At 33.7% G+C, this 67,962-nt stretch overlaps 6 protein-coding genes, 2 long non-coding RNA genes and 2 other non-coding genes across 11 annotated transcripts in view; 4 read left to right on the top strand and 6 right to left on the bottom strand.

Annotated features, from left to right (window-relative positions):
* The window catches only part of LOC117127932, a 6,385-nt gene extending 3,848 nt beyond the window's left edge, over positions 1–2,537 (top strand). Inside the window, exon 2 of the long non-coding RNA XR_004450922.1 lies at positions 462–2,537. This is a non-coding gene — a long non-coding RNA (uncharacterized LOC117127932). The remainder of the gene's footprint in view (positions 1–461) is intronic.
* Positions 2,538–8,919: 6,382 nt separating this feature from the next.
* Positions 8,920–10,120, bottom strand: LOC103839897. Its single transcript, XM_009116379.3, has 2 exons — positions 9,994–10,120; positions 8,920–9,659 (listed from the first exon to the last, which is right to left on the bottom strand). The coding sequence occupies exon 2, from the start codon at positions 9,631–9,633 to the stop codon at positions 9,106–9,108; it is 528 nt and encodes a 175-aa protein (XP_009114627.1). The 5' UTR covers positions 9,634–9,659; positions 9,994–10,120; the 3' UTR covers positions 8,920–9,105.
* Positions 10,121–14,373: 4,253 nt separating this feature from the next.
* LOC103839895 (F-box protein At4g00893) lies at positions 14,374–19,078 on the top strand. Its single transcript, XM_033278948.1, has 2 exons — positions 14,374–18,424; positions 18,497–19,078. The coding sequence occupies exon 1, from the start codon at positions 15,642–15,644 to the stop codon at positions 16,449–16,451; it is 810 nt and encodes a 269-aa protein (XP_033134839.1). The 5' UTR covers positions 14,374–15,641; the 3' UTR covers positions 16,452–18,424; positions 18,497–19,078.
* LOC103839894 lies at positions 18,024–19,086 on the top strand. Its single transcript, XM_009116377.3, has 4 exons — positions 18,024–18,178; positions 18,262–18,424; positions 18,497–18,590; positions 18,666–19,086. The coding sequence occupies exons 1-4, from the start codon at positions 18,119–18,121 to the stop codon at positions 18,859–18,861; spliced, it is 513 nt and encodes a 170-aa protein (XP_009114625.1). The 5' UTR covers positions 18,024–18,118; the 3' UTR covers positions 18,862–19,086.
* Positions 19,087–20,523: 1,437 nt separating this feature from the next.
* Positions 20,524–31,331, top strand: LOC103839893 (pectinesterase inhibitor 9). Of its 2 annotated transcripts, none has more exons than XM_009116376.3 (2): positions 20,524–22,874; positions 30,396–31,331. In XM_009116376.3, exon 1 carries the CDS (start codon positions 22,212–22,214, stop codon positions 22,866–22,868), a length of 657 nt encoding a protein of 218 aa, XP_009114624.3. In that variant the 5' UTR covers positions 20,524–22,211; the 3' UTR covers positions 22,869–22,874; positions 30,396–31,331. The 2 variants fall into 2 exon arrangements, with proteins under 2 accessions (XP_009114624.3, XP_009114623.3); XM_009116375.3 differs by having other exon boundaries at positions 20,524–22,877; positions 30,399–31,331.
* On the bottom strand, positions 23,357–30,369 carry LOC117127927. The gene is made up of 4 exons (XR_004450916.1): positions 28,742–30,369; positions 26,476–28,197; positions 24,222–25,943; positions 23,357–23,677 (listed from the first exon to the last, which is right to left on the bottom strand). It is a non-coding gene; the product is annotated as an uncharacterized LOC117127927 (long non-coding RNA).
* Positions 31,332–33,380: 2,049 nt separating the features above from the next.
* On the bottom strand, positions 33,381–33,453 carry TRNAA-UGC. The gene has a single exon. It is a non-coding gene; the product is annotated as a tRNA-Ala (tRNA).
* Positions 33,454–36,141: 2,688 nt separating this feature from the next.
* LOC103839891 (auxin-responsive protein SAUR36) lies at positions 36,142–46,209 on the bottom strand. Its single transcript, XM_033278955.1, has one exon. It carries the CDS (start codon positions 38,137–38,139, stop codon positions 37,657–37,659), a length of 483 nt encoding a protein of 160 aa, XP_033134846.1. The 5' UTR covers positions 38,140–46,209; the 3' UTR covers positions 36,142–37,656.
* TRNAN-GUU lies at positions 36,850–36,923 on the bottom strand. Its single transcript has one exon. It is a non-coding gene; the product is annotated as a tRNA-Asn (tRNA).
* Positions 46,210–54,377: 8,168 nt separating the features above from the next.
* On the bottom strand, positions 54,378–65,940 carry LOC103839956 (probable WRKY transcription factor 19). Its single transcript, XM_009116438.3, has 4 exons — positions 57,729–65,940; positions 56,225–57,284; positions 55,841–56,137; positions 54,378–55,747 (listed from the first exon to the last, which is right to left on the bottom strand). The coding sequence occupies exons 1-4, from the start codon at positions 58,547–58,549 to the stop codon at positions 55,022–55,024; spliced, it is 2,904 nt and encodes a 967-aa protein (XP_009114686.3). The 5' UTR covers positions 58,550–65,940; the 3' UTR covers positions 54,378–55,021.
* Positions 65,941–67,962: the final 2,022 nt, after the last annotated feature.

The following is a 67,962-nucleotide window of genomic DNA, read 5'->3' as shown; positions in this document are numbered from 1 at the left end:
TTTTCAATTTTTCTTAAAGCATACAATTTATAAACATTAACTACTAAAAGTACCTTAAAATTCTAGAAAATCTATTATTTAGAACAAACAATAACTCTAGAAAATCCTACTTTTAAGAACAGAGGGAGTATTATTCAACCTTCTCGAATTTTCGTTATACTCAGCATCAGAATTATTTTAAAAGTTGCAGTTCATATTCCAGTATCGAAAATCGTGAACATTATTATGCGTGTGGGATTTTTTGGCTGCCATGATAATATCGAGATTCATTATTAGTATGTCTTTACATATAGGGATACTTATATATTGTGTGATTATCCGAACTAATAAATCAAAATTAATATTAGTCGCTTCAATCAATTATGCCGCCCTTTATTAGGCGTGTGAAAATAACTCAAGGTTCAAATCGAGACCTTTATACTATCGAGACAATAAATTTTCGTTAATGGAGTTTCTGTTAGGTTGGTTTAATTCAGTCCTATGTAAACGATAACCTGACCGAAACCGTAAATCAGTCTTTTGATAAATCAGTATGTTTTAATAAAATCATTTAATAACCGAAAAATTAAGTTAACTCAGCCGTGAAAACAAATAATTCAGTATTCAAATAGCATTTACCTAGCCTAAGAAACAATTAACTCAGCCTGAGAAACAATTAACTCAGCCTCTAAATAGATTTTACGTTGCCTTAGGAACCATTAACTCAGTCTTCAAATATATTTAACTTAGCCAACGAAACAATTAACTCAGCCCTTGGAAACAATTAACTCGTAGTCGAAGAGATGCTTTCCAAAGGACATGAATTATCTCGTAGTCGAAGAGATGCTTTCCAAACAACTCCAACAGATCATTTTTTATCTATAAATACAAAGCGCACAATGCCACAAATACAAACCCTCATTAAGTGATCAAGTGGCAATGGAAGGATCGAAAAGATCGATGAAACGTCCTATGGAGGATGTCTATGGCGCGGATGTTGTCGAAGGTTATAACAAAGGGAAAATGGAAACGACGGAGCATTACAGGGCGCTTCTCCGCTTGGCCAAGGAACAAAGGCAATCTGAATCTGAATGGAACGACGCCTCCAGCAAAGTAAATTCTATTGCTGCGCGCATGGAATTGCTTGATGCCGTTATCAAGGCCGACGGCAAATTTGACCTCGTGGCTGAGTTGGAGACACTTACCGCTCAGCATTGTGAAGCCGAAGCAGAGTTGAGAGATGTGAAGGTCATCGACCCTGACTGGTGTAAGCTTCATGAAAAATGGATGCTGGATGATTAATCTCATGTCATCAACTTCTCTTTTATTTTTATGTTTTTAAGACCGGATTTTATGTACTATGTAACACACATCATGTTTTATTTTCTACCTATTCATATAACTCAGTCGTGACATAAATTAACACAAATCAGTTTTTATGCATCAATAACTCAGCAAGACGGTTCATTTATCCAGACCAGTGTAAATCGAGACCATTATTATGCGCGTGATCAAATTCAGTTGCCATGAGTTTTTCGATGTTTTCCTCGACTCTAATTGGCCAGTAAGATATAATTCAGCCAACTCAGTCGAAACATGATTCGCGACGGTTGGGATTTCACGTGAATTTTAATAAATCAAATTTAATATTAGGCGTGAAATAACATTAACTCAGCTGTAAAAAGAATTAATTCAGCCTTCAAATAGCATGTACCTAGCCTAAGAAACAATTAACTCAGCCTTGGAAACAATTAACTCAGCCTTTAAATAGCATTTAATCAAATATCAGAAAATAACATTATTATGCGTGTGAGAATTTTTGGCTGCCATGATAATATCGAGACTCATTATTAGTATGTCTTTACATATAGGGATACGGCAAGCATTCATGTATTATAACTAACAATAACTCAGCAAGACGGTTCATTTATCCAGACCAGTGTAAATCGAGACCATTATTATGCGCGTGATCAAATTCAGTTGCCATGAGTTTTTCGATGTTTTCCCCGACTCTAATTGGCCAGTAAGATATAATTCAGCCAACTCAGTCGAAACATGATTCGCGACGGTTGAGATTTCACGTGAATTTTAATAAATCAAAATTAATTTTAGGCGTGTGAAAATAAGTCAAGGTTCTAACAAATATCGAGACCTTTATACTATCGAGACAATAAAATTTTCTTTAATGGAGTTTCTTGTTAGGTTGGTTTAATTCAGTCCTATGTTTTAATCAAATCATTTAATAACCGTGAAATTAAATTAACTAAGCTGTAAAAACAAATAATTCAGTCTTCAAATAGCATTTACCTAGCCTAAGAAACAATTAACTCAGCCTTGGAAACAATTAACTCAGCCCTTAAATAGATTTTACTTAGCCTTACAAAAATTAACTCAGCCTCCAAATAGATTTTACGTTGCCTTAGGAACCATTAACTCAGTCTTCAAATATATTTAACTTAGCCAACGAAACAATTAACTCAGCCTATAAATAGCATTTAATCAAATATTAGAAAACAACAACTTAGCCATAGAATATTAGTTTCGACATACAACATACTGGAATAGCAAATAACATAAAAAGATAAGTTTCGATACATTACATCTTCACCACTTCCTTGTGTCCCTTAACAGGCTTATCGGTTCAAAATCACGTAAGAACAAGCCGAGCTCTTTGATCCAGAAACAGCGGTTACACATGTTATCATCCTTAGTGACATCAATGTGCTACAAGCAGTGACATTGTCGCTGCACAAGATTTGCACATTGGCATCTGTAGAACGATGACATAAAAAAGCTAATGAACAGGACCTTATGGTCGCGAAAATAGTCACCATGCCACAAACCCCAACCCCATTTAACAAGCGCACTAGTTTACCGATCCTGTCAACAGATTCTAATGGAATACCATGAAAATACTTCCCTTCATCCTCAAAGATTGCTCGAGTCATTGCGTGTGTATACACAGCACGCTCATATCGAGCATCTGCTGCACGCTCATATCGAGCATCTGCTGCACGCTTCATGAGAGAAAGCCCTTCTTCATGAAGGTCCAAGGAGTAGAAAAACTGTACACCTTTAATATAAAGCGTGCTTGGATTTCCCACATCGTAGCAAGCTTTCAACAACTCAGAAGGCATATTGAGTCCCCAGGGAACGGATAAAACATCGAGGAAATGGTAAACCCCACGCCGCTCTGCTAACGCCTTCATCGACCTCGACGATGCTTTGAGGCCATAGAGATCTTGGATGGAGTTACGGGCCGCACGTTCAACCACTACCGCCTGAATTTTTTTAAGCAATTCAAGAAGAGGGAAAAATTCCATTTACTCTCTCAGGGGTGAAATTGATTTAGATAGACAGAGAAAATGTGTAAACATATAGAGTTGAAAGTCTTACTTATTGGCAGTGTGAAACTCAGTCGTCTGACGACCTTTCTTTTTTTTTGGCGGGAATTTTTAAAGAATAAACATGAAAATCAACAAATCAGCCGTAATACAAAAACATTAAAACCATAAACTAAGCCGTAATACAAAAACATGAAAATCCCTACAACACTTGCTTACATCGGACAAGTTTTCGCATAATGATATAAGAAAAATAGGATCAAATCATCCTATTTCATACTACTAATTCAAAATAACTCAGCCGTTAAAAGGTAACTCAGCCTTAGTAAACAAAAACTCAGCCCATGTTAACACTAACCCAGCCGTTACGCATATCAGAGTCGTTGAGATGCTTTCCAAAGGACATGAAAAATAACAGCCCGGCCATAAGTATTAACTATTAAAATCAACAACCTAGACGTAAGAAAAACATGAAAATCAACAAATCAGCCGTAATACAAAAACATTAAAACCATAAACTAAGCCGTAATACAAAAACATGAAAATCCCTACAACAACCCAGACGTAATAAAAACATGAAAATCAACAAATCAGCCGTAATACAAAAACATTAAAACCATAAACTAAGCCGTAATACAAAAACATGAAAATCCCGACAACACTTGCTTACATCGGACAAGTTTTCGCATTATGACCACTCTGTCTACATCGAGAACATGTGTGCTCTTTCCTAGGACGTTTGTTTGATAGTGCAACTTCTAAAGCAGATTTCATCCTATTTTTCTTCGGCCTGCCTGGTGGTTGACGTACAGTCGGGGGCAAGCAGCGTTGGTTAGCCACGAGTTCTGGAACAGGTTGCGCTGAATCAACCGGCATGACCGATTCAGCGTATGCGCTAACCAAATAATTACTGGTATAGTAAGGACTGCACAGGGATATACGAGAAACATTCATGTACTCCGCCGCTGCGATTGCGTGTACACATGGTAATTTCTCGAGTTCGAAACGGCGACATGTGCACTTTCGCTCTACCAAATTAACAACATGCAAAGACTCGCCGGAAGATCCATATTTAACTTCAGTGTGATGATCATCAATCCTCTGTACCGCCAAATCTCTTGCGGCAGTTACACGACCCTATTAAAAAATATATAATTAATGTGAAACGACTGACTTAGTACATCTTAAGGGCTGACTTAAGAGCTGTAAAGACTGACTTATGAATTTAAAGGCTGACTAATGTTTTTAAAGGCTTACTTACATGTAGTAGTTTTTCCACACCACGAGTAAGCGTGGTTCGCTGCGATCTGGCATCCTCTCTTCATTCAACAAACCATCTGGTCATCATAACCCGTATCGATTCTAATATCCGAACAATGTTAAGACCTCTAGCATTCGACAATGCTCTGTTCATTGATTCCGCTATGTTCGTAGTCATCAAATTGTACCTCTCGCCCGGGAAATGAACACGCGTCCACAGTCGGACATCAGCCCTTTGGAGGTAGCCGTGGAGTGCTGGATTAATCGCTTCAATCTCCTCAAAAATCTGAGTAAAGTCAGACATCCTAAAACATCTCGCCGCTTTCTTCACCAGACGAAATGCATCTTTTCCTTTGTACCGTCCCAGTATATTCTTATATAGATGGTACGTGCAAATTCCACGAGAAGCAAGCGGATACACATTTGTAATTGCTTTCCCAATCGAGTTATGCCTATCCGAGATTATCGCAAGACCCTCGTCGTCAGGAATCAAAAGTTTTAGTTGCGTAAAAAACCAATGCCAGGAATCATCATTTTCAGTGTCAACCACTGCGAAGGCTGTTGGAAAAATCTGAAAGTTACCATCCTGAGCTAGTGCTGTGAGAAGCGTCCCTTTGTATCTACCATTAAGAAACGTACCGTTGACAACCACAACTTTGCGCATGAAAGGAAACCCATTTACGCTCGCACCAAACGCAAGAAACACATACATGAATTTTCCATTCTCATCGATTTGAAGACGCGCAACTGTACTCGGATTTTCCCTTATTATCATGTATAAGTAAGAAGGCAAGCGTTCAAACCCACTCTCAGGTGTTCCCTGAACGATTTCCCTTGCAAATTTCAGCGTCCGGTAAGATTTCCAATATTTCATCTGTTCACATGAAAAACGATACACATAACTCAGCCACATCATACAATTAAGTCAGTCACAACGTAAAACTAATTCAACACTATTTTAATATAACTCGGCCACATTGTGTAAATATATCAGCCGCTACGAAACACATATGACTCAGCTGTTTCGTAAACATAACTCAGTTACACCAAAGGAATTACCTTTACACCAAACTGCTTAGTGATAGCTATTCCAACACTCGTAGGGTGAACGGCCGAACCAACGTCGCCGAGAAAGTTCTTGTACCACTCTCCTAAAATATCTGGTGTTGCATTTCGACATCGATTAGAACGCTCAGTTGTAGAACATGTATGATTCGATTCGTAAATACAAACATAGAACGCCGGGGATTCCCCTTTGGTAGAAGCACGAACCCTCCAGATACATCCATCAACCCAACACTTAACAATGAATAATGTTCGGGTTGATATGTCTACATCATAATCAAATCGATCCTTCACTGTAAGAAGTTGCAGTCGTCTCTCCAAATCGGCTTTACTCTCGTATTGTTGCCCTACTGCAAGATTTAACGACGACATCTCCAACCTTGGAAGAACCTCCTCACTCTCTTTAGACCCGCTCATCGAGAAGTTCTGATATATCTTCTTGGGAGGTATCGTTGGTGACTCTTCGTCTTCTAAAGGAGACTCACCGTATGAGCTGAAGTTATCATCTTCAGATGAAGCACCGTCCGAGTCGTCGAACATATCAAATCGGCTATCAAATTCATCGTCTTCTTCGTTTTCTTTGCCTGTTTCATCTTCTCCGCCTACGTTCTGATTTTCTCCTTCCACAATACCAGAGCAATCAATCTCATTGTCATCTTCTTCCTTCTCCGAACTGCAACCATCGTAACTCCCACTGTAATTATCGTCTCTGGACTCAACTTCTGACGCTTCTACTTCTGACGCTTCTACTTCTGAGCTAAAACTGAAGTTTGTTTTAGTCTTCTCTCTTGCTCTGTCGTCCTTGTTCTCCGTAATCTCAACACAAAGACGTAGTTATTCGATTTTTTTTAGGGCTACAAAACCTTGCAACTGCCGAGTATTGGACACGTACACTGGTGGAGTGTCGTGCGCCATTGTTTTCAATGATTTATTCGAGAACATGTAGCTTAGCTGAATATGATCACTCATTTCATTTAATCCGTAATCATCGAGAACAGACTTTGCGAAAGCTTCATGTGTAGAGTTCTCATCTAAATGGAGAACTCTACACCCTCTACTATCAGCGTTGAATACATATTTGTTTTTCTTAATCCAGTTACCGGAAACAATAATAACCAGATCCATAACCAACTAAGATAGATGAAGAAGAGAAATAACGGGTATGAAAGGGGAGGAGAGGAATATGAACAGGCTGATTAAAACTTAGTTTTGAAGTTCTTTCGTTACTGAAACAAATAGAAAAAAAATATCCCAAAACTAATAATAAAAAAGGAAATTAAGGCACATACACATAACAAAAAAGAAATAAAGTATATGTCCATAATAATAATTAGGCTAGAGTATTTTGTGTATTTTATGTAATATTACTTGTTTTATCCTTTGAACAATCTCAACCATTGATTTTTATTTTTCTTTTGTTTTTTTTTCATTTTCTTTTTTTCTTTGTCTTTTTTATTCTTTTCCCCTCCAAATTTTATTGATGTATATCTTTTGAAGCAAATATAATTCAACCAAATTATTATGTTACTAAAGATATACATATCTTTTTACATATGGCATAACTTAAAATTTTTAAAACAGATTTTTAAACAATATCGACAAAAATTATACTATACTATTTATTAAAATAAAATAGTACATTTAATTAAACGTATTTAAAACAATGTGTTACTAATATTTATAGTAGTATATTATTCTATTTACGTAAATAGTATAATTTTTTGGAGCTCTCTCCTCTTCTACCTCCTTCCTTCTCCGGTTCTCCCTCCATCTCCTCCCTCCTCTTCTTCTTCTTCCTCCCTCCTCCTCTTCTTTTTCCTCTCTCCTGCCTTTGCTCTTACTTCTCATCCCTCCTTCTCCCTCCACCTCCTCCTCCTCTTCCTCTCTTCTTCTTCCCTTGTTGCTCCTCCTCTTCAAATGCATGCTACTTTTGAATATTTTTATGTATTTTTTATACTATTTACTTAATATACATAGTACGGTATAATATGTTTATAATATTAGATGTACGTGACACACGTTCGTGAGGAGAATAAAATTAAAAATATGCCAAATTGTCCCATCAAATAGTGATTACTGTAGTATTGTTATATTCTTTATTTTATGTTCTCTTATGTATATACACCAAATTCTCCCTAATAAAAATGCAAATTTCTTCTTGTTTTGTTTTTTAATTAGTAAATTAGATTTATTTAATTATGATTTTTTTTTGATAATTTATGAACCTTTAAAACAATACAAAAAAAAATTATGGACCCATGGCAAATGCTCATGTTGCCATGGGTAAGAGACGGCACTGGTGTGTAGGCCTATGGATTAGCTTTGTGACAGGCTCCTCAGATATTAAAGCACAAACTTGTGGTTTCATTTTGTATCTACTGGGGATATGGAGAATGATGGTCAGTTGGTGACTTTGCGATTTTTCCGAAGACAGTAGATTTTTTACGCCTCCGTCTGTGGTTTCTGCTGTCGGTTACAGACAACCCGGTTTGCTTGGTTCTCCTTCGGAATAGCAGATTTGTAACTCCTCCTTATGTCCATCGAAACTAAGGCTCAATCAAACATTATCAGAGACAGAATGGTCAAATATGTGTCTTGGGAAAGGTAATTGTGCTTTTCAAGCAAGAAATGTCTTTTTGAGTAAGAAAACTCAAAATGTAAACAACTCTAGTATTTGAAATAAATAAATAAATTTATTAGAACAATATATTTTCAATTACTATTCAGTTGAAAATAAATATAAAATGTATTAAAATTTTAAAGCGATATTTTCGTGTAACAGATAAGAAAATGATAAAATATGACACTTTTTAGGGAACAAAGAGAGTAGCAGTTAATATATGTTGATTATTATGTAATCGTCAAGATATACTTGCTCCACCAAAACAAGATTTAATAAACTAGTGGTAATAAACCACAGACACGTTGGACATATCTCAAGAAATTTAGTTCTTATTATAAAATGAAAGAACTGAAGAAGTAACAAACCGAAATTTATAGACCGAACGGACCGGTTAAGCCCTGACATTTGGTGTAAGGGAATAGAGATTTGGTCCGCACAATCTTAGGGTAGGAACCTTAAGAACAAGACCAAACTTCTCTTTAACTTCAAATCTATCTCCTTAAGGAGCTTTAATCAAACGAATGTAGAAGTGAAGCTAATTTGTATAAACCCATCATCGCCGCCTAATCGCTGCGCAAAATGATCCGAACAGACCCAAAGGGTAGGTACTTATAATCATTCCCACTGATATCAAACGAACTAACAAAAAATAGAAAAAAAATGATATGTAAAGAGTGGAAGAAAGCCAAAATACAAAATCAAGAACGCAGTTTAGATCTCATGAATATAACCACAGATTCAGTTTATATATTTATTAGAATAACAAAAAGGAACAAGTTCATTTCTCCTGATTATTCATAAGATCTCAGAAAGCCAAAAAAGAACATTTTATCTCTACTTTTGAGCAGAACTCACTTGCTGCCTGGACCAGCGAGCGCAATCCTGGAATCTCATAACCAGTCCGCTACATATCAACGGGTTGCCAACGTTCTCCTCGTAGCATTTCTTCCAGGCTTCGTGATCCGAAGAGCAAGGCATTGGTTTCGGTTCAGGGATCTTAAACTCTTTCTCCCTCAAATCTTTAGCCCTCTCTGTCACTTCACCGACAATGTTCTTTTCTCGTCTCTCCACCTTCTCAAGAACCTTCTCGCTCTCTGTCAACACGGATTTGATCGATTCCAGCTCCGTGTTTGCTGCTCCTTGTTGCGGAATTGGGAAGAAGAATGGTGGGGTCTGGGTCGGTAACTCTGCCACTGGCTTCGGTTTCTCTGCTGCATCACGGTGTGTTCTCGCTTGATCTGCATTGTTCTGTGGAGGTGAGACTTTGGGTTTGGTTCTCTTCGCCTTTCTCTTCGGTTTTTCGTTGCCTTGAGCTAACTGATTGATCAGCTTCGGCGTGATCTGGATCGAGTAATCTCCCATATTACAGGAGTAAAAGAGATGAAAATCTACATCAAGAAACAACAGTATATCTTCAGACGGTTCCGACAGGTGCTACAATATTCACATCTGGTTAAAGCACTTCGAGATCATAAGATAGAAACCAAAAGCAAACAAAATATGTAATAAACATTTATTTTATCGTGTCAACTTCAGATTCCGAATACATGAGTGCCAAGAACCAAACATATACACGTTATAACCCTAAGCCAAGAATCAGATTCAAGATTCGAATATCTTAACTTGGATTAAAAATTGTCCAATTCAAGTCTAGGAACCCTATAATCTTACACCAAGCATCAATATTCTACATGAAAAACAAAGATCAGGCGGAGACGAAACCTGTTGGGAGAAAAAGATCGGCGAAAGGCGATTCTCTCGTCAAAGCTTGTGAAAAATGGAAGACGAAAGAACACCTATTGGGCTTACTTGGCAAGATAGAATACTGAATGGAACCTAATTTATTCTATTGGGCCTATAAGGCCTTTACAACTATATAAGACTTTTTTAAAGTTCCTAAAATAAGCTGTAACAAGTATTTCAATTTAAATAAAAATAAATATAGCCTATACATATTTATTTTCATTAATTTGATAATTTTTCATTAATAATTAATGAATACAAAAATTAAAACAAAAATGACTTTGAAACGAGTGACTTGGGAATATAGGACGTTTAATGCATCTTTACAACGTCTAATTTTTGGTGGAGCTCAAAACAGAACAACAAAAATTTACATTGGAAAGCATGAGACGAGATATGTACTCCCAAAGATTCAAGAGAACTAGGTTTTCGAGATCTCCATGACTTCAATAATGCGCTTCTTGCAAAATAATTGTGGAGACTAATTCATTACTCAAACTCTTTATTAGCACGTGTTTTAAAAGGAAGGTACTATAAACACATTTCTCCCTTGGAAGATCGGTGTACATACTCACCATCATATGGATGGCATAGTATCACGGCAGCAAAACTACTACTCATCACAGGTTTATGGAAAATAATTGGTACGGGTCAAGATACGATGGTTTGGAGTGAGTCTCGGGTTCCATATGTAGTGGCTCAACCGCCTAAACCCGCCGACCACATTGTATACAGACTACTCCAACTCCTTGTTTAGTCCTTTATTATGAATAATACCAAGGAGTGGGAGATACAACTTCTACGAGATTTTTTTCACCCAGATGATATCCCTTTGATACTTGGGCTGAAACCCTCCCGCTCTCGTGCGCCGGATGGATATGTTTGGAACCACACAAAATCAAGAGTTTGTTCAGTTAAAACTGGCTATGACCTACTTCGATCGATCAAGTTGAGTCTTTCACAGAAAGTGGCTTTAGAAGCAAGTATCACAGGCCTACAGAGCCATGTGTGGAAGATAAAGGTCCCAAGTAAGATGAAGCATTTTTTGTGACAAGCTATCTTGGACTGTGTGGCGACGGCAGAGAGGCTCATGTATAGACACTTGGACACCAATAGGAGTTTTCCTAAAAGCGTTGGCCCAGTGGAGTCGATTAATCATCTTCTTGTTGAATGCCCCTCAGCACTTCAAGTTTGGGATTTATCGGACTATCTGCCCCTTCCGGGTTACTTTCCGAATACATATATATATATATCAAAACATGAGCTTCCTGTTTTGGAAGAGAAAACGTGTAGCGCCTTTGAGACCACAATTTGATACCTTCCCATGGATCTGTTGCTACATTTGGAAGGCGAGAAAGGACAAACTTTTCAATAGGAAAGACGTATCCCCTATAGACACCCTCCAACATGTGTCCCTTGAGGCAGAACGTTGAAGGAAGGCTAACGAAAAGGAGGAAGCAAATGAGGATCATGACGATCCCTCTACTATAGAGATTGAAACAATGCCCCCTTGGATATCCCAAATCTCAACCTGTCTAATTGATGCATCATTGATCAATAATGGCAGTGTCAGTGGCTTAGGGTTGAGTCTTAAGGATCAAATGGGCTTAGAATACTTCAGATTACGGGCGTGTAACAGGAGCCTCTCAGCTTTGCATGCTGAGATGGAAGGGTTAGTTTGGGCAGCCTCATGTATGAGAGACAGAAGGATCACTTCGGTACGGTTCAAGACGGACTGCTCGGACTTAGTGGACATGACTACCAACCTGATGGACTGGCCAGCATTTGCGACAGAGATTGAGGAGTTCCAGAGGTTACAGGATGACTTCGAGGATGTGAGACTATCTCATATTCCTCGGAGTCGGAAAGACCGGGCAGATGCGTTAGCAAAAGATGTAAGGACCAGAGGATATATTTTCTCTCATATATATCAAACCCGGACAGATGGAGATGCTCCTCGGAGAATCGGCTCGTCTGTTCTCCACTTGATCTAGCCTAGATGGGTAGATGACAAAAAAAAAACAAGATAGACAATACTAAGCTATAAATCCAATTATCAAACTAGCTATCAGTATTCCGAAATTGCAATGTATCCTCAACGCATTGTACATAATAACGAAACAACACACTAAATAAGTTCAACGAGAAATAATAGAGACTGTGGATGATTGTGGCCTGAGGGGCTACAAGTTTGATTTGCCACAAGAAGAGCCGAACCTAGGTTTAATAAGACTGGAAGCACAAAAAAATGTGGCCGCTTTCTTAAAAAATAGAGAAAAAAATATGTTGTTTAGGAGAGTCAAACCCTGATTGCTCAAACAAACTCCGTTTACTAGAGTTAATACCACTAGACTAAGGCGGTCTTTTTAGAAATTAGTGGCCGAAATATGTTGTTAAATAAATCGGCCGGAAGCATGTGCTTCATTGGCTTGACCCAAGGGACGGCTCTGGCCACAAGGATCTAATGAATGATCTAAATGGAGCTTATTGAATCAAGGATTTGAGAAAAGTCAGGATTTGAGTAAATACAAGAAATTTCGTGGTTTGAGTAAATCTTTAAAAAAATTTGTTCAACTTTTAAAGAGTTTGAAGAAATTTCTGACTTTTTTTAATTTTAAATATTTATTTAAAATAATGTTATTATTTTAAAAATTACTATATTTTGATATTTTTATCGTTTTATGAAATATATAAAATATATAAAAGTGTATAAAAATTGATTTTTTAAAATATTTTTTTAATTGACTTTGTTTGATATCTCGCATCATTACAGGTTCCAAAGATTTAATAAATCCCAATATTAGTATCAGAGCACCAGGTTGACGAAGATCTGCAAAAATATTTAAATACAAAAGAGGAGGTCTGTGGCAATCATGGAACCTGTAATGACATTCTCAAAGGACTGAGATGTTGTGGGAGGCGCATTCTCAAAAGAAAGAAAATACAAGAGATGAGTGTGGTCTTTAGTTTGAGGGGGAGAATGTGAAATATCAAACAAAGTCTTACATTGAAAATTAAATAAAAAAGATTCTAATATATAAAGAGATGTCTAACTCTATTTATTACGAAGTCTTTTGGGAATAAAACCAAAAGTAAATCCATGCAGATTTGCGTAAGGCCCAAAATTAATAATATCATACTAATCAAACAATTTAGAGTTGGACATGAATTTCATAAAAAAACGAAATTTAAATATACAATACTTAACCTTATCCCCTATATATTATTTGCATTGCAACATTTTTTTGTAGCCACGTGTCATCACTAGAATGATTCTTAGAATCCTTAGAGAAATATGTTAGTCCATCTAAATATATAATAAGCTTTTTATTAAACTAACCATAAATACATTATTAATGTGCTTCATTATTTCCTTAAATAAGATTACGGAATTGCCTAAGGTGACTAAAGTATATATGACAATTAATGATTTTGAATAATAAAGATTTGATAAAAATAAGTGTGTATTATATTATATTTGTTTAATTTTAAGCTATTAAAATAAATTAAACAATCATAGTAACCATATAAATAAAAATTAAAAAAATTATTTATATATATTATATTTTAAATTTTTAAAAACGAGTATAAATTATTAAAACTGTTAATAGCTTCACATTCAAATTTTGTGATCTATGATTTAAAACTTTTGTTATGACATGATACAAATAATTAAAAAATTATATAAGTTGAAAGTCTCATTTTATAAGTATCAAAAATAAAAGATATATAAATATATGTATCATTTTAAATTAAACTATATGCCATATAAAAATACATAAATATCTTAATTTTGAAATTTACTTTGAACAATTTTTTGATAAATAATTTGAAAAAATATTGACAACTTAATTTTTTAAATTATTATAAATTACTTAAACCATTAATCACACAGTGAAAATTTTGTTATGAGTAATTTAGGCTTTTTGCTATAACAGATACAAATGATAAAAAAATATGAGCAAAAAACATCATTTAATAAATATTAATATTAAAATATACCATATATATATGTTACTATCATTTAAATTTAATTATATATCATATCAAATAGAAAAATATGTTTTTGATTTATAAAATTTATTTATATGTTTGCACCAATTTTATTATATAAGTAGTAGATAATGACTTTTTAATTGTTCAATATATATTTATTATTTCATAATATGTTAAAAACATATAATATATAAAATAATTTATACCTAGTTTTTTTTTTAACGCTGATTTATTATGATCTTACAATTATGATATAGGAAAGATTACATAGACGATTCGACAACCGACAATACTACATGTCTTATGAAGACCTACGCCTAACTGCATCATCTGAGCCGTCCTATGAAGATCCACGCCTGACCAGATTTACTTGCACCATGTTGAAGATCCCTTGCAAGCCTTTCCTCTGTAGTCTGCTGCATAATTGTTTAATAAACCGCTCTCTCCGGGACTTGAAACCTGGATTTCCTGTAATCTGCAATAAATTGCATAGTCTGAGATTCGAACCCCAGACCTGGGTGTAGAAGCCTTTAGACCTTAACCAATAGGCTACGGTACTTCCACAATTTATACCTAGTTACAATAGTATTTATCAAACTTACTCGTAAGTACCATCCACGCAACGCAAGTCGTGAGCGACGTAATTTTGGTTTATGTCGGTTTAGGCGCACGACGCGCAGAAATTAGGGGTTTTGAAGTAATGTAAGGGCTAGGAGCCTAGGACGAGTGCACTTGGCCCTTCTTCTTCAGGCGAAGGAAAATTTATTGTAAGGATAGTGAGAGAAATCTTTATTGTCTTTGTTTTCTCTTCATCGTCTATTACTATGGCTGGCCAAGGGACGCTTTACTCGTGAGTTTCCAATTTTCCAGTTATCGAATAGTGCTGTTTTGAAGATTATAACCTTCATGAGACTACGGAATTGTTGAATAGATTAAAGGTTTTTTTTTTCTCTTGTACAACTGTTTGAATGTGATCCAGTTTTCTGTAAAAATCAGATTGTATAGGGACTGAAATATTCTAGGGTTCTTAAGTATGCATTCGATATTATATTCCTTTGGACACCGAGTTTTAATAGAGACTGTTATAACGTAGTTCTTCCAAAAAAAAATTGTTTAAACGTAGTAAGATCTTACAACACTTATGCAATCTTTGATCGTAGTGTATTTTTGGGTTCACAATCTCTGAATATTTTCGGTTTTATAGTACATGTGATGTTTATACGGTTCTTCTGTTAAGCACTAAAGATTATTTTCTTGAGAACTGAATATTACCATATATCTCTGATGCATCTCATTGTTACTCGTGGTCGTGTCCAAAGACTCACTTTGAGATGAATTCAAATTGCATAGATATGTTTAATTTGATGCCTTATAACTCATAAAAAAAAAATCAAAAATTGATTTATCTATATAATAGGTCGATCGTAGATGTCAAAGGAAATGGTTTCCTGGATAACAATAACCGGAGCAAAGAAGCTGAGAAGCCAAGTTTCGCTGACCTTCCACTATGCCTCTTGGAAGTAATAATATCTCAACTTGTTTTAAAAGATAACATTCGAGCTTCAGCTGTCTGCAGAACATGGCGTGAAGCCGGTCTATATGTCCGGTTGGTAGACAAGCCTCCTTGGCTTATGTACTTACCTAAACGTGGCAACTTGTTCGAACTCTATGATCCATTGCAGCAGAAGATGTACACACTTAATTTACCAGAGCTAGCGAAATCCACGGTGTGTTACTCAAGAGACGGATGGTTGCTTATGCGCAAAACTGCTTCAAACAAAATGTTCTTCTTCAACCCATTTACTCGTAAGCTCATAAACTTGCCAAACTGTGAGTTATCATATGATGCGATTGATTTCTCCTGTGCGCCTACATCTGGTACTTGCGTGCTATTAGCGTTTAAGCATGCTCGGTTTGGTATCACCACTACGAGCACCTGTCATCCCGGGGCAACAGAGTGGATTACGGAGGATTTACATTTCACTCTTTCTTTTGGCAACGATGAGCTCAAGCACAGCAATGTTGTCTATGCCATACGTCGCTTCCATTGCCTTGATGGTAATGGAAGCTTATATAACTTTGAACCCTCAACTCGTGTGTGGAGGTATGAAATGGTATTACTACCGGATTGTCCTTATATCTCATATAGATTTAGGTACGAGTATGGGCGTAAGAAGAAGAAAATTTTCTTGGCGGTGCGAAAGGGAGACTTCTTTAAAATAATTACATGCGGAGGTGAGAAACCGATAGTGTATAAACTAGACTCTATACAGTGGAAGGAGATCAATAGTACAACACTCGAGGGCTTTACAATCTTTACGAGTCTTTATTCGTCTGAGATGAGAGTCAATCTCCCATGGATGAGGAATAGTGTTTACTTCCCAAAGCTTCGTTTTAGTTGCAAGTGTTGTGTATCGTATTCGTTTGGATTATCCGCGTAAGCAGTGGCAAGAACAGGAGGATTTATGTCCTCTTGAGAATCTTTGGATTAGGCCGCCCAAGAGAGCATTGGACTACATGTGAAGCTTAAGCAATTGCAAAACTTGATGAGAACTCCTCTCCTTATGGTGGATAATTGATTAAGATCATCACATTTATCCTATGACTTGACTCTTTTCATTTTAAATTTAGCTATGTGCTTAAATCCTTTTTCATGGTTTGAACTATTTTTTTTTTACCTTGATGTTAATTGTAGACCTAGAACCAGTTGGATAATGACTGTTTTTTCTTTTCTTTTGAAGAACTAAAAACCAGAAAGTTAAATGCGGACTGCAAAATCCATGGTTTTACTTATACAAGGCAAGGGTTAATGGTTGTGGTTCTTTGTGAATGTGGGCAGTTGAGATTTCAGATGCAGAATGGATTCATGCAAATCACAAATGCTCGAGTAAAATAACTTCACTATGAATTTTTGAGTTTGGAAGTTCAAACTTCAAAGCGGTAAAAAAAGAACTTTTTGTATAATCGTTGTCAAGTTGTAACAACAGCCACTGGTGACAAATCTATGTTGAGTTTGTGAGAGAAGCTATTCACTATGATTTTTTAAACTAATATGTAGTTTTGTGTAGATTTTTAGTAATTCTTTTGTTAAAAATTCAATTTTATATAGATTTAATTTATAATAGTGCCCCCAATAAAATTTTACTAATTGGCCGTTACCATCCTAAACACAATTTTTTTTAACACTGAATAACATATTATATCATCGTATCATATGATCTCTACATATTGATAATCAAGAAGCTCTTCTCGAAACATTTGGATCGTTAAAGCACCATTAACCTAACAATCTATAATGGGGTGTTTAAATTTTTATTTTTATTTTTCATGATTAAAAAAGATTAAAAATAGACCAATCACAAACTGCTACGTGTTAGTGGAGCCCGTGAACAGTGCAAGCAGTGGTGCTTAATATGCTTCAGAAAAGCTGGTGCTTAAAATTTTGTGGGTCTCACCCTAAATGCCATCCACTATTATAATATTTTTTTAAAACATCTTTCCCCTGAGCACTTGGATTAATGGTGCTCTTAGAGCACCCGCAATGGGAATCCTTAAGGGGGAGTCCTTAGGAAAAAAATAATTAAATAATCGGTAGACCCTACCAAAAGCTAAGGATTCAATCCTTAAAATTCCTAAATAAGGACTCTTTCTTAGTGAATCCTTGCACTATTTACGGGTCCCGACGACATGTGGCGATCCGCGATTGGTTGATATTTATTTTTTTATCTAAAAAAGAAAAAAATAAATAATAATACTTAAAAAATCAAAATACACTTTTTCTAAGGACTCCCCTTAGAGTAACACCATTGCGGGTGCTCTTATACACGTGAATACGAATAAACTTTTTTAATCCTTTGCAGACCAGGTGGGGAGTTTTTTTTTTTTTTTTTTTGTCAGGAAGAACCTTATTTATCTAACCGTTTGTGCTTCAGAAGAGCATGTTACAGAAGCGGTATACATAAAATGTTGGTTTTGGGACATGCTTATTGGGCCAACGTAAGCCCACGGGGCCCATTAATTCATATCTCCCCAGAGCTTATACGTCGGAAACAGGTGTGCGATATCTGATTCTGGAAAGAAGGCAGTGCTAGAGAGAGGTTGAGTAGAGATGGAAGATTCAGGAGCGATTCTATGTCAAATCTCCGTTTACAAGGACATGCTTGATCAGGTTTCGCTTCTTCTTCCTCCTCCTCCTCGTCTCTGCTCACTTTCTCGCGGTTAGCTTTGAACAACGTGATCGGTTTCGTAAAGGTCAATTTGGAAATCGAGGCGAACATTCAAGTGACGCGAGAGATCGAATCGGATATCGTCAAGTGTTCTGAGATTGAATCGTCTCGCTCCGTCAAGGAATCCGATCTTACTAGATCGTTCCTCGCTTCTCAGTACGAGCTCACCGGCTTGATCTCCGTAACAGGTTTACTTCGTCTCAATTCCTTGTGGATTTTGAGCTGAATCAGTGATTAACGGCACTCTAATCTGTTTCAAGGCGATTCAAGAAACTCTCTGAAGCTATTGGATGAGGAGATTCGTCGCCTGAGGAACGAACACTCTGAGATACTCAGAAGGATAACCGAAAAGAGGTAAATATTAATCCCGTTGGCTGAGTTCTCTGGCTACTCCGCGTTGTAACGGAACGTTAATGAATTTGTACATAGGGAAGGGTTTGTGAAGATGTGCTTTGAGTTTCAGAGGGAGATTTGTGCTGATGAGGATAGTGAATTGAGGAATTTGTTGTGTGAGAGGGAGTTTCTTGAAAATGCAGTTCGAGTGTTAGAGGAGAAGAACTCAGATGTGCAGAACTCGATTTTGGCTTACATGGAGGATGAAATGATCAATCTATTGTCTGATTAGTGACTTTGATCTTTAACAAAGAAAATAAAAAAGAAGAAGAGAATCTTTTTTGATGTTGGTTATCGATGGTTTGCTTAATCAGAGATGGGCTTACAACTTGTTCTTTGTAAGCCCCAGAGGATTTTATTATACTATCGAGTAGGCTTGAACGTTCCGTTCGAAATGTTAAATGTTTCTCTTCCACACAACTTTGCTGATCTTTAAGAATTTCTTGTTTTGTTGGTTTGTGCTCCTCTGTTTTGCTCTTTTGCAACATTGTGCACCAAGAAGGGCACGAGTAACAATATTTAATCCCCCTATATATTAAAAGAAAAATCGGTGACGTGTCGCTCATAGGTGAAGTTTAAAAAAAATTGTTATAATTTGATTGGTCGATTGTTTTTAATTTTTATTTATTTAAATTAGATCTAAAAAATTAAGGTAAGTTTAAAAACATTTAACATCACTTGCCTTATAATTTAAAGAATATTACAAATAACAATTTATGGCAACTAAATCTCGAAATTATAAAAAGATTAATAATGTTATATTTATTACTTTTAATATTTATAAACTATAAAATATAATGAACGAATTTTTATATAAGATAATTATAATAGTTTTATAATATACTTGGTGAATTGTATTCGAATATAATTATATAATAACTATTTTAAATATTACAAAATCCAAACATGTGTATTAATATGATTTTTAAATGATTTATCGTTGTTTACAGAATAAATTTATCAGAATTTTAAAATTATTTATATAATGTTATAAATTATTTATAAAAAAATAAATTCTACTATATATTGATTGAGAAGTCATATAAGTGATTTTTTATTACGTGTTGATCATAAATGAACTCTTCAAATTGTTATAATTTGATTGATCGATGATTTTTAATTTTATTTATTATAATTATATCTAAAAGGAAAGAATAATTCAATTACCACTTTCCAAATAATCTACATAATATTAGAAATAATTATTTATGGTAACTAATTGTTAGTGGAATCAATTTGTTTATATATTTATAAATTACATAAAATAATAAGCAAAAGTGTTTATTTGAATTGATATAATGATTTTATATTCGTATAGAAATAATTATATTTGTATATAAAGTATCATAATAACTATTAATGTCTAATAATTCAATGCATGCTTTATAAATCATTTATAAAATTATAAATACATTTATAAAAATCAGACGTTTTAAATTATTATAAGAGGTTCTAAGTAATTTATAGAAGCTTATACATTAATTTATAAAATATATTTTAAAAATTTATCCTCCTATTACAATATTTTGATTTTTTTCATTTTTATAGTAAAATTCCTCAACTATGTTTACTTAGTGTAGAAACCCCTAAACTAAGGATTTACTGGTAGTAATAGTAATTATAAACTAAAGATTTACTGGTAATAATATTAATTATGACCTATTAGAGTTTAATTTATTAAATAAATTTAGTTTAGGGGTTTTTCGTTAAATACTTAGTTTGTGGGTTTTTACCCAAAACAAACTTAGTTGGAGGGTTTTAACGTTAAAATTCTTTAATTCTTTCCTTATTATCTATTATTTAAATCCTTATAGTGGGATTTGTTTTATCAAAAAACAGTTGCAATCAACTGACGATATATCTTCTTTCCTAATATCATGCATTTAATATTTAAATATATATATAGCAAGATTTGAGTTACCGAAATTATGTATATATTATAACCAAAATATCTTTAAAAGTTTATTAGAAGATATTATATCTCATAGCTGAATTAAAATTTATTAGAGGATATTCTATCTCATAGCTTCTCTTGAAAAACTAGGTCATTTAGAAACTTAAACTAATTTGCTATATAAATATTACGCCACCCCCATTAGTTTCACGCATCTATCTTTTAAGCTTTCATATGTTTTTGATCGTTATAATATAAATTCTACTTTTGTGATCTTGCACAGGTGTATGATAATCAATAAGTAACTCATAGACGGAAACACCATTACTGGTAATTTTATGGGGGATTCTTCTTCTCCGTTTATTTTTGTTCTTTTCTCTCCATTTTGTATCTCTATCTATATTTTTGCATCAGTAGTGATTCAACTAACAAAAATAGGCTCTCTTTATCCAGGAACTGATCATCCCTTTTGAAAAAGGTAATTCTTTTTTTTTTATAAAGTTAAATCACTTATCAAGAATATAATATAAGATATGTCTGATATAAGATATAATATAATATATGAGTCTGTAATGTTGTCGACAAAAAAAAAATGTATGCTAATCATGTGCAATTTATTTATTGTGCGTGATACTCTTCGGTACGTCTGAGAGCCAAAGGTAATCTCAAAGCTTTTTAAAAACTTTGAAACTCATTGACATTGTCCTATCAATTATATAATTTGTTATCTTTTGGGGATTGTTTATATCTTTAAATATATTTTGTTAGAATTACCTATTTTCTGACTCAAAACTTAGAGAAGGAAACCGTAAATCATCTCTGCTGTTACAATGAAACCAATGATAATAAATCTCAGGTAATTCAAATCTCTCTTTTATATTTCATGGCTAATTTTTTTATTGGGGTTATGCGTGAAATATTTATTTTTTAATTATATTTTCTGATGTTTTAAGATTAGTGCTAAATGTGATCGTTTTCTAAACGTTCTAATGTATTCTTTGTTCATATGAACATATTATAAATATCAATATATAACATCGAATCTTTCATATTAACCATATACATGTAACATAAGTATTATATAGTTGTAAATATAATATCAATTTAATATTAATGTTAATGTCCGCACATCGGTCCACCTAGTACTACTTATGCTAAGAATACAACTCAATTGATAACCCTAATAGGCTAATACACACATAATATAGTGTAAGCCTACTTATACCCACTAGCCAATCGAGTAATGTAGTTTCACAAAAAATATTTCCCAATCTCTAAATATGGCAAATTCCCTAAAAATTCTACTAAGCAAATTACAAAACTTCTATGACGAAATATCCTTTCTTCACGATAAATCTTCAGCTGCTTGTTCTCCAAGTGATATTTAGATTGATTCTAGCTTGGCTTTCGATCTAGTCTCTAAATCTTCAGCTTTACTATATCTCGATCATTCTATTCGCTATGAAAGATTATGTGGCCAAGTATGTGTTGAAAATATCAATAACAAACTGTAGTAGTATTATACTCCGTCACAGTCCGCTAAAATTATTGGGTAATGTATATTGATAGCTTGGACTAAAATATTTTTAAAAAAATCCGGATAGAAACATTTTACAGATCGCCATTTAAACAATATCTACAGAAAAAATACAATAAGTGAACTCTCCTATAAATAACACCACAAACACATGCCTTCTAAGTTGTCATTGAAACACTCCACAACACACACAATGGAACCAAAGCTGACCCATCTTTGTTATTGCCTTCTACTTTTTCTTCCACTACTCTCTCAATACACCATAGCCAATCCTTCATCATCACCAAACCCTAATCAAAGCATCAACTTCATCGTATCTTCATGCCGCACCACGCGTTACCCTAAGCTCTGCATCAAATGCCTCGCGGCTTTCGCCAGCAAAATCCACCACAACGAAAATCGGTTAGCTCGAACCGCTTTAGCCGTTACTCTAGTCAGGGTTCGGTCCACAACGGTCTATGTAGCTAAGCTGACTAGAGCAAGAAGAATCAAACGCAGAGAGTACTTAGCCGTGAAGGATTGTGTTGAGAATCTTGGAGATGGCTTAGGGATGTTGGTTCAGTCAATGAGGGAAATGAAAAAAGTGGGTCGATCTGGTCGTAGTCGGGACGAGTTCTTGTGGCGGCTAAGTAACGTTGAAACTTGGGTTAGTGCTGCTTTAACCGATGAGACAACGTGTCTTGATGGGTTCGATGGAAAGGTTATGGATGGTGTGGTGAAATCGGCGATTAGAAGAAGAGTTGTTCATGTGGCTCGAGTTACTAGTAATGCCTTGGCTCTTGTAAACCGGTTCGCAGCTCGGCACTAATTAGGTTTTCACTACAAGAAAACAGGGGGATTCTGATGGCCGAAATCGTCAGAAATTCGTCGGAATAGATCGATCCTGACGAATTTCTGACGAACCAATCCGTCGGTATAATTTCGTCGGAAAAAAAAGATTCGTCGGAATTTCGTCAGACCTTCCGACGACTTTCTGACGAATACCGAGAAACGTCATTCTGACAAACTTCCGACGATATTCCGATGCGGACACACGAGACCAGAGTTCATCGGAAAAACTATATACCGAAGGAGCACGTTCCTCGGACTATACCGACGAACCGAGTCCTCGGAAAATACCGATGGACTATGGTTCGTCGGAATTTTCCGAGGAACCTTCTCCGTCAGTATTTTCCGACGACTTTGTTCGTCGGTATATTCCGACGCCCTCAATTCGTCGGAATATATCAATTTTAAATACGAATTAATTTTGCATTTTTATATATTTTTTATATTAAAAATTAATTAATAAATAAATAAAATCTGAAATTTAAAACTAATAATATTATAGAATTTAAATTCATACAAACCGAAATAGAAAAAAAAACATTCAGAAAGTTAAAAATTCATACAAACCGAAATAGAAAAAAAACATTCAGAAAGTTTTAAAAAGCAGAAAAAACTAAGAACTCGAAGACATCAAACGATCTAGCTTCTGCATTATCTCGGCGCTGAACTTCTTCTGGAGCGGGAATATATACGGGAACCGAGTTTTGTTCATGAGACGATCCCGATGCACGGGAACTGCTCACCAAACTACGTCGAAGACGGGCTGCGGGGCGGGGTACATCCTCAGACCTAAAAAAAAAATTAATACATCAAAAATCTTTTCAAATCATTTCTATTTTTAATGTTTTCATTTATATATTTACAAAAGGTTTTATAAACGTTTTAAAAAAAACTATTAAACCTTTTATTATACATAGTTTATTACAGGAAACTTATAAAAATTTATAAAAATTTTAAAATTTTTTATTATACATGATTTATATATATATATGTATACAAAATTATAAAAATTTTATAAATATAGAAAAATGTTGTTAAATATTTTTAAAATTTTTAAAAAACATTTTATTATACATAGTTTATTACTGGAAACTTGAAAAACGTTTTTAAAAATAAAAAAACGTTTTAAAAATAGTAAAACGTTTTGAATTTTAACAAACACACAAAATAATTCCAAGAAAAACTAAAACAACAATCCAAACAACAATCCTAACTTATATATCCTAAACTATCCATTCAATCCTAAAATTTTCAATCAAACAACCTAAAATCCGAGATCTAACTTCCAAAACCCTAAAAAAATGAGATAAAACAAGGTTGGGATGATTCTTACATGATTTGGGGTTTGGGGAAGAGATATGAGGGTGAGAAGAGGATTCACCGGTGATAGGAGCTCGAGAATGGTCGGAATCGCCGTGAAAGGGAGAGAAATCGCGGAGAGGATTGAGACAGAGGCGGAGGCGGAAATAACGAAGAAGGAAGAAGAAGGGTAATTATATTTAATGTTTCCGACGGACACAGGTTCGTCAGTATTCCGTCGGGATAATTAAATATATACCAATTGGCGGTTCGCGAAAATTTTCACGCGGTTTGGTTTTCCCGGGTAAATTGAAATTCCGACGGAATTGGTGTCCGTCAGTAGATTCCGACGGAATACTGACGACTTTTTCTGACCGAATTCCGACGACTTAGTGTTTAGGGGTTGATTACAAGTTTCTAAATGCAAAATCCAAATCTTTGATAATATATATAGTATTTGCATAAAGATTTAACAATAAAAATGTTTTTATAACACGATTTTACACAACAACATTTTTTGTAGTGTAAGATTAGATGAATATGATTGTATAAGTATATGAGTGTTAAGATGAGATGTTATGAAAACAATGATATGCATACATAAATATTTTAATGAGTTGTTATATTTGAACGGTTGTGATCTAATACTATACTAAACACTTATTATGTGTTATTTTCATAGTTTTGGCATCTAAATTTATAGATTTTTATGTTTAAAATTTTTTAGAAACACATGTCCTCGGTAATTCGTCGGAATATACCGACGACATTCCGACGAACTTGTGTAGTTCGTCGGAATATCGTCGGTAAATTCTGACGAATTACCGAGGACATTTCCAAACTTCAATGGAACCCTTTGTCGTCGCTATGTCGTCGGTATTTTGCGAGGGATTTCCGACGGAAACATGGTTCGTCGGAAATTCGTCAGAAAATTCCGACGGAATACCGACGACGGTAACATTTGTAGTGTAAGATTATATGAATATGATTGTATAAGTATATGAGTGTTAAGATGAGATGTTATGAAAACAATGATATGCATACATAAATATTTTAATGAGTTGTTATATTTGAACGGTTGTGATCTAATACTATACTAAACACTTATTATGTGTTATTTTCATAGTTTTGGCATCTAAATTTATAGATTTTTATGTTTAAAATTTTTTAGAAACACATGTCCTCGGTAATTCGTCGGAATATACCGACGACATTCCGACGAACTTGTGTAGTTCGTCGGAATATCGTCGGTAAATTCTGACGAATTACCGAGGACATTTCCAAACTTCAATGGAACCCTTTGTCGTCGCTATGTCGTCGGTATTTTGCGAGGGATTTCCGACGGCCTCAATTCGTCGGAATATATCAATTTTAAATACGAATTAATTTTGCATTTTTATATATTTTTTATATTAAAAATTAATTAATAAATAAATAAAATCTGAAATTTAAAACTAATAATATTATAGAATTTAAATTCATACAAACCGAAATAGAAAAAAAAACATTCAGAAAGTTAAAAATTCATACAAACCGAAATAGAAAAAAAACATTCAGAAAGTTTTAAAAAGCAGAAAAAACTAAGAACTCGAAGACATCAAACGATCTAGCTTCTGCATTATCTCGGCGCTGAACTTCTTCTGGAGCGGGAATATATACGGGAACCGAGTTTTGTTCATGAGACGATCCCGATGCACGGGAACTGCTCACCAAACTACGTCGAAGACGGGCTGCGGGGCGGGGTACATCCTCAGACCTAAAAAAAAAATTAATACATCAAAAATCTTTTCAAATCATTTCTATTTTTAATGTTTTCATTTATATATTTACAAAAGGTTTTATAAACGTTTTAAAAAAAACTATTAAACCTTTTATTATACATAGTTTATTACAGGAAACTTATAAAAATTTATAAAAATTTTAAAATTTTTTATTATACATGATTTATATATATATATGTATACAAAATTATAAAAATTTTATAAATATAGAAAAATGTTGTTAAATATTTTTAAAATTTTTAAAAAACATTTTATTATACATAGTTTATTACTGGAAACTTGAAAAACGTTTTTAAAAATAAAAAAACGTTTTAAAAATAGTAAAACGTTTTGAATTTTAACAAACACACAAAATAATTCCAAGAAAAACTAAAACAACAATCCTAACTTATATATCCTAAACTATCCATTCAATCCTAAAATTTTCAATCAAACAACCTAAAATCCGAGATCTAACTTCCAAAACCCTAAAAAAATGAGATAAAACAAGGTTGGGATGATTCTTACATGATTTGGGGTTTGGGGAAGAGATATGAGGGTGAGAAGAGGATTCGCCGGTGATAGGAGCTCGAGAATGGTCGGAATCGCCGTGAAAGGGAGAGAAATCGCGGAGAGGATTGAGACAGAGGCGGAGGCGGAAATAACGAAGAAGGAAGAAGAAGGGTAATTATATTTAATGTTTCCGACGGACACAGGTTCATCAGTATTCCGTCGGGATAATTAAATATATACCAATTGGCGGTTCGCGAAAATTTTCACGCGGTTTGGTTTTCCCGGGTAAATTGAAATTCCGACGGAATTGGTGTCCGTCAGTAGATTCCGACGGAATACTGACGACTTTTTCTGACCGAATTCCGACGACTTAGTGTTTAGGGGTTGATTACAAGTTTCTAAATGCAAAATCCAAATCTTTGATAATATATATAGTATTTGCATAAAGATTTAACAATAAAAATGTTTTTATAACACGATTTTACACAACAACATTTTTTGTAGTGTAAGATTAGATGAATATGATTGTATAAGTATATGAGTGTTAAGATGAGATGTTATGAAAACAATGATATGCATACATAAATATTTTAATGAGTTGTTATATTTGAACGGTTGTGATCTAATACTATACTAAACACTTATTATGTGTTATTTTCATAGTTTTGGCATCTAAATTTATAGATTTTTATGTTTAAAATTTTTTAGAAACACATGTCCTCGGTAATTCGTCGGAATATACCGACGACATTCCGACGAACTTGTGTAGTTCGTCGGAATATCGTCGGTAAATTCTGACGAATTACCGAGGACATTTCCAAACTTCAATGGAACCCTTTGTCGTCGCTATGTCGTCGGTATTTTGCGAGGGATTTCCGACGGAAACATGGTTCGTCGGAAATTCGTCAGAAAATTCCGACGGAATACCGACGACGGTAACATTTGTAGTGTAAGATTATATGAATATGATTGTATAAGTATATGAGTGTTAAGATGAGATGTTATGAAAACAATGATATGCATACATAAATATTTTAATGAGTTGTTATATTTGAACGGTTGTGATCTAATACTATACTAAACACTTATTATGTGTTATTTTCATAGTTTTGGCATCTAAATTTATAGATTTTTATGTTTAAAATTTTTTAGAAACACATGTCCTCGGTAATTCGTCGGAATATACCGACGACATTCCGACGAACTTGTGTAGTTCGTCGGAATATCGTCGGTAAATTCTGACGAATTACCGAGGACATTTCCAAACTTCAATGGAACCCTTTGTCGTCGCTATGTCGTCGGTATTTTGCGAGGGATTTCCGACGGCCTCAATTCGTCGGAATATATCAATTTTAAATACGAATTAATTTTGCATTTTTATATATTTTTTATATTAAAAATTAATTAATAAATAAATAAAATCTGAAATTTAAAACTAATAATATTATAGAATTTAAATTCATACAAACCGAAATAGAAAAAAAAACATTCAGAAAGTTAAAAATTCATACAAACCGAAATAGAAAAAAAACATTCAGAAAGTTTTAAAAAGCAGAAAAAACTAAGAACTCGAAGACATCAAACGATCTAGCTTCTGCATTATCTCGGCGCTGAACTTCTTCTGGAGCGGGAATATATACGGGAACCGAGTTTTGTTCATGAGACGATCCCGATGCACGGGAACTGCTCACCAAACTACGTCGAAGACGGGCTGCGGGGCGGGGTACATCCTCAGACCTAAAAAAAAAATTAATACATCAAAAATCTTTTCAAATCATTTCTATTTTTAATGTTTTCATTTATATATTTACAAAAGGTTTTATAAACGTTTTAAAAAAAACTATTAAACCTTTTATTATACATAGTTTATTACAGGAAACTTATAAAAATTTATAAAAATTTTAAAATTTTTTATTATACATGATTTATATATATATATGTATACAAAATTATAAAAATTTTATAAATATAGAAAAATGTTGTTAAATATTTTTAAAATTTTTAAAAAACATTTTATTATACATAGTTTATTACTGGAAACTTGAAAAACGTTTTTAAAAATAAAAAAACGTTTTAAAAATAGTAAAACGTTTTGAATTTTAACAAACACACAAAATAATTCCAAGAAAAACTAAAACAACAATCCAAACAACAATCCTAACTTATATATCCTAAACTATCCATTCAATCCTAAAATTTTCAATCAAACAACCTAAAATCCGAGATCTAACTTCCAAAACCCTAAAAAAATGAGATAAAACAAGGTTGGGATGATTCTTACATGATTTGGGGTTTGGGGAAGAGATATGAGGGTGAGAAGAGGATTCGCCGGTGATAGGAGCTCGAGAATGGTCGGAATCGCCGTGAAAGGGAGAGAAATCGCGGAGAGGATTGAGACAGAGGCGGAGGCGGAAATAACGAAGAAGGAAGAAGAAGGGTAATTATATTTAATGTTTCCGACGGACACAGGTTCGTCAGTATTCCGTCGGGATAATTAAATATATACCAATTGGCGGTTCGCGAAAATTTTCACGCGGTTTGGTTTTCCCGGGTAAATTGAAATTCCGACGGAATTGGTGTCCGTCAGTAGATTCCGACGGAATACTGACGACTTTTTCTGACCGAATTCCGACGACTTAGTGTTTAGGGGTTGATTACAAGTTTCTAAATGCAAAATCCAAATCTTTGATAATATATATAGTATTTGCATAAAGATTTAACAATAAAAATGTTTTTATAACACGATTTTACACAACAACATTTTTTGTAGTGTAAGATTAGATGAATATGATTGTATAAGTATATGAGTGTTAAGATGAGATGTTATGAAAACAATGATATGCATACATAAATATTTTAATGAGTTGTTATATTTGAACGGTTGTGATCTAATACTATACTAAACACTTATTATGTGTTATTTTCATAGTTTTGGCATCTAAATTTATAGATTTTTATGTTTAAAATTTTTTAGAAACACATGTCCTCGGTAATTCGTCGGAATATACCGACGACATTCCGACGAACTTGTGTAGTTCGTCGGAATATCGTCGGTAAATTCTGACGAATTACCGAGGACATTTCCAAACTTCAATGGAACCCTTTGTCGTCGCTATGTCGTCGGTATTTTGCGAGGGATTTCCGACGGAAACATGGTTCGTCGGAAATTCGTCAGAAAATTCCGACGGAATACCGACGACGGTAACATTTGTAGTGTAAGATTATATGAATATGATTGTATAAGTATATGAGTGTTAAGATGAGATGTTATGAAAACAATGATATGCATACATAAATATTTTAATGAGTTGTTATATTTGAACGGTTGTGATCTAATACTATACTAAACACTTATTATGTGTTATTTTCATAGTTTTGGCATCTAAATTTATAGATTTTTATGTTTAAAATTTTTTAGAAACACATGTCCTCGGTAATTCGTCGGAATATACCGACGACATTCCGACGAACTTGTGTAGTTCGTCGGAATATCGTCGGTAAATTCTGACGAATTACCGAGGACATTTCCAAACTTCAATGGAACCCTTTGTCGTCGCTATGTCGTCGGTATTTTGCGAGGGATTTCCGACGGAAACATGGTTCGTCGGAAATTCGTCAGAAAATTCCGACGGAATACCGACGACTGTAACATTTATATCTCTCAATCGGAATGTCGTCGGAAGTTCGTCGGTATATTCCGACGAATTTCCGACGACTACAACGGTTATATGTTTTATCAGAATGTCGTCGAAAAGTCGTCGGAATATTCCGACGAGCCACTTTTCCTCTGAAATTCGTCGGAAATGGCCGACGGAATTCCGACGACTTCAAATTTTTTGTTTTCGTCGGAAATTGGTCGGAAATCCGTCACAAACGTCCGACGAATTTTAATCCGTTGGAACCTCCGTCGGAATTCGGCGTGTTTTCTTGTAGTGTTTGTCATTTCTTCTGGTTCTGTTTATGTCTCTTAATGATAGTTTGTATTTATGTATTACTGTGATGTTTATGCCTTTACCATGGTGTTGAGAGAGTGAACAATGATGATGATTGGATTTATGGGAAAATGGTCACAAAATTACGACATCTCAAATACCATTTGCTAACAACATCTTATTTTTATACAGAGCCGCCCCATGAAATGTTGGAGATTATAAATATTTAATAAAGATTAAACACTTAATAAACGTAATTAACAAAAGTTTATGGCTATGTGTATTACTTCTACAAAATTTAGACGCAAAGATCAATGTTTCAGAGCCTTAAACCGTTGCTTAAGACCATTTTTGGAAATTTATTTTTTAGTGTATTTATATAGTTATAATAATTTCATAGACTATCATTATAGAGTTGGAAAAATGATTATTAAACAACAAGATATCGTTTTTGACCTCTAAAAGTTTTGGCCAACCCACATCATGGCGCACTGTGCCAATATGTATATGTTTGATCCCATTATTATCGTGTCATTTTAACAAAAGGGAAGATGCATAAGTGGATCATTAAACAATCCCACAAACAAGGGAACACAATTGAACAATTAAAGAAACAGAGATATGGAGTTCGTTCTCCTATAGTTAGAGAACACACTGTCTTCATCAACCAAGAAAGTGTTCTTCTATTTTTCTTTTCCAAGTCTCCAAGTTACTCATTGTATTCGGAGTTGGGGTTTCTTAATCAAACCGATTGAGTTAGTTACTTTAGTACCTTTGAGTTTATTACTTTAATTAGGTTTCTGGATTAACTGGTTCAAATAGATTTTTGGATTTAAGCGAAAAAAACATAGCAAGTGAAATTAAACTATAGGATAAGCTACTCTTGCAAATTAACATATATGCCAGGAATCGTATATAATTGAATTGTACAAACAGTTACTTTTACCGTTTTCCACCTTGAATAACCCAGTGCTGCTTTTGAGTTTTTTTTTTTAATATCACAAACAAGTCATAACATGCAGATACAAAGGTTGAGCACTAATGAGATTTAAAAAACATATGATATATCCATGATGAGAATGCATTACTTCTTTACACATAAGCTATATAACTTTTGCCAATTTGGGAGCAGGTGGGAAGATACTTATCAAATTTTTGGATATTTGAGTGCTCTTCAATGTTTTGAAACCCTGCCAGACACAGACACTGAACCAAACAACTTATTGGATTACCAGTTATTGGGTCGACCGTGCGAGTTAATAAATTAGATAATTTTGTTATATAATAATATATTAGCTATTGAAAAATATAAGAAATGTTTTATGTTTTAAAAACCCTTTGGAAAATAATTAACTTTAGTTTTCTTTATTTTTATTTTAATTTCACATACAAAAAATAGACTCTTTAATAATATTGTAACAAGATAAGAGTTATGACATAGAATAAAAATATATCAAGACTTAAAATCTATAAGTATTTAAATTTCTAGTGTGATAATAAAATTAAACTTTAAATCCAAAATAAACCAAAAATAAAATATAAAATTGTAATAAATTATCGACAAGAAAAATAAACTAATGCTAAATTATATCAACTAGTTTTTTAATAGAATCCACATGATCATATGATTCTTTTTATTTTTGAAAGAAATTAAAAAAATTAACTTCTTAATAAGAATATAAAATAGATTCTAATAGTGTAACGAAAAAAAACAAAAAATAATAACTAAAATTGACTTATTGGTTCAACCAGTAGCCGGGCTCCGGGTTTTAACGGTTTTTTGTGGGATTTACCGGATTTATAAATAATGAGTTTTTCCTAAAACCCAAACCGGATTACATGCTGGGTTACCGGATTTTACGGTTCGTCCGCAGATCTGGGTAGGGTTTCAAACCCGTGGTCGAGTTTCAAAACACTGGTGTTCTTTTAATTAATTTAAACAAACTTTCAAATTATTAGCTTTTGGGAAAGTAAGAGCACAAGGAGAAGTGGACTTGAGAGTAGTCATGTACACGAATTAGGTACCATATGTGAAAGATAAAAAAACTAGCTTATTGCCACATTTACAAAACATGCACTTAGATAGTTAGATGTATCCTCATTTATGATGTTTTTAGTAGTATTGCTTCCCTTATCTCCTGAAAAGCATTTTGATTAAATAAACAATGACTTTTGCTACCGTTTCACCTCCCATTGTGTTGTGTACCTGTGATTCAACCAAATAATATTTATTAGGAAAATTCATAATCTCTTTCAATTAACTTCTGTCAAATTGGTAAACCTGTCGAGAATGATTAATTAAGGTTACTAAGATGTATAAAAAATTGCAATATAAAAACCATTTTTAGGATCGGCCAAATCTCATATGAAACCCTTATTAATAAGTTAACGGTGAATTAGCCGACCCGACCATAAGACCAAATTTTGATTAAACCAGGCAACATCAAACTTCAGCCGGTCCAAAACGGAATCAAGGCACCAAAACCCTCTGCTGTACAAACACTCCACTTTGTGTCTCGTTAAACGATAGTTCACCCTTTAGAGAAAAGCTGCTCTAATTTCTAAACTGATTAGTGGTCTGGATACAGATCTCAAGTCACCATAACGTGCATAAAGCGGATACAGCAGGAACAAGATTTACAGCTTTTTAGCTTTAAAATTTAAACTCAGACTCTTTGAAAAGATTCCAAGACGTAAAAATAAAATAAAACAAAGAGAACACTCTTGATTCATTCTACAGTTAACTCACACAACATGACCGAGCCCAAATGATAAATTCTTTAACCAAATATCAAAACAGCACGGTGAGAATTTGCACACAAAACTGATTACCGTTTAGTAATAACCGATTTACCAAAAAAGAAATATACCGGCACTAACCAGCTTCTGTATCTTGTTCATCATATGTTCCTGTGCAGCTTTTGGGTTCTCTTGAAAACCAACCAGTACATTTTTAATGAAAAAGGAAAGAAACAAAACAATTAAATTTGGAGATGCGGGGTATCGAACCCCGTGCCTCTCGCATGCAAAGCGAGCGCTCTACCATTTGAGCTACATCCCCAATTAATCATTTTTTTACCTGCAACGTTTAAACACTTCTAACGATCACCTTGTAGGTTCGAAATCAAATCTTAGACAAAATTTTCACTTCCGTATTTACCTGTTGCTCCATTGTATGGAGGTAATTGGCCAGACGGTTACTATAGAAACTTTACTATAGAATTTATGTAGAATTTAGGCTGTATGATTTTTTGATTTAACTGTAAGTGATATAGCTTTAAAATTGATTGCTTCATGAATATATTTTCTAGAGCCAAAATGATAGGACTTTAGATAATAAGGCTTTTACAGCCATTTTTTTAATTTTTGGTTGTAGCTTTAAAGAACAAGATAAAACATGATTGGTGATTTAAAGCCTGTAGATTAATATTAAAGCTAAAGTTAGCTCCTACAACTCAACCAATCACCTCCAATATGTTCTGAATATCTGGATCTTGCATTGCCTTTGCTTGTCTATCCTTCAATTCTATTGGGGCCATATCATCCTGGTTGTCTATATGCTCCACACTGACTCGGATTACATAGCTTTAATAATAAAAGAGATGCAGAAATTTCTAACACCATCAAACAACTCCTGGTTCTTAGGATCATTGTTGTAGGCACAGGGGTAACCCACGAATTGATAGATGGTTCGTTGGATGGTCTATCCTCGATATGATCTAGTGATCTATATGAACCGATTGAAGGCTGATCAAGCAAGATGTACCTGAAACGAATGCAATGGATTAAAATGAATTAAACTAAGAACAAAACAGAGAATGAGAATGTGATGGAAAGATAGAAAGGATGGCCGAAATGGTGGATGCAATGGAGCTAAGTTTGCTGGCCGTATGACACTCTCAAACTAAGCCGGTGGATGGAACAGATCGATGGATAGGGATTGACTCTCTCAATCAATGGACAAATAGGCTGACTTGAATCACACAAGACTTCCCTGGACGTGGCTTCAGTAGCACCAAGTGAATCACACACCTAGAGCTAAAGAACTAACAAAGAATTCTCAACTTTGTAAACAAAACAATTTCTTATTACTTTCAAAATGATCAAGGATGTCTTACAATGAACTATGACCCGAGTTTATATAGGCTCGAATTGGACTCAACTACAACGTTCTAATACTCTAGAAAGGAAATAAAATACAAGAAAATAAAGCTGACAGTCTTTATCTTCAATAAACTAGCCATTAGGCTGATTTGTAGCCATTCAGAAGGTCTTATCTTGTATCTTGATATCTTGGTTTTTTATCCACGAAATAAGAGTTTCTGGTTTCTGAATAAACTCACATTGAACTTGGTATCTTCTAGTTCAAAGGGAAAGAGCTATTGGTCCTTAACTCTTCCAAGCAAGAATGAATCCGAAAAACGCAAGTTACCCGAAATGAAGATCTTCTTATTCCCATGCTTGCTTGTGAATGGTAAAATCATGTAAGGCTCTTCTGGATCGTGGGATGTGTCCTCTGTATTAGGGATAAATGTCCCACATCGGATATTAGAAGGGATCCTTAGCAATATATAAGATGGATGGGCCACTCCACTTAGCACCCAATTGGTTTTAGGTTGGAAGCCCATCTAGCTTAACATGGTATCAGAGCCCGATCCACGCAGTCCAACCCGATCCACATCGATCTGGCCAAAGTTGGCCCATCGATCCTTGCCCGAACATTCTGAGATTGACGCTCAAAGAGCCATCATCTCGAGGGGGCGTATTAGGGATAAATGTCCCACATCAGATATTGGAAGGGATCCTTAGCAATATATAAGATGGATGGGCCACTCCACTTAGCACCCAATTGGTTTTAGGTTGGAAGCTCATCTAGCTTAACACTCTGGATGTCTTGGATCGTGTGGAAGTTGCCTTGGTTGAGTAATCTTGGTTTGGAGATTGTTGACCGAATTGATTTCACAATCTTTCCATAATTGGCTCCTTATAACCGGTTCTGGGAAAATGGTTATATCTTCAACTTCACTGGGCCTTTCTCCTGATTCTTGGCTTGTTTGATCCAAAAAAAGATCCCTCTTGAGATCCATAATTGAGTTTGGCCCGGGCCGCTTCTTGGTTTGGCTGATTTTCTCTTCTAAGCGCAGATACTCGCAAAAGGATGGGCTAGAAAACCTCCAACTTGTAAAATTCTCAACGTCTTCCTCCTTGAAGCTTTTCTTGTAATTCCAAGCTTCAGTGATGAATGGTTGAGCTGGCCTTCTGTGAAAATTGGTTTCATGCCAAAATTCTTTCTGGTGGTTGAGATGAACTTCTTTGAATGAACCTTGGTCGCAGGCAGCTCTATTGAGACAGTTGTGGCAGCTGTTGCTTATCTGGCCGAGCTTCGGTTCAGGTACGGTTTCTGTGCCTGCAACAATCATGCTTCAGACGTTCTTGATATGTCAATGTATCCATGGCTTTTTCGAATTCTTTGATGAAAAAAAAACTGAATCGCTCCTTTCCTACTGTATCCCTTTTTGAAACTAGAGTCAATCTCATTGCATTTCCCAGCAACTTTCAAACCCTCCGGTAGACTGGTAGTGCTCCTAGCTTTTGTGTAACAAGCAGCTATGTCGTGAAACCCGTTCAGAAGAAAAAAAGTTTGTAAACACTAATAAAACGCTCCAGGGAGGGGTTGAACCTCCGACCTTGTGGTTAACATAAAATAAGACTTATTAACTATGTTCTCTTTTTATAAAAGAAATGCATAAAAATAAACACAATATTTCAATTATGTATCGGCATGCCGTGTATAAATGTATAGTACAAGAAGAAGAAACTAAAAATATTAACAAATTTCCTGTATTTTCTTTATTCTCTTTTTTCTGATTTTTGACTATTTTTACCCTCAATTAAAAAAAAACTAGAAATATGACAAACTAGAGAATCTTGTAAGTTCTCTTTCTGATTTAAAGGTTGTAGATTAATATTAAACATAAAGTCAGCTCCTACAGTCCAACCAATCAACTATAATATGTTCCGAATATCTAGATCTTGCATTGTCTTTGCTTGTCTATCCTTCAATTCTACTGGGGCCAGATCACCTTGGTTCGCTTTGTCTATAGGCTCCACACTGACTCGATTACATAGCTTTAATAATAAAAGAGATGCAGAAATTTCTAACACCATCAAACAACTCCTGGTTCTTAGGATCATGCTTCAGACGTTCTTGATATGTCAATGTATCCATGGCTTTTTCGAATTCCTTGATGAAAAAAAAAACTGAATCGCTCCTTTCCTACTGTATCCCTTTTTGAAACTAGAGTCAATCTCAATGTGCATTTCCAAGCAACTTTCAAATCCTCCGGTAGACTCGTAGTGCTCCTAGCTTTTGTGTAACAAGCAGGCAGCAGCTATGTCGATAGTGTTGTCGTGAAACCCGTTCAGAAGAAGAAAGAGTTAGTAAACACTAATAAAACGATCCAGGGAGGGGTTGAACCTCCGACCTTGTGGTTAACAGCCACACGCTCTAACCAACTGAGCTACTGAAGCTACATGCTAAAGTTTGTTCACCATTATATATGACAAATAACTGTAATAAGAAACCGAGTTATTCAGTTAATATAACAAGGTTTTGATGGCTAACTGAGGCTTTTGTGACAATATGAGCAGAAAAATGATACATATAATTATAGGAAAAATTATTGCAATTTACACAACTATAAGGTAACACTTGACAATCTCCTTAATATAAAAGAGGGTTAATTTTAAACCCTATAAAGCATGCCACACCAGCCAAAACATTTCCAACCAATGAAATAACCACTTAATAAAAAATGTCGTCTCTAAGATTCAATAAAAAACCAAACCTATTAAGAACTAAAAAGTTGCATTCATACCACTGCAATACAGAATAACCAATCAATATTTTAGTCCATTTAGATTGCATTTAGTACAGTTAATAGTGACAAGCTATACACAAGATGTATTCGTACCACTGCAATGCCAATACAGAATAACCAATCAAACTCTTCCTATGCTACCATAAAATTGAAAATCACAGAAATCTATATAGAACTTATTAACTATGTTCTCTTTTGATAAAAGAAATGCATTAAAACAAACACAATCTTTCAATTATGTATCGGCATGCCGTGTATAAATGTATAATACAAGAAGAAGAAACTAAAAATATTAACAAATTTCCTGTATTTTCTTTATTCTCTTTTTTCTGATTTTTGACTATTTTTACCCTCAGTTAAAAAAAAACTAGAAATGTGACAAACTAGAGAATCTTGTAAGTTCTCTTCCTGCGGCAATGATCCCATGCGGCGATCCTCATCTGAACTTTCTCAAAATCAGAAACCCGACAAGGAATCGTGATCCGACCAGGTTGATGGAACCCATGAACACGCTCCGCTTGCTCCAACAATTCTCCGAACAATGGGTGATTGAAATAGATCACCGGCACTACAACGCGCCGCGTGTCACCGTCTGATTCGCCGACGTGAACCACCAAGTGTCCCTTCGGAACAGCCGTTTTTGGATCCTTACCCAGTCGGATCTGACCCTGACCCGAATCATTCTTGCCACCGCACAGTCTCTTGGCTCCATGGCTTAGACACCGTGCTAATGACCGTATTCCGGCGATCGGGTTTGTAATTCGTGACCGGTACTGACGTTTCATTGTTCGAATTCTTCTTGATCGGATCCATTTGAATATCTTGACAGATCTATGTCCAATTTTGAAACCTCTGACTCTCTTCATGCTTGTTCTAAGAATGAAAATGGGTTTGTCTGAATCGAGTTTCAACAAGTCGGGTTTGGATATTTTGGTCTCTCTGTGTTTGTTTTACGGTTGAAGAAGACTGTTTTGAGAAGGGGCAGGAAGAATCTCTTTATATAGGGCTTTGAGCTTTGGCCTTTGGATGGTAATACGTGTAATTTTTAGATGTACACTTGTACACTCTGATGGGTAGTTTTCCAAATTCAACATTTTAAATTGTTTAATTTTTGTTTTCTTTTTCATTTTCCCACAGACTGAAAATATTTTAAATTGTTTATTTTTGTTTTCTTTTTCATTTTCCCCCAGACTGAAAACATGCAAAATGATGCTACATCAATATAAAATAGATGATGAAAATTAGCATATATATATACCGGAAATATTTGGTTATTTGAATACAAAGTTGACATTTTGTTAGCGAGCAAGGTTTTCCGGGAAAAAGTATCGTCAAATATTTTTTGGTATCTCAAAAACTTAATTATGTGATGTGTTGTATTATTATTTTGTAATCTTGGATTTTATATAGATAAATAGAGATGTTACAGAAACGTTGACAAGTCATAATCATTGTAACCACTAATTAAAGCTTCTGTAAATATTTTCTAAGTATATTTTTGAAAAAGAATTTATATGTGTAGTAGTAATAACATGTTTCTTGTTGTAACCTACCATCTAGGATGATTCGATTTGATTCTCTTTTTTAACAAACTTCATTATAAGTTACGATTTGTTTGCTTTGTTTATCATAGTTAAGTCAGATTCAATCATGGTTTTGATAAGATAACTTGGAACAACGCATCTATGAATAAACGTTATAGAGATAGAGCTCAGATATACAGATATAAGGGAGATTTAAATATATACAAATGAAAGCTTGAATTAGATAATCATAAACTAAGAAGAGGTTGATCAAGACAAAAGGCATGCAACTGTGTGGTGGTGGGACGGACATAGAGTACGATTTTGTCAGCGGTCGACACGGCGCGTGCGATCTTTGTAACATGCCCCGATTCACTGCAAGTGCTTCGTTTGATTGAGAATTATTGTGTTGCATAATTATTATTTTTGTTCTATAAACATACGTTCTTTAGGTACTTTATTCTGATCTTTTAGAAAATAGAAGAAACTGCAAAACATGCATTTGTTTCTAAATATATTCGCATAATGTTTTGTCAAAATTGATGCCATCCGTTTTCTTTTTTAATGAAAGATTAGTTGACATCACAAATAATATTTCAATCCTACTATATCCATAGGTTTAAAATTAGCGACTTTTGTTTAGGTTGTAATTCATAGATGAAATTTAGAATTAATTCTCTTAGTTTGATTGGTTGTTGGTATTTGAATTTTTATTTATCTAATTAAAATTTTTAAAAGGAAACTAATCCTAGAACTACCTAATCTAATCTATATTACCATACAAACAATTAAAAATTTTAAGGATAGAAGAATTAACATAATTTTTTTATAGAAACAATTAAATACATAGATTACATTATAGAAATTTAAAATATACATTTTAATACATATGGTATGACATAAAATATTTATATTAATAGTGGATACAATAAATTATATATTACAGAAAACTAATTAACCTAAACCTAATATTTTGTTATACTCACTATATATATATATATATATATATTTTTTCTAAAATGTGTCCAATGAATGCAAAACAGTAAAATATACAATTTAAAAATATTCAATCATTTTTTCAGTGACAAATGTTGATTGTATAGTTGAATTATTACTTTCAGAAATGATTAAAGTATTTGTATATTTAAAAACAGAAAAATATATAGTAAGTCTTTTAATATAATATTAATAAATAAAAATATTTATTAGAATATAAAATTGAAAAATTGGAACATTATACTAATACAGGCTAAAGTTAATATACTCTATTAATGTAATTCTTATAGCCTTGATTATAATAAAATTATATGGTAAATTTTTAAAACAATATTAATCAATGAATATTATAATATAAATTAAAAAAACAAGAACAATATATTAATACAAAACTAGAGTTAAGACTCTTTTGATATAGTTTTGATTATAATAAAATTGACATACTTATTTTGTAATAGGAAAAAGAAAAGATACATATATAAAACATCAGTAAAAAATATTAAAACTTGTTTGTTTCATTCCTGGTTGTATTATTTGTTATTTTATACTTTTACGTACTTAGTTTTTATATGTTTGCCGAAATACATGTTGTTTACGTATTACTATAATTGTTAATTTATTATTTGTAACTATATTACTTCTAAATAAAATAAAATGGTAAGAAAATAAGCAAAAATAGAAAGTGTTATAAAATAAATTTTTTTGTTCATTAATCTTTGGTTTTGTTTTATTAATAAAAAATTATGTCATAAAAAGACTTTTTGGAAACTTATAATAAAATTCATAGAATTAACAATATATTTCAATAATCTTCTAAGATTATAAAATACCAAAACTTTTGATTTTCAATCTATTTAAAATAAAAAGATTATTTTTAATAGTTATGATTATTATTCAAAATTATAAAATTATAAACATAATATTTAATTTTCATAAAATATTTATATCCGCGAAATCGAGGGCAACCACCTAGTTTTATGTTAACTAATCAGTCATTACCCCCTTTCTCAGACAAAAACTAATCAGTCACTAATGTTGTATTCTTTAATTTGTAAAACCAGAAAATTCGGGTTAGTGTTTTTTTGTGCGTACTTTTTTTCTCTGTATGATCATGAATGCGTCTTGATGTTTGACATAACTTAGCAAAAAAAAAAAAGTTCTGATCAACTCGTAATTATTATTATTATACGTAAAAAATCATCATATTTCTCAAACAGGAGTTAATCTGAAAATCCAGACCGTTATAAAACAATTAACATTATATATTGATGAACAACCAATTTGTAATTATTTATTTGATGAACTCATACATATATAATAATAATGTGATTGTATGACTAAATCAAAGTCATGTACTAAACGCATACATATATAATTTTCTTTTTCATTCATAAATCAGTACCACACTCTGTTATGAAAAACTCTGCAAGAAACAGGACGGATGAACTTTTCTCGAAATTCCGCTAGAACATTAACTCATAACTCAAAATAGCAACCATAGTTAACTTACAACTCTTAATTTTGTTTTGTTTTTTTTTTTACTAACCCCCTTCATGCATTTGTTCCTTTTTCATTTTGTCTTACCACAGACATCTATAACTTGGTGAGGAATGTATGTGCCAATTAACATTATAGACAACTGATTTAGACAATTCGTATCTTTTTTATTAACCCAAACAAGTTTACTTAGCAACACTCACAATTTTATTTTGTTTTAAGTTCACTCAGATTTGTTAATGTGTAGAGTTCATTCTCTTAATTCTCAACCCATAAAAAAGTTTTAAAAAGCCAGAACGTGTAACGTTCGATGTATATCTATTACCTGTGGAAAGCGTAATACAATGCGTAGAGAATAATGAATGGTCAAGGCGTAACTTAAAACCACACACGTTTTTATACTTTTTTGTTTTTTCGTCGCACACTTCCATATTTTCTTCTCTTTTCTCCATCCACTATTTCAAAAGAAAACGATATACTCCGGTTACCACGATACATTTAACCAGAACAATTGAAAACGTGTTAATTTAGTTGGGAAAAGAAGAAAGAAATTCCGAACCTTTACAGAAGAGAGAGATAGAAACTAACAATATTATGTACTTGTGTTTACCTAATATTGAAACATGCATATACGTTTGTCATTTGTTCTTATCTTCTGATGCTATGTAAATTTAATATTCTATAAAAGTTTGAATCCTATTCACACATACATCACAACAGATGCCAGTATGAAGGACGATAATGTTTTGTAAGAAAGTTAACACTTGGCTTGAAATTCCTGGAATCCAACATATGTCGTAATAATGGAGCAAAATGTAAATCCGTTATTTCAATAGCATTTAGGAGGGTGTATTGCACAAAAAGTTTTAGAGGATTTTAGTTTTTTTACCCAAATTCATTGTTATTCAATTTTTGAAGATTCTGGTGGTGGCGAAGCTTTGTTTCGGAGGTTACAACGAAAGTTTAGAACAATTTGACATTTTAATGAATAATTTTGTTCTTCTCAAATAGTAAGAGGAAAAAGAATAAAACAACAGATAGAATCCAAAAATAAAAGAAAAAAAAATCACGTCAGAGAAACAATAATAGAGAAACTATGGAAACGTAAAGAAGAAGGAATCATAGTCTCTGGTTCCGATATCAACAAAACCCTAGAACAATACGAACAAACCCTCAAGTTACATTACCATCATCACCATTCACCACCAATGCCATTACCACCATCGAAAGATTCATGAATCCAACTCGCCTGTTCGCCGATGATGATATCTTCTGTGCTCTGAAACAACAACAAAACAAAGCACGAGATTGATGAACTTGAATTGTCTAAACTATTGAATGAATTGGAAAAGTTTAGAAAAGCTAGTCGATACTGACTAGAAGATATCAAATGATCAATAACTTTTCTGTGGGAGGAAACGGCCAATTTCACCACTCTTCCATTGTTCTCATATGCGAACATTTGAATCAAGCCTAAAACAACATGAACTGGCTCGTCTATCAACAATAAAAGACTCTTTTTGACCTATATGTGACAACATCAGATAAATCATGAAACATAGCAAACCAAAGTCTTGTACGAACCAGAATCATACAGAAACGCATACAAATTAAATTTAGCAACTAGCAACTCTGTAAACATAAGAAACACTATTTAAACTTTATAGGATTTTTAACACTAAAACCTCTCAACTAAGTTTGTTTCGGATAAAAACTCTTCAAACTAAGTATTTAGTGAAATAATCTCCAAACTAATTTTATTTAATTAATTAAACCCTTTTGTCTACAGTGTGGGTCATAATTACTGATACAATCGGTAAATCTTTAGTTTAGGAGTTTTTACATTAAATAAACATAGTTGAGGGTTTTACCATTGAAAAATCAAAAATATAAAAATATAATAACATTAACTAAAAATTAGTAACTTAATTTTTTTCAGAATTATCATTCTTTAAATTAATGCAAATAAATGAGTTTGATTTCTTTTAAAATCAACATTATCTATGTATAAATTGAAAATGTAAAATACCAGAAAATATAATAAAAATTATCTAAAGATTTACTAGTAGTAGTAGTAATTCTTTTGACAGGCACTAGATATAAACTAATTATCTAAAAATCTAGTAACTAACATTTTCAAAACTAGCACATCAAATAAATTATGCTGCATCAATGAGATATATTTATTTTAAAATCCATTATATGTGGGAGCTAAAACTCACAATTATATTTAATGTGAATGGAGTAAGGTTTAGTCAGACTAGGCTATATTCACATTAAATTGTTAGTTGCGGGTTTTAGCTCCCACGTATAATTTGAATTTTAAAATAAATCTATCACATCAATGCAGCATAATTGATCTGAAGTGCTAATTTTGAAAATGTTTGTCACTAATTTTTAAATAATTATTTTATCTCTATTGTCGGTCAAAAGAACCACTAATACCGGCAAAAATTTATATACTTTTTATTTTATTTTGTGGTTTTTTAATTTTAATTTATACATAAATGTTGATTTCAAAATAAATCAAACTCATCTATTTGCATAAACTTTCAAAATGCTAATTTTAAAATTTTAAGTTACTAATTTTTAGATAATGTTTTTATATTTTCACATATTTTAGAATATTTTAGATCTTTAATGGAAAATCCCTTGACTATCTTTATTTAATGTAAAAATCTCTAAACTAAAGATTTATCGGTAGTAGTGATAGTTATGACCGGCACTGTAGACAGAGGATTTAATTCATTAAATAAAGTTAGTTTGGGGGATATTTCACTAAATACTTAGTTTGGGAGTATTTACTCAAAAAATGTATTTGAGGGTTTTAACGTTATAAATCTATTTTCAAAACATAACAACATTAATATTCACCAAATAAAATAGTTATATTAGATTAATTATTTGATTTAATTATTCGTGTAATAGATAATTATTCTAAGTATTCAATAATATTTTAGCATGTTTTGGATACATATAAAAGATTTAGATCGGGTTTGGTACAAGTTATTTTTTGAGATTTTAAATTTTCAAATTTTTGGATATCCATTTGGGTTTGGGTAAAACCCATAACCCGAAATACCGTAAAAATTAATTTGGTATTATGTCAGGTTCGGATCAATTCGAATTCATTTTTATCGGGTTGGGTCTGGATCGAATTTTTGGATTCAGTTTATTTGTGCAGCCCTAAGTGATATACATTCTAATAGTTATAAATCAAATTTATATTTAAATAAAAAAAGAAAAAAAAACTATTAAGAAGACAAAAATGAATAGTTGGTCCGGTTCCTTTGCAAACGAAGTTCAGAATCAACAAGGGTTCGTAGAACGAAGGGAGTGTACAAATGATTTTTCAAACCACTTTCTTGTTCGTAACGAGGGAAAAATAAAATTGAGTTCTTCACGAAGTTAGAAAAAAAAAGACTTTCCGTATGGCCTCCTTGTTTTAAGACATTATGGCTTTGCCAAACAAAGCAATGCCAAGAGAATAACTGACTAAGCTGTGCGATGAGGGTCATTCTAACCGTGCATCTTTGCTTTGCATGGTTCGACAAAAGAAATAGGTGGGAAATGGACCGAGAAAATAATGCTTTGTGAATCCAATTACTTTGACAAAAATATATGAAAAATCAGTGCTATCGAGGAACATTTTATAGAAAGAAAAGAAAAAGAGCAAATCACAATATTTTGATTAACTAAATTTTGTTAAAATATAAAATCACCAAAAACCTACACATACACGTATTTGATTACTTACAATAAATAGCCTTGAATTTCCATTTCATAAAAAATGTAATTATTTAAAAATTAAAATTTAATAATTTCGGAATAAGATTTAGCAGTATTAAAAGAAATCTTATTACATAAAGAAGAAGGCATCTCTCTTTTCCTTGCACCACGTCACTAATTCTTCTCTTTTCAGCATGACACGTGTATTCTTCTTTTATTCTTGCTTTTCGTTTGTCTTCTGTTTGGGTCTTACGGATTTGATTTCTTTGGGCTAACCCCATTTGTTCAAGTTGGCTGATAGAAATAATGATAGGAGCCCAATATTGACAGTCTTCGTCTTCGAGAACTACGACCATCCACTTTTAGGGTTCATTATGTTTTCGAACCTCAAATTGTTGAAACCAATATGGAGTTTCGGGAGTGTTATGCAAGACAAAACTAAAACCAAGTAAGCAATTTTCAAACTAAAATCAAGTTTCTTATATAGGATCGGAGTACCAAAATCTCAGACCTTGATTTTTCGAACGGACAACATCAAAAGGGTGCATCGCAAACTGTGGCTACCGCAGGCCGCAGCTGTGGTTTCCCACTGCCAAAGCTCCGCCATCAGCTAATAGTTAGATGCAATCAAATTGAACGCAATTTGGTTACAGAGTTAATCAGAGACACATCTGACCCGTAAAACAAGCGAAAGGAAAGATGATAAAAGTTTCTGTCATCCTCCGGTGTATTGCGGCTACGTTACAAATATTTTGTTGGCTTAACCGGAGCTATTCTGACGAACCCTATTCCAAATCCACCTTCCATGGTGTAAGACTTGAGAAGGTGCGAGTGAGGGGATGTTGCGTCACGGCGGTAGTTATCGAAGTGTAATGAGAGTTGTTGCAGGCAGCCAAAGATTGAAGGACAGGCATTGAGACGGTAATTGACGAATCAGAGCGTCTGAAGCTTTGATCCATCATTGAGAAAAATCTTATGTCTTTAGAGAGTTTCAGGGGAACATATTTAAGATGATAAAGGCAAGCAAGATGATGAACAGTCAAGGCAAGCCAAACCTAGCCAAATGCTACGGGATATTTCCTTTTTCGGTTGCAATTTTAATTTCTTAGATGGACTGTGACCAATTCTCAACTTATGATTTGTGGTCACAGCTAGAGAAGCAATATGAGCTCATAAGTGATGTATTTTCAGGTATGACTTTTTAGATTCCAGTCCACAAATCACCTTGGCATCTTGATCCCTACTCTAAGCCTTATATTCTACAAATTTTCAGTCGATCATCTCTTATTTTATGGATTGTTGGAGCCTGTGATTTTGATTTTTCATAGTATTGTGTTTTCTGCAGCTTTGTGAAAATTATCTGAATACGTAAGCAATTTATTGGAGATTGATGCATTTTTGGCCCATCATAAGACACACTTAAGGAAGTCACAGAGTCATGGAGGCAGTCATCTGTATACGTAAGCAATTTACGATTCTGTATTATATTTATCTTTTGATGGTATGTATGTCTAAATGTTTGTCAAACTTGAGGGGTGGATAGATAAGAAGGTTTTTGATCCTTGATAGTTGTGGGATGCTATACCGTTACTGCAAACCTATGGGAGAAGGGCTCCATCAGGAGGACAGGTTGTTGAGAAAGACCCTACAGAAGCCGCAAAAGAGGATTATGAAATAACAGAGAATATCACGGACATTGACCCTCTAGGAAACAGGGTTATAGATGATGTTTTCAAGCGTAGAAGAACAAAGGAAGGGAAACTTAAAAGGTTAAAGGTAAAACCCCATTCTTACATGTTTTCTTCTACTCTTCTTTGATGAAAAATTGATTCATAGGTTTCTTCGTTTGAATATATGTGAATTAATGTCAGGAAGAGTAGAAGACCATGCCAAGTGAACCACCAAGATACTTCTTCATACGCATATAGTTGATGAGAACTTCGAAGTGTTTGCCATTGGTGTATTTCTTCTATAGGTCATAACCAGTCGTGGAGCTGTTGATACAACAGAAGCGATGCCGGCGGTGATTGTGAATGCACGCTATTTTCAGGATCACACAGCCACCTCATACCTCAACAAACTCATCCGCCACGGGCAACTCCTAACGGAGTGAGTAGAAACAATCAAATAAAACTTAATGTCTGATAACTAATGTGCTTATGCCTCGCCTTAGACCCCTTGACTGAATTTTGCTTATAGTCTCCATTGGTTGCTTTTTTTATTTCGTCAACCAAACGGTGAATATTACAAAAATGTGTCTCAATGTTTTTAACTGATCTTTGTTTAGTCTCAACCCCGAAGGAGTTGTCAATATTCTACAAAGTATTCAGATAAAATGAGGCGTTAAACATATGGACCTTATTATCAACAAGCTCTGCTTCTTTATGAAACTTTGTGGCCAAGTACATGGAAATATAGATTTAGTTTTGTTTTGTATATGGTTAAGTATAAGACATTGTTTCAATTACGAATTCTGAAGACATTGTTATGTTTAATGAAACTTTGTGAATGATAGCGTGTGTCCCACTAAAATAAATTATCATTACTATTAAGTATTAAGTATTGACCCCAAATTTTTTTTTAATAATGGGCATCGCTTTTGATTAACCTCGGTTAACTCCCGTTACCAAGATAATTTATCAAAAATTGTTGTCTCAAGTCTATCAACAGTCATACTATTATATTTTTCCATCGTATATATTTAATTATACAACTAAGTTTGTGTAATGTTCAACTTTACACTAGAGCATTACCAATAGATAAATATTGAGAACCTGTTACAAATTCTAGAAAATTCCTATTTGTTTCTCAACTCCCTTCTCCATTTTTAAAACTGTTTCTAAAACAACCGAGATATGTTTCTACTCTGACATACAAACAATATTGCAACATTATATTATTTTTTCTACATGTCTACATTGTCTATTACATATTTGTATGCAATGAGTTACAATTAGTGATACCGAGATAACGTTATATTATCTTCTACACAATACCCATGACTAATATATCTACATGTGTGTGATGCAATGAGTTACATATAAGAATTTGATTAATAATCATGGTTAAACTTCCACAGATCATGGGTGAACTAAATATAAATATATTTATTGTTCTTAATAGTTTAAATATTATGTATAAGAGAAAAGAAATAACTATAAAAAGTTTTTATTATCATATCCAGTTACTTTCTTTTATAGCCATATAAAATGAATATTAAAAACAATAAAATGAAGCCATTAACATTTTAATAGATTTTTCTTTAAAAGATAAGATAATATTTGTCTAATAATAATAACAACACAAATAATTAAAGTAAATGTTATTTTAATTGATAATAAAATGAGATTTTCAGAATTTTCATTACAATTTAAAATATTTTTAAATGATTTATTCATTCACATGCTCGTCCGTAGGGCGGGTTTACCCTAGTAAACTATAATAACAAACCTTTTAACAATATCTAATTAATATCATTGTAAAGTTCAGTTACATCTTGATCATTAATACGGCAATAGAGATCTTTTTAGACAAAAATTAAGTCAAATGATTTATACAAAATTTTGACAGAATTAGTGCAACTATAAAACCCACAAATATTTTGTCTACTCTTATTGCCAATATATATATATATATATATTTAAACTTCCGTCTTTGCAATTGAAATCTCAAAATAAAAAGAACTAGACTTTGATCCACACATCCGTGCGAGTAATTTTTATTTTATAAATATAATTTTTTCATATTATATTTTGTATATAATCATTTTTGATGATATATTATTGTGATTTTCAAAATAAATAAATAGATAATATGTAGTTGTAGATATAAAGTTTAATATATGTTAACAGTTTCATTTTTATATAAAAATGTTACCCAATTTATTAATTTTAATTTTTATAAACTGTGAATGATATTCTAATTCCTTTAAAAGGTGAATTATATTTTTTAAATGAAAATATCAATCTATTTATGTTCATTTACCAATTTAATATAACTTTCATATTTAATTCATTTATTACTTCTATTTAATAAAATATGGACTATAATTATAAAATTTGTAAAAATATCATATATTTTATTATATTTTGTTTTTTTATACATTTTATATAAAATTAGTTTATAGTAATATTATATTACTAATTACAAAATTAATCATTCATTAATTATAAAAGATTTAAATTTTTATAAGATTTGGTTAGATTTTTTTTCTCAACAGATTTTATTATAACTAAAAAGAAAATTAATTTACAGTTAAATTGATTTATTATTAATATCCTTATAATTATTTAGATTCTTTAGAAATGTTAATGCAAAAAATCAAATAGATATATGGACCTAATATGACTATTTTATAGTAAATAAAAATGGTACGTCTCTTTTAATATAGAAGATTCAGGTACACTGTAGATATCGTTAATGTTTAAAGCATTTTTTTCCTATCGTTTCATAGATAGATTTTCCAGAAATAGTAGAAAACTGTACGTTACCTCAGGATTGTGTAATGTTGTAATGCTTTGAATATGTGTTTCATCTACAATGCACACTCCATTTCAGAAATATGTTTTCAACACTTTAGAGTTGTAGATAAACATTAGTTATCTAGAATACTAAAGTGGCCATTTCTGAAAAGTTGTATCTAGCGTTTTGATGTTTTAAGAAACTTGAATCTGTTGGGCCTTAGTTATTTGAGGCCTAATAATGTCAGGGTTTCTAGAACATATGAAATAAGTAGATAACTATATATATATATATATATATTTGTACTCCCTCTAAATCAAACTAGCTGCTGAAATAGAGAGCAATTTGATATGTTCTTCTTGTAGACAGATTTTTGTAAATCTTCCATTAATAAAAGTCTATCTTTGCTATGTGAAGATATCCTATTGGTGAACCAAGTTAAATCTTTGTGTTCTTTTTGATGATTGTGTTTATCCATCTGTGTGTTTGGCATATCTTCTTCTTGCATCTGTCAAAACATGTAAGTACAAAATTAAATACAAAAAATTGTACGACCAAATTTTTCTAGCAAGTGGGCTATCATAACAGAAACTAATGGTTTGGATTCATGGTGTCACTAGGTTGAAAAAAATCTTCAAAATCATTGGAAACCCATGGAAGAAGAATGAAATTGCAAATGAGAAAAATTATCTCCCTAGGGACATTCTATTTCTCATACTATCTTGCCTTTCTATGAAAGACAACATTCGTGCTTCTGCTGTTTGTAAGACATGGCATGATATAGCTGTTTCTGTTCGAGATCGCTCTCCCTTGCTTGTGTATTTTAATGCAAGACTTTGTCAATCCAAAAAGGGGTGGTTACTCATGGAACATTACCATGAAGGCATTAAGAGATTATTCTTCTTTAATCCATTTACTCGAGAGCACATAACGTTGCCAAGTTTGATAGCAACTGGAGCCTTTGGAGCAGCAGAATTCGCTCTCTTGTGCTCCTACAAGCAAAGGTTTTGTGGTGTGTTGCATTAGTAATCGCACACCATATCGTTTTCTCATCCACACCTGGAATGTCGGTGCAGCTAAATGGGTCACCGAGGAAGTCAATAAACTGGCACCTTCTAAATTTTATGGAAATAACAATATTGTATTCTTTGATGGTTATTTTTGGTTTCCTGATCAAAATGGGCTAGGGGTTTACGATCCAATTGCACGTACCTGGGATACTCTTTATGTGCCACTTCCGAACCTAAGCCCATATCTCAGATCTCTTAGAAACACAAAGAGTTATAAGAACAACTTTTCTTATTAGCTTTAGAAACTACTCAAAACTAAAGCTCTCAATATGTTTCACTTAGATCATATGGAACACCTCTCCATTAGACCTATATTTATATGAAAGACAATTCCCTTTAACATGTGGGATATGGAAAACACAAACCTAACCTAAATAGAAACTTCCTTTTCCTATTTCTAGGTTTCCTTATTGTGTTTATCTTAACATATTAAACATCTAATAATATGTTAAGTTTCCACAAGCTTGGAATTATCCAACATTCACCCCCTTAATTCCAACTTGAATTAGGGAGATCAATTTCTTGAACTCCGATTAAGCTCCTCATTTGCTTGAACTCAATCATCAAGTAATCATCCTCCACCACACCATGGTGTGCGAATCCACCCATTGAATTCACATCTTTCTCAAGGTTAGACCGGATGCTCTCCTTGCTTCTGTACCGCTCCTTCTTAGAATCGGCCCAGTTCTTGTAGAACCTTCTCTTGACCTCTTCACTTAAGTTGCGATGAGTCTTGTGGCTGAAGCTCACTGTGATGATAACTCTGGTCACATCCGCCATCTTGCGTATGTGAGCTCTGGAAAGGATGTCGGCCTTCTGCTCAACACCCAACTGATTTATCTCTGGTTCATCTTCAGCCTTTGAGAACCTTGACTCCATTGGTACGTGCATTGTGTCACACGCTTCCACCTTTGTGTCACACACTCCTCCGTGAGTCGTGTTGCACACTCCCATCTTTGTGTCACACAGGATTCCTTGAGTCGTGTTGCACACTCCTACGTGAGTCGTGTTACACACTTCCATCTTTGTGTCACACAGGATTCCTTGAGCATACCTCTCTTGCTTAATTCTGATTATGTCTGCTCCTTGAATCACCTCTATACCAACGTAGTACGTTAGCTTACCTAGATCTGACATCTCGAACTTCTTAGACATCTCCTCCTTGAATTGCCTAATCACCTTAAGCGAAGTTCCTGTCACAAATAGATCATCAACGTAGATGGCTATGATCAAGACGTCTCCTCCTTGAGTCTTGCAGTACACTAATGGTTCCTTTATGCACTTCTCAAATCTCATCTCCTTGAGAACCTGATCAAGTTTCACACTCCATGCTCTGGGTGCCTGGCGTAACACATGCAACGTCTTGTGTAACACACACACTCGATCCTCTTCTCTTTTCTTCTCAGAACCAGTCGGTCTATCTACAAGCTCCCATATCTTGTTTCTTGTGATAGACTCCAACTCGTCTTCCATAGCTTCAACCCAATCTTCTTCACATGATAGGTTGAACTCATCTGAGGCAATCTCTCCTCCTCTATCGGTGCATCCTAGATTGAACACATCTGAGGCAACCTCTCCTCCTCTATCGGTGCAACCTAGATTGAACATAGCTGAGGCACGCTCTCCTCCTCTATCGGTGTGAAATCTTTTGAACCGATAGAATGCCTCACCATTATCTGCTGGCGTTGGTGGTGCACTTATTCCACACAAATCTCCAAGCAATAATCCTAATGGCTTTGATGTACAAACCATGGCCTTAGTCGGGAATGAATCTCTGATTTGCTTCCCTGCGAAACATGTGTCACACACGCCTTCTTCGTGTGTTACACTTGGGAATGAGTGTCTCGTTTGCTTCCTTGTGAGACATGTGTCACACACGCCTTCTTCGTGTGTTACATTCTGCATTCCTACGACCATCTCCTTTCTTACCATGTTCATCACTCCATTGCATATATGTCCTTGTCGAGCATGCCACCTCCATGTAGCATCATCGTCCCTGACATGTAAACATTCCGGGTAGCTTATCTCCATAGGGGTCTTGTAGAGACGGTTTGGAGATCTTGTCACACGAACTAGCAACCTTCCATGCGAATCTGTGAGCGTTAAGTAGACATCTTTCATGTTAACCTCACATCCGTTCTCTGTTGCTTGCCCAAGACTCAATATATTGTGCTTCAGATCGGGTATGTAGTATATGTCCTTGAGTGCCTTCTTCTCTCCAGTCTTGCACACAAAAGTAACCACACCCTTTCCTACAATGTCAACACACGATCCATCACCAAACTTCACCTTCCCTTTGGTGTTGAGATTCAAACTCGAAAAAACTCCTTATTCCCTGTCATGTGATTGCTCGCTCCATTATCCAAATACCAGACACTTGCATCGCCTTTGTTGATATCAAGATTCTTCGGAATCACCTTATCTTCGTTCAAAAACACCACCTCGTGTACATAGAGTGCATCGGCCTCTTCTGTCTCGTTTAGGTTGGTTTCTTGATCCTTCTCTGACTTCTCGGGACAGACAGTTGCGTAGTGACCAGGCTTGTCACATCTCCAACATATCAGCTTTGAGCGATTCTTTTCCGAGTTGTTATCTTCGGTGTGTGACGCACGGTTTTGGTTGTGTGACCTACCTCGACCTCTGCCTCTACCGTTCCTTCCTCTTCCTCTACCACGGGAATTCTCATAGCCCCTCTGACTATGCTCTTCATTGTTCGAAAACATTAGCTTCCCTTGGTCTTCTTTCTGAGTTTCTTCTCCTACACGCTCCTCGTACGCCTTAAGCCTTCTAACTATGTCTTCAAACCCCGTCGAGTTGAGATCTAGGACTTGCTCAAGTGATGCTACGATCTGGATATACTTGTGTCTTGGAAGACCCTTCAAGAACTTCTTGACCATCTTGGATTCTTCTATGTTTTCCCCCAAAGAGGTTGCTTTGGATGATAGGCCCGATATCTTCCCCGCGAAGTCATCGACCGTATCTGAATCATCCATCTTCAACCTATCAAACTCTGTCATCAATGTCTGAAGTCTCGCCTCCCTTACACGATCAGCTCTTAGGTGTCGTGACTTGATGGCGTTCCAGATCTCTTTTGATGCGGTTTGTTCTCCCACCTGGAGAATCAAAGTCTCTGGAACAGATTGAAACAAAAGAGCTATCGCAACATCGTTCTTCTTTTGATCATCTGAACCGGGTTCGATTGTGTCCCACACTTCATGAACACGTAGTAGAACCTTCATCCTCATCGACCAAACTGTGTAGTTTGTCGATGACAACATCGGACATTGGATGGATGTAGATCCAAAGTCCTTCGTGCGTGGAGCCCTAGTCACGTCAGCCATCTTGCCGTCGCGATCTCTTGTTCACAAGCACCAGGATCTTAAGCTACAACTTAAGCTTAGATCGAGTCTCCAACCTGGCTCTGATACCAATTCAGATCTCTTAGAAACACAAAGAGTTATAAGAACAACTTTTCTTATTAGCTTTAGAAACTACTCAAAACTAAAGCTCTCAATATGTTTCACTTAGATCATATGGAACACCTCTCCATTAGACCTATATTTATATGAAAGACAATTCCCTTTAACATGTGGGATATGGAAAACACAAACCTAACCTAAATAGAAACTTCCTTTTCCTATTTCTAGGTTTCTTTATTGTGTTTATCTTAACATATTAAACATCTAATAATATGTTAAGTTTCCACAAGCTTGGAATTATCCAACAATATCTCATGTGGATAACCGAATACCAAGGAAACATATATCTAGTAGATTCGGTCTCCAGTAGAGGGCAGATGAGAGTAATCATGTTTAGACTTAACCGGTTGAGGTTGGTTTGGGAAAAGAAGAAAATATGTGATGGTTTGTCCAGCTTTATCAGTGATGAATCAAGCATTATGACATATGGGCTCCCAAGAGATATGAGTGACATTGTGTATGTGTGGGATTCTCATATAAACCCGGATCGTCCGGTCAAATACTCGTTAAATACAAGGAGTTTTTGTAAGAGACATGACGGCTATTGTGTTGAATCTTCAAACACCAACGAGATGCTGCATTATGCTGCCTGGATCGAGCCGCCACAGAACAGCGGTATATATGACTTCCCCATTATAGATCCCAAATTAATTCATCTATATTTCTGTATTTTAAGATTAATTTTTCGGAAAAAAAAACTTTATACCTTGTTAGTTATGATCGATCATTAAATCCTATAAAAAAATATTCAAGAAACAAGTCCACAGCAGCATCAAATTCGAACAATATCATGAAATTATATAAGAAAGCTAAGAACACAAGTAACATAACAAACATTTACCAGATATTCACATAATGAAATATCATTCTCTACATTCAGATAAAGAATCAGACTTAGGCGGATTCAGCCCTTAGTTCTTCTCATATATTTCACATTGTAGACAACAGCAACAATCTTTGTTGTGTCAATTACAAGGAGTATAGAAGAAGGACCTAAGAGATGTGAACTTTTTTGAGCCAATCTAATCTATTCCACAGTTTCGAAAACTTCTCTGTATCAATCTGACGGAATTCAACCTTGAATCTTAGGCTCCATGCGTTGTCAGGCAATCTTACGAGGCTCTTGCATCCCACAAATCTTACTTCTTCAAGAGCAATCAGATATGAAATGGAGGAGGGTAGCTCTCTAATGGCCGTCCTGCTCAAATCCAGAGACTTTAAGCATTTCATCTTTCTAGAGAAGTCTGGAAAATACTCAAGGCTTGAGCAGCCTGACAGATTCAGCGTTTCGAGATGCTTTAACTTGCACATGCTCGTTGGAAGAATCACGAGGTGTCTGCTGTTTTCCAGGTCAAGTTTTTCAAGAAGTACCAAGTTCTTGATCGATGATGGTATTTCTCGTATCATAGTCCCACCCAAGTACAGTTCTTTCACATTTGGTGAGATCTCCGGAAAATTCTCTAGCTTCGAGCAGCCAGAAAGATTCAAGACCTCAAGAGACTCTAAATCACTTGTAGATGGTACACTCTCCAGATTCGAGCAGTCCTTCAGATTCAGAGAAACAAGCTTTTTAAGATAACAGATAGAGTGGCTAATGCTTTCCAAACTCTTGCAACCTTCAAGATCAAGAAGCTCGAGATTTTGCGCACTTGTAAGTCTTGGAAGCTTTGTTAACTGGGAGGAGTAGCTCAGTCTCATCTTTTTAAGGTTTTCCAGACTCTGTAAAAGAGAGAAACAAATATCAGCAACAACTTCATGGTTTCTCATATTTGATTGACATAGTAGTCAAGTAGTAGTAATCTTGAACGTTACCTTTTTGCCTTTCCAAAGTTTCTTCACACAACTATTTGGCATGTTAAGCTCTATGAGGTTCTTTGGATCAAAACATTGCGGCAATGAGCTTATAGGATAGTATTCCCAGTGCAGAAGCCTTAGCTTGGTCGGCAAGTATTCAAGACCTTGAGGTAAAGACACTCCATGGTTCTCTATCAACTCGGAGAAATAAAACTTTAACAGTCTAAGGTTACACATTTTGTCGAATACATTGGGACTTGCATCGAATTTCAGCTGCGACATGTCCAGGAAAAGCCCTTCAATATCTGACGTGCCCTGAAAGCAAAAACAAAAACAAAAAAAGTCAGAATAAAACTAAGTGCAGAACGTTAAAAAAGACAAAATATTGCCTTGGTTACTTACAATGTTGTCTAGGAATACGTCTCTAATATCTTCAGCATTCCACAACCTGCTGCGGTCTCCTGGCCTGTCAATAGATTCTTGGCGAACAATTTCTCGGCCTGTTGCCTGGAGGAACCAGAGCATGTCCACCGTATTGTGTGATATGGTTAACAGTGATTTGTCAACAAGGTTTTTAAACCCAATATGTGCAGAGAAACCACATCCATCAAGCAACATTGCAACGTCGTCTTTATCCATCTTTCTAAAGAAACATGCAATGTCTAAAAATATACTCTTTTCGTTTTCATCAAGCCCACAACAGCTTCTTTCGAATATACCTGGAATGTAAATGGCTGAAGATTTTTGAATTTCTTTGGATAAACTTTTCCATTCTCTGCTTAAGAACTGAAGAACCTGAGGATTTCCATTTGAGAATTTGACCAACTCAAGTGACAATGTCTTGTAAAGCTCGGGTGACAGACCACTCTGAAATATTCCGGGGTTCAGAAGATGTAGAGAGTTAGGAAATTCTAATGGCTTGACCTCATAGACATAATCGGTTTTGGATAGTATAAAAACATGTCTGTTCCTAGACGTTATGATTACTCTGCTTCTTGGACCAAAATAGCTAAGCATCTCTGCGAAGGTTTCAACATCCCTGAAATCATTCACATCGTCGAGAACTACGAGGGCACTTTTACGCTGGAGCCTGCTCCTCAAGAAACTCACTTTAATGTTTGAAGTACGTATGACATCTGGTTCTACCTCTAAAAGTTTAGACAATAGTTCCTCCCTCACAGCATCGTACCCTTTTAGCTCGACTTCTTTATGGAGATCCTTGAGGAAGACACAAGTCTCATATTGGACAGAGATTCTATGGAAAATTTCTTCAGCAATGGCTGTTTTTCCTATACCAACCGCACCCCATATACCTATGCGGCGAACATCTTGAGACTCAGTGCATAGCAGTGACAGGATCTCCTTTATCTGCATATCCATCCCAATCATATTCTTCTTTTCGTTGGAACGTAGCACGTTCAAAGCATCTCTGACAATCTCATCTATAAGTTCAGACTCGGACCTGCGATATACGAAGTATAGAGTATACGAGTCAATAATCTTCAAGAAAAAGATGAGGATGAAAGATCAAAGTTATACAACCCGAATGATTATCTATGTTGCACCGAGACGGATACGGAACAGCAAAACTAAAAGTGTTATACGGACACGGCACATATATATATATAGTATCTACAAATTTATAGCATAGAAAGTCACACTGTAAATCTCAACATAAAATAGAGCAAAGAACATATAACCGCAACCATAAAATTTAAAAACAGAACAAAGATTATATAACCACAATCAGTGATTTGTTACAAAAAAAAAAAACCCCACAATGAGTGATTATAGAGCAGTGAAAAGGCATTAGGTGGTGCACTAAATACTTTCACGAGGAAACGTTTAACACTAACAGGAACGACTAACCAAGGCTTTCAACAATTATAACCAAGGAATCACGTACTTATCTGTCAATATGTAGCCATGCATCTGAGTTATTTCCTCCAAAGCAGCCTGCAACCTTTTTGCCTCGTCTTGGTGAAAAGGTCTCCCATAATTGCGGTTACTGATCAAATCAGATGGTGATATTCCATAAAAAATAGGATAAACCACTCGAGGCTTTTTACTTTGTTGTTCAACAATGTTTAAGAGGTTGGAAGGGACGTATGTGCTGGTTAAGAATATGATCAAAACCCTACATTCTGGAACTGCGTCCACTTCATCGATGTCTTCACGGAGAGAGACCCCTCTCCGGTAGAAGGCTGCACGAAGATGGGTGATGAAATTGTCGTCGCTTATGCAACCTCTTCTGTATCTCAAAACGACATCATATTCTTTCAAGGCGGATGATGCAGCAGCAGGTGTGCTAAACTCAGAGGCAGAGTTGCTAAGGTCTGAAACAGAGTTAAGATTCCTTGTGAGTCGCCTGACGACCTTATTGAAATCATCATTGCTTATGTCACCTCTCCTGTATATAGTTACGACTTGATAACCTCTGGAGGCAGATGGTCCAAAGGCGGAAATGAATTCTAATTCCAAAACAGAGTTGTCAACCCCGGTGAGTCGGGGGACGACGCTTCTGAAATCCTTCAATGGGGTGTGTATGACCTTGGGCGAGGAGACCACCACCGGCTCTCGATGAGGAGTAGGTTTCTTAATCTTGTGGGAGTCTTTGTGGACACTGAGAGGTGAAGGACGATCACCACGGATCTGAAGCTGCCGTCTCTGCCTCATGTCGGTCGGTGTCTTGGCTAATGCTGTGTGTAGAAGAAGGGGCGTTCTCATTAGCTGTATATCCTAACAGTCTCATTATACGGACTTCTTCGAGGCAGCTCTGACCTCTTCTGTTCTCTGTGTGTTGTCAATTTCTCTCTTTTTTTTTTAATGTGGATTGAATGAATATGTTGCTTGAAGAAAAGATTTACCCCAAAATTGGTTTACTCACTGAACGATTTTGAAATTGACTAGGTCAATTTTGACTTTTATGCCAAAACCATCTTCTTATTACTACTACCACAAATTTGAAGATTGATTTTTTTATTGTTAGAGGTTAGTTTGGCACATTCATCCCCGTTTACATCCGCCTATCAAACAATTGTCAATGTTACATGAAATCGGTAGGACCAGGGAACTTTCCATTTATAGCAATGACTTGACAACACAATTAAAAGATAAATTTAGGTTGTTTTTTTATGAAGTTAAATTCCTAGTTGTGTTGTTTTAGATCTAGGTGTTGTTCGTTTGCTCACCCAGCTGATCCATCTGGCTGAAGATGCAAATCAATGTTCGTTTAGTGCATTATAATACAACATTCAGATGGATCACCCAACTGCATTTTAGAAAATCATATCAAATTCTCACTTAGATGAAAGTGAGTTTTCAAGGTGCATCAGGACGCGGATGCATCTAGTTTAGTCCAAAATGATGAGCGAAAAAAATAACATTTTAAAACCAAAAATATTAATTTCAAACCAAATTCCTATTTTTTTTTGCATACATTTCTCCGTCAAAAGCGAAAACACACATTTTCCCCAAAACCGTAAAAATGCATTGTCCGCAAAAAACGTAAAAACACACATTTTCGTAAAATGCACTTTTCAGCCAAACGTAAAACCACACTTTCCGGTCAAAACCGCAAAAACGCACTTGTCCGTCAAAACCGTAAAAATGTACTTTCCCGCTAAAATGGTAAAAAAGGATTTTCCCACCAAAACTGCAAAACGTACCAAAACCAAAAACGTACTTTCCGGCCAAAACCGCAAAAACACATTTTTTCGCCAAAACCGCAAAAGAACACTTTCCCGCCAAAACCATAAAATTCACTTTTTCATCAAAACCGTAAAAATGTATTTTCCGTCAAAACCGTAACAACACATTTTTTCATTAAAACCAGAAAAACTCATTTTTCCGCCAAAAACGTAAAAACACTATTTTTCGCCAAAAAAGTAAAAAACAAATATATTAACAAATTTAACTAGATGCAGATGGAAGTTGAAAAAATAAAAAGCAAACAAACATTTGTAGTCAGATGATTCATTTGGATGCATACACGAAATATAGAAACGAACAAGATCCATATGGAGAATAAAAGATCTAAATTGACCATTTGGTTGCATCTTTCAGATGTACAAATGAACATGGCCCTGATGGTTTAAAAAGACCGAAACGTTTGTCATTCATTCAGCTGAAATTTAAGCCACCCCTTTGAGAAATCTATAAACAAGAAACCATTTGACAATTTAAAAGCACTGGAAATTTTCTGGAAAGTCAGAGTCAAATACGTTCTTTTGTTGAATTAAGTATTGGCTTAAACCATAAAGATTGAAACTTTTGAGAAATCTGATTTTTTTTTAAAGTAATACCCACATACAAATATATAAACTTTATCAAAGTGTGAACAGTCTTTGATACAACATTCAAAATTAAGATTTTTATATAAAAAAAGCTAAAACTTTTTCCTGTAAAATGTCGATAAATTACAAGTAAAACCCAGAAAGAAAATCCAAACTTTGACACAATCTTTAACAGAATGTGAATACTAATTATATATAATTCTATTGGTAAACTAAAACTTAGATCTTTAACTCACTGGAATTAAATGTTAGATCATCTCCAATCCCACTTTTTTTTCACTTTTTACTTCATTTTGAAGTGAGATTTGCTCCAACCTTACTTCATGTTTTGCTTCAAAATGAAGCCGTGAATAGTGTTGCTTCAAAATTAAAAATTTACTGTGCATATCTTCATTTTTTAAGAAGAAATTTTTATATTGTGAATTGATCCTTAATTTTTACTGATTCTTATCTTTTGCCAAAATAAAGTATATACGTTAATATTATCCAATCGATTTCAAAATTTTGACTATTATTTTCATATAATCAGATGTTTATATTGAAAACCATATGAATATTCATTTTTAAGAATTTTTAACTCGATTAAAAAGAATCCAAGATAAATAATCTCATCTCTTAATTCTAAATACTTTTGTTAATCACTTGTAGAAAAAATTATATATATGGTTCTCTTTTACAAACTATGATATTATATATATGTTTCTCTTTTACAAAATATGATATTTTGTGTTTTGTTTATTCATGTTATGTAATAAACTCATTATAGTGGATAGTGTTTAATTTATATTAAATAATAATTATGTTGGATTATTGGTAAAATAAAATAGTTAAGTAAAATTAGTAAAAATGAAAAGTATAAAGTTTTATTAGTAATTAATGATAACGGAGAGATGAAATATACTTAGAATATTCTCTTTTTTTTTAGCAACCATACTTAGAATATTATTTTTTAGAATAAAAAAATGGAGCAAACTATTGGAGTGAATGTTGTTTCTTTTTTTTTTTTTGAAGAAAATAAACTTTTGAAAATAAAAATGAAGCCAAACCATTGAAGATGCTCTTATAATAAATAAATAAATAAATAAATAATCCTTTTTAAAAATGTGGATAAATGTACGAGCAGAATCCAAACGGTTCAAACTTTAATTAAACAACTTCAGAATCTTAAATCCCACAGAATCTTAAATTGATTGGAAAATGATGTTCAAACTTTAATTGTAAATCCAAAAGCAGAAATAAAAGATCTAGAAAAAGAAAGAAAGAAGAAGAAACTAAACCTGTTGAGGAACACCAAGTAGAGAAGCGGTAATGTAGGTAACTTCGAAGTTATAGAAAAACATATGGATCAGCACTTCAGCAGCGAAGCAGAAACTTAAGTTCTTCACCAAGAACATAAGAAGCAAGATCTTGAAAGAATCCATTCTCTTTTCTTTGCTTTTCTTGAGCACCAATGAATAATGTTGTTTTAATTATTTTTAAACAGTTATGTTTGTTTCTGACATTAACGGGAATTGAATTGTATAACCTTCAAACAAATTATAATTCATTGTATGACAAAAAAACCTAGCTTGTAAATATGTATTGTGTCTTTTGTATAATAATACCACAATACCCTTACATACAACCGGTGAAATCTGCACAAAAAAAAACTATTAAATTAATAATTTGTAACTGTAAAAAGTAAAACGTAGGTTTTCATTACTCACACATTTTTTTTGAATTGAATTTCTTTTCACCAAAAGAACAATCAATTGTTTTAAAGAAAAGACAACGATGAAGTCATAGACGGTGAGCACACGCAACAACACTTTCATTTTTTTTCCTTTTTTTTCTTAGATAAATTGATTCTCACAATCATGCTTTTGTTTTCATACTCTGTTTTCATTTCTGTTTTTGTTTTACAGATCCAATGGTAAAAAAAAAAGACAACGATGAAAGCATGGTCGGTGAGCACACAACACAACTCTTTCATTTTTTTTTTCTTTTTTTTTCTTAAATCAATTGATTCTCACATTCATGTTTTCGTTTCCATACTCTGTTTTCGTTTATGTTCTTGTTTTACAGATCCAGTGGTGAAGAACAACGATGACGAGTCGGTAAAAGCATCGTCGTGTCGGGAATAAGAGAGGAGATGAAGACGATCTCTATATGGTGGTGAAGAATAATAATGGTGAACGAAATGAATGTGTATCAGCCTAGCTAAAAAAAGAACTAAAGAAGATGAACTCAACATCTATACTATATTCGGTGAAATGAATAGTATAGTATATATTCTTAAGATAGCTACCTATATACGGTTACCGTACTATTTGAGACATATCTCTATACTACTCCTTAAAAATGTAATAATATGTCATGTTTTTAATTTTGATAGGTCTCTTCTTTGTCATTTTGTGTGATTGATTGTAATATGAAATTCATTTTTGAGTGTTGGATAAATTTGATTATTTGAAACATTCGTTTACTATACTACTTAGACTATATGGAATATAAGATATGCAACATGCTAACCAATTAAATGTGCTTTCAAGTGTTTAATATTGGAAAACAATTTATATATTTTATTTGGGTTTATAGGTTCCTGCCTAGGGTTTAGATTTACTAATAAAGGTTTGGGTATAGTAAACCATATTATATACATTCTATTTGGGTTTATACTTCCTTGATTAGGGTTTAGCTTAATCTATTTATTTAGGTTTAGGGTTAAGTAATTAGGATTTAGAGTTTAGAGTTTAGTATTTAGTATAGTTTAATATTACATAATATTATGCACTATTTTAAGATTTTAATATTTGGGTTAGGGTTTAAATTTGGGTTTAGGGTTTAAATTTGGATTTATGGTTTAGTTATTCTGGGTTTAGGGTTTAGTAATTGGAAGGTAGGGGTTGAGGTTGGAGTCAACATAACTTCTTACATGGAGGCATATACAATTCATAATTTTACCAATATATACTATACTATTGATTTTGTTCCATTTTATCTGAGCTTAGGGTTTATATTTGTATTTAAAATTTATATTTAGGTTTAGAATTTAGTGATTAGGGTTAAGTATTTAGAGTAGAGATGTAATTGGTGTTCTATATTATTTTGTTAATAAGTAGTTAATGGAATACCGTTTACTGCAGGGATGTTTTATTTTTGTCCACTTATTAAATTGAACACAGTGAAAATGAAACGTATGCGGTTATTTAGTACGTGACATAGAATGTGTATCTTTCCTTTTAAGATAATAGTTCGTGGTAAGTAATGGTCATACATGTTGTCAATATCATCTCACCAAACCAAGCGCTCGTAGCTTGGTGGTAAAGGAGGTACAGCTGTACTGTCCGCCACCCGGGTTCGAGTCTTGACCACAACAGATTTAACATCCTTTCCGTTGGGGCGCTGGACCCCTTTCGGGGGGATAGTTGGGAATGTGGCTGCCCAGATACCAGAGTTATCAAAAAAAAAAATATATATCATCTCACCATCTCTCCTTTACCGGTTACTTGTAAGTCCAAGGAGTAAAACATACTCAAATCAAACTTAATTGTTAGATACTTAATTCTGTCAAAATCAATGTTCTACACTCAATTTTTATTTCAAACTTAGTTATTTCACAAATTCATCCTATGTTTAAATCTCTCTTTATGTGAATTTACATTATTATTAGATTCGTGAAAAAAGAGAATGAGAGAGGGAGAAACTAGATGATATAAAGAGAACTCATAAAGAGACGACCACATATAGATAGAGAACTGCTATAATTAATTAATTATTTATATTCATATTATTTTTGGTAGTTATTAAATGTTTTACGAGAAAATGCTGCACAACACGCCTAAAAGAACTTACCAAGGCTGTGACTGTATAGCTAGTAAAATATTTGAGGAAAAAACAATTTTAAGCTGAATTACTCTAGAATAAAAAAATCATATCAAAATCATTTTAGTTCAGTGAGAGGAAATGATTTTTAGTGGATTTGTAGAACAAGATATTCCTCTCATTTTTATAAGAGTAAAAGTTTTACTCTAGTTACCTCTATTTTTTTTTCATTTTTTATTCATTACCTCTAATTTTAATTATTCCAAATTACTCCAATTACACTGATCACACTCCTAATATGAGATTTAAAAATAATGAATCTGGGTTAAAATGATATCATTAAATGAATGAATGTAATCATAGGTATGCACATTTTGGATATCGGTCTAGTTCTATTCATTTTATTGTCAATCTTAAAGTAAAAAAATATACTTGCTCAATATTTTTACTAGTTTTGTATCATGTATTTGACTTTGGGGATCCAACGGAAAGTAAATTCAGGTTTTCAGGTAAGAGTATGTGAGGATCCATAGATTCTTATAATCCCTACAACACCATCCTGCCTAATGTTTTAGTAGTACATCCAAGGATGACAGTGAGTGAATTCATACATGGAGAGCCTAAAGAGTGAAATGTATATACGCTGGAGAACCTAGTTGCTCCAAAAGGATATATAAGTCATTCACAGTTTGTCCATTAAATAATTCAATAGAAATGACAAGTTTTGTTGGGGTTACACAAAAAATGGGCAATACTGAATGTTATTGGCAGATTGATTTACTTTAGTTTTTCCATGTTGTACAACATGCAGTTTAATAACTCAGAAATGGTGCTAGGTAAACAGTTAGATGATTAGTATCAAGAAAAGCTCATTGTTCTTTTGTTTACTGTTTTATTTGCTATGTATTATTTTTTATTTTCCCACGGATAGACCCTCTCCTGGGCATTCAAATGAGCCGAAAGCAATAGCCCATATCCGTGTGGCCAGCGGGGTTCGAACCAGGGTTCGCCGTATTGGATTAAACCCAATACGGCGAACCCTGGTTCGAACCCCGCTGGCCACACGGATATGGGCTATTGCTTTCGGCTCATTTGAATGCCCAGGAGAGGGTCTATCCGTGGGCTGTACCTCCACCCGGGGGTTAGGTCTGTGTCTTTAATAGACCCGGGTTTAACCCTTTTCATTTACAAAAAAAAAAAAATATACTCGCTGATTATGGGTTTCCATAGTTTTTTTTTACTCTTAGACTAAACTTGGTACCATGAAAGAGAGAATAATTCGTAAGGTTCACCTTTTTGGCTTAATTTGATGAAACATCTAATATATCGTAAATGAATCTTTTTTGTTTTATGAATTTTTTTCTTTATTCTTAAAATCTATTTACTTTTTACTATGTATTCTTAATTGCTAAATCAATATATGTCAATAGAATGATTGATGTACAAAATTTAGTAAATTGAAAATAGAGTACTGATTATAAAGTATTTATTAAGTAATTAAATATTTTAATATATTTTATCTAAATATGAAGAAGGTGAAAAATATAAACCATTTATTAATTTTTAAAAAATTATGAGATTTGTAAAATTTATAGGCTTTGCTGAGTTGGCTCTCTAAGAAAAGAAATAAACTAATTTTATTACAATAACATATATACTTATTAATAAAAAATTATCACTACCATAAAGTAACTATATATTATGATATTTAAAATTGATATTTTGCTACCATGTCAAGTGTCTCCTAACTGAATTAGGAAATCCATTTTTACTTTTCAATTCAAAAAAAAATATTTCACTACCATTTCAAGTGTCTCCTAATTGAGTTATATGTTTGACCAAAATTGCTGATAAGAACTTTGAAACGTATCTTATAATATAGTCATTGTTATCTTTACATTCTATATATTTGGATAGCTTCCCTTAACTAGCATAAAAAATCACTATAAAACCAAACAATGGAAAGGGACAAATTAAATAAAACTACATAAGAATTAAAACGAAAAGTGAGAGAGAAAAAAGATGCAAATGTTGAAAGGTGGTATTATGATATTAATCATAACTCTAAGCTTGCTCCAAATGATATCATCAGTGGATGTTATTCGTGAAGATTTATTTTCTTTTGGGATTAAGAAAGCGGCTCCGTCAGGTCCTAATTCTAAACACAATTCTCACCATTCACTAGCACATAAGCCCCAAATGACATCATCAGTGGATGTTTTTCGTCAAGATTTATTTTCTTTTGGGATTAAGAGAACGGTTCCAGCAGGTCCTAATGCTAAACACAATTCTTATCATTCACTAGCACATCGTCATTTGATTGAAGCCAAAGGAAAGATCCCAAGAGGAAGTTTCAATCCTATACAAAAAAATGCTCCTCATTACTAGGAGATTGTCATTAAAAAGGTTTTGATCCCAAGAGTAAACTTCATATATGAAAATAGTTTACTCAGTCAACGTATTAGTATTTTTAAAAATAATTGTATTCCTATTTTAATAAATATTATTCTTATAATTTTTATTCACCTATGGATATTTTTCTCTCTTATATATGTTAGCAAAATGAAAATACAACATCTCGACTTAGACCAGCGTAAATAAAATCCAAGCACTAAAATGAGAACTCAAACATATATAAGAGTACTTAAACCATTGTAATCCAACATCTCCGTGGAAAGAATCTTCCAAACTGCCAGTCGTTCTTAATTTCAACCGGCATTATAATTTTATATATCAGAAAATTTTGTCACAACCATAAAGTAATTAGATATTATGATATCTAAAATTATATTTTGCTATCATGTCAAGTGTCTCCGAACTGAATTAGGAAACCCGTTGTTAATTAGAATTTCAAAAAAAATGGTATATATATATATATATATATATATATATATTCACTACCATTTCAAGTTCTCCTAATTGAGTCTATGTTTGACCAAAAGCTAAATTCTGATAAGAACTCTAAAACATATCTTAGAATATAGTCATTGTTATCTCTACATTCTTTATATTTGGATAGCTTCCCTTAACTAGCATAAAAATCCCTATAAAACAAAACAATGGAAAAAGAGGAACAAAATAAAGCTAAAGAAGAAACCAAAACGGAGAGAGATAGAGAGAGAGATGCAGATGTTGAAAGGTGGTATTATGATATTAATCATAATACTAAGCGTGCTCCAAATGACATCATCAGCGGCTGTTGTTCATGAAGATATTTTCTATTGGGATTAAGAGAACGATTCCAGCCTTCCAGGAGGTCCCAACCCTGAACATAATCCTCATTATGTATACTTAGCACATAGTCATTTGATTGAATTCAATGGAAAGATCCCGCGAGAGAGTTTCAATCCTGTACAAGAAAATGCTAGTACTAAGCCATCGTCATTTGAATGAGTGGAGAGAAAAGTTTCAAAAGGTTTTGATCCCAATAATAAACTTCATATATGAAATAGCTCCCTCAATTAATACCTATTAGTATTTAACAAAATAATTGTATTTCTATTTGAATAAACCTTATTCTTATAATTTTTATTCACTGATGAATATTTTGTTTCTCTTATAGTAGAAAAACTAGGTAATAACCCGCGCTTTGCACGAGATGTGATTAGTTTCGTTATTTTTAATAAAAAGACATTAAATCTGTTTAATCTGGATATTGGTTCGGTTTAAAGTTTTTTTTTTAGTTTTTAATCTTCTAAAATATAACTATTATTTTAAATTAATATTCATTTTAGTTTATTTGGTTAAAATGTTTGTTTTTTTTTTTGGTTTTCCCGGTAACAACCAAAAAATAATATTATTTATTTATTTTTATGTTATGAATTTTAGATAGTCGTCATGTTGAACCAATAGTTTCATATCATAGTTTATAAACAGATAATAGTTTCAGAAAAAGAAAAGAAAATTATTAAGACAAATCATTTCATTACAATTTGGTAGGTAGTGAAAGAAGCATTAAGAAAAAATATTTCAACTTTCAGAAAAGTTAGATACTTCGGTTGGGTAAATACTTAGTTACAAGTTGCTCACAACAAGGTGCAC

This window comes from Brassica rapa, chromosome A09 (assembly GCF_000309985.2).
Source record: "Brassica rapa cultivar Chiifu-401-42 chromosome A09, CAAS_Brap_v3.01, whole genome shotgun sequence".
In the NCBI taxonomy this organism is placed as follows: domain Eukaryota; kingdom Viridiplantae; phylum Streptophyta; class Magnoliopsida; order Brassicales; family Brassicaceae; genus Brassica; species Brassica rapa.
This window is presented reverse-complemented; position numbering and strand designations above follow the sequence as displayed.

Excerpts from the sequence above, each read along its gene's own strand:
- LOC103839897 (XM_009116379.3), bottom strand. The coding sequence starts at position 9,633 with ATGGGAGATTACTCGATCCAGATCACGCCGAAGCTGATCAATCAGTTA.
- LOC103839895 (XM_033278948.1), top strand. The coding sequence starts at position 15,642 with ATGTACTTACCTAAACGTGGCAACTTGTTCGAACTCTATGATCCATTG.
- LOC103839894 (XM_009116377.3), top strand. The coding sequence starts at position 18,119 with ATGGAAGATTCAGGAGCGATTCTATGTCAAATCTCCGTTTACAAGGAC. Across the intron at positions 18,425-18,496 it reads CGGCTTGATCTCCGTAACAG|GCGATTCAAGAAACTCTCTG; the intron begins GTTTACTTCGTC and ends ATCTGTTTCAAG. Across the intron at positions 18,591-18,665 it reads AGAAGGATAACCGAAAAGAG|GGAAGGGTTTGTGAAGATGT; the intron begins GTAAATATTAAT and ends ATTTGTACATAG.
- LOC103839893 (XM_009116376.3), top strand. The coding sequence starts at position 22,212 with ATGCCTTCTAAGTTGTCATTGAAACACTCCACAACACACACAATGGAA.
- LOC103839891 (XM_033278955.1), bottom strand. The coding sequence starts at position 38,139 with ATGAAGAGAGTCAGAGGTTTCAAAATTGGACATAGATCTGTCAAGATA.
- LOC103839956 (XM_009116438.3), bottom strand. The coding sequence starts at position 58,549 with ATGAGAACGCCCCTTCTTCTACACACAGCATTAGCCAAGACACCGACC. Across the intron at positions 57,285-57,728 it reads GGCTACATATTGACAGATAA|GTCCGAGTCTGAACTTATAG; the intron begins GTACGTGATTCC and ends CGTATATCGCAG. Across the intron at positions 55,748-55,840 it reads AACTTTGGAAAGGCAAAAAG|AGTCTGGAAAACCTTAAAAA; the intron begins GTAACGTTCAAG and ends TCTCTTTTACAG.